A 72,089-nucleotide genomic window follows, 5' to 3' on the forward strand; every position below is an offset into this window, starting at 1 on the left:
GTGAGCTACTATGGTGTGTTCTATAAATAAAAATAATAATAATTTGAGTGAATATGTAAAAGAATCAGTTGGTTAATAAAATTTCACCAAACAATTAAATTAAATAAACTGAGTGGTGTAAATGCAATAAATGAAATAAAATACTTATTAAAATTAGTGTGTGAAATATTTAAATACATCAGTGGGTCGCTTACACTATACACATACTGGTGTGTCACTATAAGTAAATTAAAAAGCAAGGCGTCGCGCTCCACTAACAATAATAGAGATGTGAAATATATAAACATACATAAATAAGAATAAATAAAAAATATATAAATTAAGAATTAAATAAAATAAATAAAGTCCAACTTTAATTCAGCAGCATAATGTTGCAATCAGGCTGATTCTGCGGGCATCTTTAAATAATCCGTGACTTAGATGTGTCTTTAAATGGTGTAAATGGGGCAGGGGCTCTGATGTCATGTAATTTAAAGGCAACTACACAGCAAGTATATTGGAGTATGGCAAACACATTGAGGATCCTGTATTTTTGTATAAAAAGCTATTTTAATTTCTTCTCACTACTAGCTGTGGCTATGGCACAAAGAAATCTTTCCAATGGGACACAAATGGTAAAAAAAAACAACAGGGACTATAACCCTTCCTTACTCTATCCAAAATGAAAAAAAAAAGGTTTGCCTCCAGTTCTGCCCTGGTCTTATGGACCAAGGAAGGCTGAAAGTACATCTAGCAGACCTTCAAAAGCAGATAAAGCTGATCTGCCATAATGACCATTTACAATTGGTTCTTCATGTTTGAAACTCTTAATAATATATAGTGCAGCGCTGGTATATCAATAAAAAATAAACATAATTAAATGAATACAGATAAAATAGTTCATAAAGTCCTTCCACAATAAAGTGACCATGGATATGTGAAGGTCTCCTCCTTATTAGGTGACTCGTGGTCCCAGTGGTCAGGAAGTCACACTTGCTACTGGCTCCTCCTGAGGCCTTTCGTGCCACAGCACTTCATCAGAGGGTTGGATGCCATTGATGGCTTATGGTATTTGTGTGTACATGTAATCCTGGCTATACTACTGTTGATCCAATAAAGTTCTTGAGGAGGGGGACCCCTGCCTGCCTATTTGGAGTGAAAGGGCTCTCTGTACCTGGAGGTATATCACTGCACCCAAGGCCGATGTCAGTATTTGAGAGGGATGGTCTATGTGTCCTTAGGATCTGCATGCCTGGCTGGTCATCCGCATAAGAGTGTACACATGCGCATTTAAAATGTGCGGTCGGTGAGTGCGCATTTTTTCCGTTTGATACCAGTCACCTAATAAGGAGGAGACCTTCACATATCCATGGTCACTTTATTGTGGAAGGACTTTATTAACTATTTTAACTGTATTCATTTAATTATGTTTATTTTTTTTTTATTGATATACCAGCGCTGCACTATATATTATTATTCTCGTTTAAAGGTCCAGTGATTCCTTAGAGTGTTTCAGCAGCGGATTTTTGAGCGCTCGCTTTACCTTTATTCCATGTTTGAAACTCTTGCCTGTGATTTATTATTTCTAATAAACGATACTTTTTCATATTCAACAGACTGTTGTAGATGGAATTCTTTTGAACCTCAAGTGTAAGTTAACTTTGACTTAATTTAACTATTTCCCACCCAGCCATAATACATATTCATGGCCAGTTGGGACAAGCATCATTCTAGAAAGAAAAAAAAATGGTGGTGGTTGCATACCACCAAAAGAAAGCTCTGTCTGTCTCATAAATATAAACTTCATTAGGGTACAGTGTTACATGACTGAGTATTTGTCATTCAAAGTGCGACAGCTCTGAAAACTGAAAAATGGTCTGGACTAGAAGGACATGAAACTGTCTGATCTTGAAATGGTTAAACGGTCAGTCCAGCCAAAACTGTTATTTCAATTTTCACTGGCTGTTGAACTCACCTAATGGTTTTTATAGGAACTTTAATTCCAAAGTTTGCATATCTGTCACAGTTATTAGGAAGGGTCTCACTCCCCCTGCTAGGAGAGAGCCAAGAATTGGGACAGGGAGATCTTGAAGGAAGAGTCTTAAAAAAGTAAATGAGGTTGATTTACTAAAACTGGAGAGTGAAAAATCTGGTGCAGCTGTACATGGTAGCCAATCAGCTTCTAACTTCATCTTATTCAATTAAGCTATGACACTAAAACCTGGAAGCTGATTGGTTTATATGCAGAGCTGCTCCAGATTTTGCATTCTCCAGTTTTAGAAAATCAACCCCACTGTGTGGCTTAGTCCACCAGATTCTATCTATATAGGACAATGCAATTACTCACACATTACATTTGGTTGCCTACTTATTTACAACTACTGTTTATTTCTGCTTCTGTGCTGTGTCTTTCATTTGGGTTCACCACCCAATGGAGTATAAAGCAATAAAATATACAAATACATCACACAACTTTGAATTTTACAAGAGGCTTGCACAACACTGGGACACTCATCTGAGAGGCCAGGAACTCTACAGCCGATACGATGTCGGCATACCATGGACCACCTGAACACTCTAAACTTCTGGTATACTGGCTTTTGCTCCTGTACACCTTAGGTGAGATGCATGAAAAATTACCTTACAGTAGCCTTTTTTTATCTTTTTAATCTTAAAATAGCTTTTCAGGTCCAGGAACCCCATCTAATAATTCTGTATCTACAGCTCACAGTACATTAGTTTGATGGTCTGTGGTAAGAATGCTCCTTACATTTGTGATTATTGGGAAGAATGCTCCTTACACAGAGCTAAAAGCTAAAATCATTGGTGTTGGTGGTTACTCATCTAAGAGGCAGAAGTTGCTCACTGGTTAAGTAACTCCTAGTAAGCTCTGGGGGAACCCTGGGGGTCCACAGAACCCTGGTTGGGAAAGGCTGCTTTAGAGCATGTAATATGAGAGAATGTGCCTTTGGATTCAGCACAAGACAAGAGCATCAGAAATTTTAGTATGATCATTTCAGCAAAACATAAGTTACCATTTGGTTTGTGGCTTAAGTGATTTTTAACAAAATTATCCATGTTTATCTGGCTAAATAGTATATGACTGTGCATCGAGGTGGACCAGAATGATTGTTTCATTGGTCGTATTTTTTATGTTTTTAGTTTTATGCTTTATTATTTCATGTGTGAGGTTTTGCATATTATTATTATTATTATACAGTATTTATATAGCGCCAAAAAGTTTGCTCAGCGCTGTACAGAGTAGTGGGGGACAGTACATGAGACAATACAGTCACAAAACAGTATACGAGGGGTTCGAGGGCCCTGCTCTTTCGAGCTTACAATCTAGGAGGGAGGGGATAGTGGCACAGGAGGAAGTGGCTATGGGGGATGGAGTGGTAGGAGGAGTGGAGGAGATCAGCTGTTAGGTGAGGGTGGGGTAGACTTGGGTTTTCAGGGTGCGCCTGAAGGTGAGAAGGGTAGGTGACAGTCTGATGGATTGAGGTAGTGAGTTCCAGAGGATGGGGAAAGTCCTGGAGAAGTCCTGCAGTCAGGAGTGGGAGGAGGAGACCAGGGAGCTAGAAAGTAGGAGGTGTTGTGAGGAACGAAGAGTGCGGGTTGGGTGGTATTTGGGTATCAGGTCGGTGAGGTAGTTTGGGGCAGCGTTATGAATGGCTTTGTTTGTCAGTGTTAGTAGTTTCAATTTGATGCGTTGGGCAATTGGAGGCCAGTGGAGGGAATGACAGAGGGGGGGTGGCAGATACGGAGCGGTTGGTAAGGTGGATGAGTCTGGCCGCTGAGTTCAGGATAGACTGAAGCGGGGATAGCCTGTGTTGGGGTAGGCCGGTGAGGAGGGAGTTGCAATAGTCGAGTCGTGAGATAATAAGGGAGTGTATGAGTTGATTAGTAGTGTCTGGGGTTAGGAACGAGTGTATTTTGGAGATGTTGCGGAGGTGGAGCCTGCATGAGTTTGCCAGCAATTGGACATGGGGTTGAAAGGACAGGTTTGAGTCTAGAGTGACTCCTAGGACTTTGGTTTGCGGGTGTGACTGATGGTGGCATTGTTGGTCGTGATGGAGAGGGTGGGGGGGGGTGGTCTGGGGGGAAAATTAGGAGCTCGGTTTTGGAAAGGTTTAATTCGAGGAAGTGGAGCGACATCCAGTCTGAAATGTCGTTCAGTAGGTAGGTGATATGGGCAGAGACTGAGCGGGTGAGGCGAGGTAGATTTGTGTGTCATCGGCGTAGAGGTGATAGTTGAAGCCGTGGGAGTGTATCCCGTTGGCCAAGGGAGGAGGTGTAGATGGAGAAGAGAAGGGGCCCGAGGACAGAGCCTTGAGGGACCCCAACAGAGAGAGGGAGTGAGGGGGAGGTGGTAGCGTTATAGGCTAAACCAAAGTCCCACCAGAGAGAGGAAAATCACTGACTTTATGAACATGTCCTCAGTTTGTTTCAGCCAATATGTTGGAAAATGTGTAACTTTTTATTTGTCAAGTATTTTATTAAAAGGCAACGAGTATAACACAAACTGTGCATGCATTTAGTCATCCAGAAAAATAAGGATTAATAGTGTTGCATCAAAACATTAGAGATGCATCCCAAGAGGTGCAAGTAGATAGTTACAAAGCCAGTCAATGGTACAATATAAGTATAGTGCATGCTATTATAGTAAGATTGACCATAGTAGCCCACCAAAGCCATGCTTCTGAATATTGGAGCGCGGATAGCCTGGGTAATACGGGGATACGACTAAAGCCATTAGAGCTGAAAGACACTCAGGTGTTCAGGATCTGGGTGGCTACAGAGCTGGGCTATCTCAGGGTAAAAAAAGGGGGGATCACTGCATGCACGCTAAACCTGGACCAATTCAACAACAAGCTCTGTCGGTAGTAATATCAAAGGAAGAGGGCAACCAGAGATGGAGTAAGCCAGAGGAACAAGTGGGGCAAAGAAGAAAAGCAAAGACACAAAGTGGGGAGGTATCAGAGGGGGGTAGAGGGAAGAGAAAGAAAAAGAGAGCCCAGAGGGAAGGACACACAGGGAGGACGAACGGGAGACTCTGAGTGTGCACATCAAGGGGACAAAAGCATTTCATCAAAGTTAGCTGGTAAGTAATGATCCATCCGTGGATTCCACAGTTCATACTTACTCACCCTATCCAGGATGGCTGCCTCTACTTTGGCATGAATTATGGCCTGGGTGTTTCTGTTTAGTTTCAAGGACACTAAGGTGGGCAGATTTCCAGGCCTTTGCAATGGTTTGCTTCGCCAAGGTGATAAGTAACATTTTATTTCATAATTGGCAATAATGCTGACACAATTAGGACAACACATTTCTGCAATAGGAAATACTGGTGATGTTATTTGGGGGCATGGTTAGAGGTGGAACCTATCACAGTATACACTGCATTCATTTGCTTCTGTCCTTGTACCCACAAAATACTGTAATTACTGTGCTACAATCAAGAGTCTTACAGACACACATAAACCTCAGGTCAAAGAATGAGTTAAAAAATGTCTCCCATTACGTATTCTTTCCTGTCTTAACAAAGAACTTTGTTGAATTACTTTGGAGCTATTTAACAACCAGCAACTGTTAAGACACTAGATACTTTGGTCAGGAGTATGTAATGTCTATCACAGCTGACAAAGTGCAAAGATCAAGACTACAGAACAACATACTGTATAGAGTGCAGTGACCAGACCAGGGGTCTCCAAACTTTCTAAACAAAGGGCCAGTTTACTGTCCTTCAGACTTTAGGGGGCTGGACTGTGGCCATGTATGGCCCTGTGCTCCATATACTGTAGATGAGGCAAACGTTGAAAGAACATTGAATGTTATTTATGCCATTTATCTCTGACTCTCATCCACAGCTCCAGTTTCTTCAGTGCTGCTGACCAGTAACAGCTCCGCAATGCTTTGGGAAAATACAGATTCTGTTTCTCTGAACTGTTCAGCCAGTGGTGCTGTTAGTTACACCTGGAACATAGATGGCAAGCCATTACCCCAGGATCCTCGATATAACATCACAACGCGTGATTCTCCTCCATATTCCAATCTCATCATCAGCCCTGTATCCAGGAATGACAGTGGACCCTTCACTTGTATTGTTGCAAACAACGAGACCAGCAATGCTGTGACCTTAAGCTTGGCCTGTGAGTAAAACTGACAATAATCGGGAATAGCTGCACCGCAAGATTGAAACATCAGCTACATGGTATAGTACATAAGCATGATTTGTCCAAAGCCAATTTCGGTCTTATGTTGATGCTACTTCTCTGTAGGCTTCAGACAGGAACATGGCGATCTGACAAGATAGCCATGAGTTGACGAGAGGGCTTACCATACTTCTCCAGTCCAATACACCCTGGAAGTGGTAACAGGGAATAGCATGACAAGGAGTGGCATGGGTGCCTGCAGCGTATACAGATACAGTGGTTGGTAGGAAGACAATTAGGGGTCTGTCGTGATGCTGAAGGTGCTCAGAGCAGACCTAGTGCAAAAAAGTTAGAATGCAGGTTGGGCATTGGAACCCATAGGTGCAGGATTGTAGTCAGGACAAGTAGAGATCAGCAACCACCGAGCAGCAGAGGTACCGATTCAGCAGCCAGTAGCATGGTCAAAGTCCAGACTGGGGTCAATACCAAATGGGCAGCAAAGTGAAGTCAAGACATGAGCTGAGGTCAGTATTGGGAGACCAGATTATCACAAAGTGTTGAGGCAAAGCCAGGTCAAACACAGAAAGCAAGTCAGGTCATGGGTCACAGGAGCTTACAATTTCTCCTCAATGTGCTGAGGTCAGTATTGGGAGACCAGATTATCACGAAGTCTGGAGGCAAAGCCAGGTCAAACACAGAAAGCACGTTAGGTCATGGGTCACAGGAGCTTACAATTTCTCCTCAATAGGCTTTGCTTTGGGCAGGGTGATTAGAGCCATGGCCAGCGTCAAACATGCACACTCATTCACAATAATGCACAGTAGCATGAGTATGAGGGCACATTAGTGTAAACTTGTGTATTGGGACACTAATGGTAACCTGGATGCAGCATAACCAACCGCATCACTGCTTCCAGGGACCAAGAAACCACAGAGAAACTGAGTTTCCCTGGACCTCCTCTCCAGGCTATGAAACCGCTCTAGTCAGGTGCCACCTACAGGGTAGAAAGCAGACTACACCTGCCTACTAGATGTGTAATCAGCAATGCTTGCTCCACTTTATTTGTTTCTTGCAATAATATTACTTTCTCCTTTCTTTTGTCTTTACAGGGTATCCTAGAGGAAAGATTACTTACACTGCAGAGGTGGTTGGTCAGAACATTCAGCTTGGTTGTTCCTGGCCAGAAGGATGGCCTGCTGCTAATGTAACCATGAAATTCAATACAAAAACACAGACTGGACAAAGCCAAGTATTTACTAATGTGTCATCAGCTAATACCACCCAGGGCTTAAATCTTACTTGTCTCGGAGATCAGCTTGGAAAAACATCTGCCTGCAGTGTAACGTTTGGTAAGTCAGAATGGCTTTTCTATTTTACCAATAGATTCATTTAGTCTAATGTTGAAATCTTAATGTAAAAGTTTGTGTAAGGTAAAACGTTAAGAATATTTACTGCTATATTTATCTATGTATAGCTTTGCCTAACCACTTTTCTTCTGTAGTATTTTTTTTTTAATTTTTCACACATACTGTATGTAAAATCTGCATTTATATATTTTCTGAACCCAGTAGAATAAAAAATGATTGTTAAAATGTTTTAATGTGTCATGATACTTGCAAAACTGTTAATATATAATGTATTAATAACTAGCATTTATTAGGCCTCATGCACACTGTGCATTTTAAAACGCCAGCAGAATTAGCTGTAAAAAATCTCATTAAAAACGTACGTTTTTCCATGGTTTTTAGCATTTTTTTTACACAATAAAACAAATAAAATATTGGCTCAAAAATATCCAAAAACACCATTTACAGCTATAAAACTCCTCTAGACACCAACTAGTTCTGTTTTTTTTTTCCAGCCAAAAAACGCTCCTGCCAAAAAATGCTGATTAACCCCCCTGGCGGTATTCCCAAGTGTAGCTCGGGGTTAACTTTCAGTACCAAATGCGGTAACCCCGAGCTACACTCGGGAATACACTGCAGCGTTGCTCAGGGATTCTCTCCAGCACTTACCTTGTCCTGCGCTCCCGCGATGTCCCCCCTGCAGAGTCCCCGGCCATCTCCTCCTGCCGACGATGCCGGCATCCGTCTTCCGGTTTCCGTTCCCTGCGAGCGTCAGGACATACGGGACGCACAGGGGACGGAACCAGCGGGAAATTCAAAAATTTTAAAAGTGACATTCACTAAATACACTAAAATCTCATAGTATAACATTACTGTATCAAACCATTTCACATACATTTTGTCCCGAGTGCTTTGTCCTGCTCCCTGCCTGCATTTTTACTGTTCTTTCTGCCTGGAAACTGAGAAAAGTCCATGGCATCCAAAAAGCGTCCCTTTAGGTCAAAAGCGATTTTAGACCAGCTAGAGAACAGCGATAGTAAATTAGAACCACTTGCAAAATTGAGTGATAATGATTCGTGGGGGAAATTCGTCATCAGACACTGAAAAACGCTCTAGTTCAAATTTCAGTGTTTTTGGTTTGATTACATTATTGAATTAAATGTATTATTATTATATGATTATTTATTATATTATAATTAGTATGATCATTTCAGCAAAACATAAGTTACCATTTGGTTTGTGGCCTAAGTGATTTATAAAAAAAATTATCCATGTTTGTCTGGCAAAATAGTAAATGACTGTGCATCGAGGTGGACCAGAATGGTTGTTTCATTGGTCGTATTTATGTTTTTAGTTTTATGCTTTATTATTTCATGTATGAGGTTTCGCATATGTTAAACCAAAGGTCCACCAGAGAGGAAAATCACTGACTTTATGAACATGTCCTCAGTGTGTTTCAGCCAATATGTTGGAAAATGTGTAACTTTTTATTTCTTGTCAAGTATTTTATTAAAAGGCAACGAGTATAACAAACTGCCCATGCATTTAGTTATCCAGAAAAATAAGGATTAACAGTGTTGCATCAAAACATCAGGGATGCATCCCAAGAGGTGCAAGTAGATAGTTACAAAGCCAGTCAAAGATACAATATAAAGCATAGTAATGCTATTATATTCAAGGTTGACCACAGTAGCCCACCAAAGCCATGCTGCTGAATATTGGAGGGTGGATAGCCTGGGTAATACGGGGATACAACTAAAGCCATTAGACCTGGGAGACACTCAGGTGTTCAGGATCTGGGTGGCTACAGCGTTGGGCTATCTCAGGGTAAAAAAAAGGGGGGGATCACTGCATGCACGCTAAACCTTGACCGATTCAACAAGCTCTGTCGGTAGGAACATCAAAGGAAGCGGGCAACCAGAGATGGAATAAGCCAGAGGAACAAGTGGGGCAAAGAAGAAAAGCAAGGACACAAAGTGGAGAGGTATCAGAGGGGGGTAGGGGGAAGAGAAAGAAAAAGAGCTCAGAAGGAAGGACACACAGGGAGGACCAACGGGAGACTCTAAGTGTGCACATCAAGGGGACAAAAGCATTTCATCAAAGTTAGCTGGTAAGTAATGATCCATCCGTGGATTCCACAGTTGTTCATACTTACTCACCCTATCCAGGATGACTGCCTCTACTTTGGCATGAATCATGGCCTGGGTGTTTCTATGTTTAGTTTCAAGGACACTAAGGTGGGGAGATTTCCAGGCTTTTTCAATGGTTTGCTTCGCCAAGGTGGTAAGTATCATTTTATTTCATAATTGGCAATAATGCTGACAAAATTAGGACAACACATTTCTGCGATAGGAAATACTGGTGGTGTTATTTGGGGGCATGGTTAAAGGCAGAACCTGCTCACAGTATATACTGCATTCATTTGCTTCTGTCCTTGTACCCACAAAATACTGTAATTACTGTGCTACAATCAAGAGTCTTACAGACACACATAAACCTCAGGTCAAAAAATTAGGTAAAAAAAAAATTTCTCCCATTACGTATGCTTTTCTGTCTAAAAGAAGAACTTTGTTGAATTACTTTGGGGCTATTTAACAACCAGCAACTGTTAAGACACTCGATACTTTGGTCAGGAGTATGTAATGTCTAGCACAGCTGCAGAGTGCAGAGATCAGAACAACATACTGTATAGAGTGCAATGACCAGACCAGGGATCTCCAAACAAAGGGCCAGTTTACTGTCCATCAGACTTTAGAGTGGCTGGACTGTGGAGATTGGGAGTCAGTGGGAGTAAACAATGCATCATTAGCATTAGGGGAGGAATAGTGACCCATCTTTGTTGTCAGTGACAGTAATTATGTCCCTTTGTTGGTGTCAGTGTCAGAAATAGTGTCTTGCATCAGTGGAAGAAAAAGTGTTTAAAGGGCCAGATAAAAGCAAGCAAAGGGCCACATCTGGCCATCAGGCTGCAGTTTGGAGACCACTGGTCTAGACTATATAGCTTAAAATGATATAGTCTTCAGGGGTCAGGAGTATGTACAACCCCAATTCCAAAAATGTTGGGACGCTGTGTAAAATTTACATAAAACCAGAATGCAATGATTTGCAAATCTCATAAACCCATATTTTCGCTAGATCGGGTTCAGGCTAAATGAGGTATTAGGGTGGGGCTGTAGGGGGGGCTGCATACTGAAGGTTTTTTACCTTCATGCATAGAATTCATGAAAGTAAAAAACCTCAGGCTTTACAACCACTTTAAGTGCAGGGATGTGTGATTCTGCTCACAAAGCCATGTCATTCATTCACAGATCCATTCACATTCCCATTACAAGTCCCATTTGCCACCATTACAAAGGGACTCATAAATCTCAATGGAACACAAGAGATGATGTCAGATATCCCAATGGAACACAGCATGTGTGCTGAGGTCACTGCATTCATATTCTGTTTACTTTTTCCAGCCTCATAACCTAAGGTATATACATCTGTTTGGACCTTGAGCTTGGGGAATAGTCTGCAGAAGCCCATGCATTGCACCATCAATCCACTCATTGCAGTTGCAGTGCTTTGTGGGCTCCAAGGTGAATTTGTTCTTGCAATAATGTGGATGCATTTGTTAATTTTTTCAAGATGAACTATGGTTTCTTTGCTCAACCAGGGTCACTACTGTCAATGCAATGTCTTCAGGTGGGGGTGTAATGCCAAGAGGTGTGGCTTATCTTAGGAACAGAGTTTAGTACTGCAGGTAGGACAGATCTGAATGTATGGCCCTGAGCTCCATATACTGTAAATGAGGAAAATGTTAAAAGAACATTGAATGTTATCTATGCCATTTATCTCTGACTCTCATCCACAGCTCCAGTTTCTTCAGTGCTCCTGACCAGTAACAGCTCCACAATGCTTTGGGAAAATACAGATTCTGTTTCTCTGCACTGTTCAGCCAGTGGTGCTGTTAGTTACACCTGGAACATAGATGACAAGCCATTACCCCAGGATCCTCGATATAACATCACAACGAGTGATTCTCCTCCATATTCCAATCTCATCATCAGCCCTGTATCCAGGAATGACAGTGGACCCTTCACTTGCACGGTCTCAAACAAGCTGAACAACAAGACCAGCAATGCTGTGACCTTAAGCTTGGCCTGTGAGTAAAACTGACAATAATCAGGAATATATGAGAAGGGGCGCAGCGCTAAAATACAATATAGCTAATATACATGTATATATAGCAAACAGAATAAGTGATAAATGTGCCAAGAACTGTGCATAAAAGCAATATAGGTCCTTAAGTGATAGATGGTGACTCAAAAACGTGCGTCTTCCGGTGATCAAATTAATTGAATCATGCACTCACCAGATGCATAATTCAAATATGCATATAGATGATATCCCGATATCCAAGCGGAGTTATCTCAAAACCGGATAAGGTCATCGTCTGGGTACATCAGTCCGTCCAGGTTTCTCCTTATGGATCGTGTGTTTCCACACTAAAACACCTCTCAGCTGTCACCTAGGTGGCTCTGCAAGTGATGGACTCAGCAGGGTCCCAAGAAAGAAAGCCAGGATGGTGTGATATCGTTTTAAATAAAAATTTAATGATCCAAAACAAAAACAAGGACTGCATATACAAAACTGACCATAAAGGTGTACAAAGATGGCCGCCGCTCCATGCGGTGGCGTGATGTCTGGGGTATGTGATAAGAGCAGCATACCCCAGACATCACGCCACCGCATGGAGCGGCGGCCATCTTTGTACACCTTTATGGTCAGTTTTGTATATGTAATTCAATTAATTTGATCACCGGAAGACGCACGTTTTTGAGTCACCATCTATCACTTAAGGACCTATATTGCTTTTATGCACAGTTCTTGGCACATTTATCACTTATTCTGTTTGCTATATATACATGTATATTAGCTATATTGTATTTTAGCGCTGCGCCCCTTCTCATATGTTCTTTGCAGAGTCCTTTGGTACTTATTGGCGCATAGCAGCTTTTTATCTAGCGCTCACTTTCATATTTTTTTGAATAATCAGGAATAGCTGCAATGCAAGAAAGAAACATCAGCTACATGGTATAGTACATAAGCATGATCTATCCAAAACCAATTTCAGTCTTATGTTGATGCTACTTCTCTGTAGGCTTCAGACAGGAACATGGCGATCTGATGAGATAGCCATGAGTTGACGAGAGGGCTTACCATACTTCTCCAGTCCAATACACCCTGGAAGTGGTAACAGGGAATAACAGGACAAGGAGTGGCATGGGTGCCTGCAGTGTATACAGACACAGTGGTTGGTTGGAAGATAATTAGGGGTCTGTTGGGATGCTGAAGATGCTCAGACCAGACCTAGTGCAAAAATGTTAGAATGCAGGTTGGGCACTGGAACCCAAAAGGTGCAAGAATGTAGTCAGGACAAGCAGAGATCAGCAACCACCAAGCAGCAGAGGTACCGATTCAGCAGCCAGTAGCACGGTCAAAGTCCAGACTGGGGTCAATACCAGATGGGCAGCAAAGTGAAGTCAAGACATGAGCTGAGGTCAGTATTGGGAAACCTGATTATCACAAAGTCTTGAGGCAAAGCCAGGTCAAACACAGAAAGCACGTTAGGTCATGGGTCACAGGAGCTTACAATTTCTCCTTAATGTGCTTCGCTTTGGATGGGGTGATTAGCGCCATGGCCAATGTCAGACATGCACACTCATTCATGATAATGCACAGTAGCAGGAGTATGAGGACACATTACTGTAAACTTGTGTATTGGGACACCAATGGTCACCTGGATGCAGCGTAGCCAACTGGATTACTGCCTCCAGGGACCAAGAAACCACAGAGAAACTGAGTTTCCCTGGACCTCCTCTCCAGGCTATGAAACCACTCTAGTCAGATGCCACCTACAGCAGAGAAAGCAGACTACACCTGCCTACTAGCTGTGTAATCAGCAATGCTTACTCCGCAGTGAGAGCTGTGAAAATGTGGAATAGACTCCCTCAATAGTTGGTTCTGGCCAGCTCAGTGGATTGCTTTAAAAAAGGCCTGGATTCTTAGATACACAGAATATAACTGGATACTAACATTTATAGGTAAAGTTAATCCAGGGAATATCTGATTGCCTCTCGGGGGATCAGGAAGGAATATTTTTTTCCTGCAGGAGCAAATTGGATCATGCTTTGCTGGGTTTTCTTTTGCCTTCTTCTGGATCAACTGTGGATGTAGGATTATAACTTTTATTTTTTTTTTAATGGTTGAACTGGGTGGACTTTTGTCTTTTTTTCAGCCAGACTATGTAACTTTATTTGTTTCTTGCAATAATATTACTTTCTCCTTTCTTTTGTCTTTACAGGGTATCCTAGAGGAAAGATTACTTACACTGCAGAGGTGGTTGGTCAGAACATTCAGCTTGGTTGTTCCTGGCCAGACGGATGGCCTGCTGCTAATGTAACCATGAAATTCAATACAAAAACACAGACTGGACAAAGCCAAGTATTTACTAATGTGTCATCAGCTAATACCACCCAGGGCTTAAATCTTACTTGCCTCGGAGATCAGCTTGGAAAAACATCTGCCTGCAGTGTAACGTTTGGTAAGTCAGAATGGCTTTTCTATTTTACCAATAGATTCATTTAGTCTAATGTTGAATATCTTAATGTAAAAGTTTGTGTAAGGTAAAAAAACTTTAAGAATATTTACTGCTATATTTATCTATTTATAGCTTTGCCTAACCACTTTCCTTCTGTAGTATTTTTTTTTTCTCATTTATCACACATATGTAAAATCTGCATTTACAGTATATATTTTCTGAACCCAGAGACCCTGTAGAATAAAAAATGATTGTTGAAAATTTTGAACGTGTCATGATTCTTGCACAGCTGTTAATATATAATGTATTAATAACTAGCATTTATTAGGCCTCATGCACACTGTGCATTTTAAAACGCCAGCAGAATTAGCTGTAAAAAATCTAGTTAAAAAGGCAAGTTTTTCCACATTTTTTAGCATTTTTTTTTTACACAATAAAACAAATAAAATGTTGGCTCAAAAATTTCCAAAAACACCAGTATGCTGTGTTTTACCATGTTTGCCAGCATTAGAGCATTTTTACAGCTAGAAAACTCCTCTAGACACCGACTAGTTCTGTTTTTTTTTTTTCAGCCAAAAAACGCCTCTGCCAAAAAGATGCTGATTAACCCCCCTGGCGGTATTCCCGAGTGTAGCTCAGGGTTAACTTTCAGTACCAAAAGCGGTAACCGCAGCGTTGCTCAGGGATTCCCTCTTGCGCTTACCTTGTCCTGCGCTCCCGCGATGTCCCCCCTGCTGCGTCCCCAGCCATCTCCTCCGACCGATGCCGGCATCTGTCCTCGGTTTCCATTCCCTGCGAGCGTCGGGACATACGGGGGACGGAACCGGCAGGAAATTCAAAAATTTTAAAATTGACATTCACTCAACAAACTAAAAATCACATAGTATAACATTCCTGTATCAAACCATTTCACATACATTTTGTCCCGAGTGCTTTGTCCGGCGCCCTGCCTGCATTTTTACTGTTCTTTCTGCCTGGAAACTGAGAAAAGTCCATGGCGTCCAAAAAAGCTTCCCTTTAGGTCAAAACCGATTTTAGACCAACTAGAGAACAGCGATAGTAAATTAGAACCACTTGATTCATGGGGAAATTCGTCATCAGACACTGAAAACGATTCTGCGACTTTGCTCAGTGATGTGCAAACTTAGCACTCTATTTCAAATTTGGCCCTGAGCTCCATATACTGTAAATGAGGAAAATGTTAAAAGAACATTGATTGTTATCTATGCCATTTATCTCTGACTCTCATCCACAGCTCCAGTTTCTTCAGTGCTGCTGACCAGTAACAGCTCCGCAATGCTTTGGGAAAATACAGATTCTGTTTCTCTGCACTGTTCAGCCAGTGGTGCTGTTAGTTACACCTGGAACATAGATGGCAAGCCATTACCCCAGGATCCTCGATATAACATCACAATGAGTGATTCTCCTCCATATTCCAATCTCATCATCAGCCCTGTATCCAGGAATGACAGTGGACCCTTCACTTGTACGGTCTCAAACAAGCTGAACAACGAGACCAGCAATGCTGTGACCTTAAGCTTGGCCTGTGAGTAAAACTGACAATAATCGGAAATAGCTGCACTGCAAGATTGAAACATCAGCTACATGGTATAGTACATAAGCATGATTTATCCAAAGCCAATTTCAGTCTTAGGTTGATGCTAGTTCTCTGTAGGCTTCAGACAGGAACAAGGTGATCTGATGAGATAGCCATGAGTTGACGAGAGGGCTTACCATACTTCTCCAGTCCAATACACCCTGGAAGTGGTAACAGGGAATAACAGGACAAGGAGTGGCATGGGTGCCTGCAGCATATACAGACACAGTGGTTGGTTGGAAGACAATTAGAGGTCTGCTGGGATGCTGAAGATGCTCAGACCAGACCTAGTGCAAAAATGTTAGAATGCAGGTTGGGCACTGGAACCCACAGGTGCAAGAATGTAGTCAGGACAAGCAGAGATCAGAAACCACCAAGCAGCAGAGGTACCGATTCAGCAGCCAGTAGCATGGTCAAAGTCCAGACTAGGGTCAATACCAGATGGGAAGCAAAGTGTGGTCAAGACATGAGCTGAGGTCAGTATTGGAAGACCAGATTATCACAAAGTCTGGAGGCAAAGCCAGGTCAAACACAGAAAGCACGTCAGGTCATTGGTCACAGAAGCTTACAATTTCTCCTCAATGTGCTTCGCTTTGGATGGGGTGATTAGCGCCATGGCCAGTGATAGACATGCACACTCATTCATGATAATGCACAGTAGCAGGAGTATGAGGACACATTACTGTAAACTTGTGTATTGGGACACCAATGGTCACCTGGATGCAGAGTAGCCAACCGGATTACTGCCTCCAGGGACCAAGAAACCACAGAGAAACTGAGTTTCCCTGGACCTCCTCTCCAGGCTATGAAACCACTTTAGTCAGATGCCACCTATAGCAGAGAAAGCAGACTACACCTGCCTATTAGCTGTGTAATCAGCAATGCTTACTCCACAGTGAGAGCTGTGAAAATGTGGAATAGACTCCCTCAAGAGTTGGTTCTGGCCAGCTCAGTGGATTGCTTTAAAAAAGGCCTGGATTCTTAGATACACAGAATATAACTGGATACTAACATTTATAGGTAAAGTTGATCCAGAGAATATCCAATTGCCTCTCAGGGGATCAGGAAGGAATATTTTTTTTCCTGCAGGAGCAAATTAGATCATGCTTTGCTGGGTTTTCTTTTGCCTTCCTCTGGATCAACTGTGGATGTAGGATTATAACTTTAATTTTTTTTTTTAATGGTTGAACTGGGTGGATTTTTGTCTTTTTTCAGCCAGACTATGTAACTTTATTTGTTTTTTACAATAATATTACTTTCTCCTTTCTTTTGTCTTTACAGGGTATCCTAGAGAAAAGATTACTTACTCTGCAGAGGTGGTTGGTCAGAACATTCAGCTTGGTTGTTCCTGGCCAGAAGGATGGCCTGCTGCTAATGTAACCATGAAATTCAATACAAAAACACAGACTGGACAAAGCCAAGTATTTACTAATGTGTCATCAGCTAATACCACCCAGGGCTTAAATCTTACTTGTCTCGGAGATCAGCTTGGAAAAACATCTGCCTGTAGTGTAACATTTGGTAAGTCAGAATGGCTTTTCTATTTTACCAATAGATTCATTTAGTCTAATGTTGAATATCTTAATGTAAAAGTTTGTGCAAGGTAAAACTTTAAGAATATTTATCTATTTATAGTTTTGCCTACCACTTCCCTTCTGGAGAATTTTTTTGTTTTAATTTTTCACACATACAGTGGGGCAAAAAAGTATTTAGTCAGCCACCAATTGTGCAAGTTCTCCCACTTAAAAAGATGAGAGAGGCCTGTAATTGGCATCATAGGTAGACCTCAACTATGAGAGACAAAAATGAGAAAAAAAATCCAGACAATCACATTGGCTGATTTGGAAAGAATTTATTTGCAAATTATGGTGGAAAATAAGTATTTGGTCAATATCAAAAGTTCATCTCAATACTTTGTTATATATCCTTCGTTGGCAATGAGGTCAAACGTTTCCTGTAAGTCTTCACAAGGTTGGCACACACTGTTGCTGGTATGTTGGCCTGTTATGTTGGGTCTTCCAACATGACAATGATCCCAAACATACTGCCCGGGCAACGAAAGAGTGGCTTCGTAAGAAGCATTTCAAGGTCCTGGAGTGGCCTAGCCAGTCTCCAAATCTCAACCCCATAGAAAACCTTTGGAGGGAGTTGAAAGTCCGTGTTGCCCAGCGACAGCCCAAAAATATCACTGCTCTAGAGCAGATCTGCATGGAGGATGGGCCAACATACCAGCAACAGTGTGTGCCAACCTTGTGAAGACTTACAGGAAACGTTTGACCTCATTGCCAACGAAGGATATATAACAAAGTATTGAGATGAACTTTTGATATTGACCAAATACTTATTTTCCACCATAATTTGCAAATAAATTCTTTCCAACTCAGCCAATGTGATTGTCTGGATTTTTTTTCTCATTTTGTCTCTCATAGTTGAGGTCTACCTATGATGAAAATTACAGGCCTCTCTCATCTTTGTAAGTGGGAGAACTTGCACAATTGGTGGCTGACTAAATACTTTTTTGCCCCACTGTATGTAAAATCTGCATTTATATATTTTCTGAACCCAGAGACCCTGTAGAATAAAAAATGATTGTTGAATTTTTTTAATGTGTCATGATACATGCACAATTGTTAATATATAATATATTAATAACTAACATTTATTAGGCCTCATGCACACTGAATTCTAAAACACCAGCAGCGTTTTTCCGTGTTTTTGCATTAGCTTTTAGCATTTTTTTACACAATAAAACAAATAAAATTTTGGCTCAAAAGTGTCCAAAAATGCCGGTTTGCTGTGTTTTACCACGTTTACCAGTGTTAGAACATTTTTACAGCTAGAAAACTCCTCTAGTTCTGTTTTTATTTCCAGTCAAAAAAAACCCTGCCAAAAAAAAAAAAATGTTGATTAAAGCCTATGGGTGCATGGACACATAGGATAACATGCTGGGGGGTTTACTGGCTGTAGAAAAAAAAACACCAAAAGCAGCCGCTGTAAAAATGTCCAGTGTGCATAAGGTCTTAATGTTAATAATACTTCAGGAAAAAACACACTAAAATTAACTTTAGTGCATAGAAACAAACCTAATCCCCAGTTTTAGGTACAAAATAAAGATGAGGTAGTGTCAAGTAAATAGATACCAAATATGTCAAGCCTCAAACTGTGTGAGCCTGTGAAATGGCAAACATTTACAGTACCCAGAATTATCTATAGGTAACCAGGGGCAGACTGACCATTTGGAAACTTGGGCACTGCCCGAGGGTCCCGGGTCAGTAGGGGACCCCATGAGATGCCTCTGGTACCTTTTTCATAGGCTTTTTTGAGTTTGGGCAAGGACACGGGGCCCCATGATCCCCTATTGCCCAGGGGCCCCATGAGTTGTCAGTCCACCCCTGGGTGATACTTTAAATGCCTTCATAGCTCATCAGTTTAGAGTTAACCATAAATGAGGAACCTAGAATCACTTTCTCACTCTGGTGACATCCAATATTTATTTATTGCAGGTATTATACAGCACCATCAATTTACATAATGCTTTACATATATATTATACATTCACATCAGTCCCTAACCCTAAAGGACCATACAATCTAAGGTCCCTAACTCACATTCATACATGCACATACTAGGGCCAGTTTAGAGCCAATTAATCTACCAGCATGTCTTTTGAGTGTGGAAGGAAACCGGAGGAAACTCACACAGGCACAAGGAGAACATGCAAACTCCAGCCAGGTAATGCCATGGTTGGGATTCAAACCAATGACCCTAGTACTGCCAGGCAGAAGTGTTAATCATTTAGCCACTGTGCTGCCCGATATGTGTTCCATCAATTACACGTGTGTATCCTACTTACTTTTGCTGGTTTTCTTTCTCCTGGCTGACCAGTTCCAGTCAATTGGGGAAGAAAGTAGGATGTCACTGTATCCAGATAGGATGTGTAAAAACCAGCTTCATATTCAATAGCCTGGTCTCCAGTCTGAGTTTTCACAGCTGCTATCTAGCGATTGCTAGAGAACTGTGACATGAAACCTGGAGCAATAATTACAATGGCCTTTGTTTCATTTCGGATACATTCATTAATTGAATAATTTCATTTCTTCATATTCGTTTTGTTGAACCAATTCATTTTCAGAATTTCATATCTTCAGCATTTGATTTGTATGTTCGATGATCCGGATGGAGTAAAAAAATTTTGCAGTTTTTTCAGAAGATTGCTATATATTCGATATATTATCAAGTCAGACTGGTTCAATATTTTCAGACACTAGTCCAACCCTCCAAAAGTAATGGCATGAGCTGATTGGACAATATTGACTAGATTCGTTGCCATTTGTTTCTGAGTCCACTGATACATCCAAATCTCTAAAAATGACATTTTCATCCGAAAATGGAATTGAAATGAATTGCACATGTCAACATGGAAGTTTTTGCTCCAAATAATCTTCTATATACAGTATATATTGTGGGAACTCGCATCAAGTGGTAGAGCTTCTTTAAAGCACACAGCAACTTGCTTTCTTTTTAAGGGCCGCTTTAGCCCACTTTTATTTAAAGGAAAAGTTCCACATAACAGGTTTCCCACACAGGGGTATCCACCATCAATATAAACAAAATTCAGCCTCCTGGCTCTCTCAGATATACACAATCTTCCTCTGGCCTTCCTCTTCAGGCTTACGTCTGTCTCCTGCAGACTCCTTCAAAAATGGTTGTTTTGCACACAGCTAGCCACTAGCACACAGCTACTCCCTAGCAGCCCCTTGCTGCTTCTGGCTTCCACCTCACCTAGGTGGAGCCCTCTTTGGACCGCACACAGCCTTGGAGTCCTTGGACCGCACACAGCCTTGGAGTCCTTGGACCGCACACAGCCTTGGAGTCCTTGGACCGCACACAGCCTTGGAGTCCTTGGACCGCACACAGCCTTGGAGTCCTTGGACCGCACACAGCCTTGGAGTCCTTGAATGCACCCAGCATCAGTCTCACACAGAGACACTCATTAAAAGCCCTACACACACCTGTACCATTAGTGTGCTGGCTGCTTTCAAACTCTGGACACTGGATTGAAGATTTCTTCCCTCCCAAGGCACTTTGAAATCTCCAAACTACGGAGCAGCATCCAGAAATACCAAAATCTGGAGAAACCTGCAACAGCAGTTTTCTCTGCTCAAAATCTATGCTCCACAGATCTGCACTCCTCACATATGCAGACCCTGTGTCCATTACCTGACCACTTCTACCTGCATTTATCCTGTGACAGGGCCCTGCACTGTTACAATATATATATATATATATATTATTATTATTATACAGTATTTATAAGCGCCAATAGTTCGCTCAGTGCTGTACATTACAAAGGGGGACAGAACATGTGACAGAACAATAACAATACAATGGAAAACATGAGGGGATTGAGGGCCCTGCTCTTTGGAGCTTACAATCTATATCTATTGTGGGAACTCGCTTCAAATGGTAGAGCTTTGTTAAACGCACACAGCAACTCGCTTTCTTTTTGAAGGCCTTGTTAGCCCACATTTATTTGAAGAAAATGTTCCATAAAGCTTCCCACGCAGGGGTATCCACCATCAAACACATGCAAATGAAAATTCAGCCTCCTGGCTTGTACACAGGTTTTATGTCTGTCTCCTACAGACTCTTTCCAAAATATGGCTCTCGCACACAGCTGGCCACCAGCACACAGCTAGTCTGGCTTCCACCTCTCCTTGGTGAAGCCCTCCTGACTCCAAGGCAGAGACCTCCAGTCTGCCAGGGTGGAGTCCTCCTGGCTCCTGTCTGCCGGGGTGGAGCCTAGAACCCTGGTCCTGACTCTACAAAAGAGCCATGCACACCTGAGCAATCAGTATCCTGGCCATTCCCAAAACCTGGTCCCAGGATTGGAGATTTCATCCCTCCCAAATCACTTTGAAATCTCCAGGCGCCAGGTCCCAAAATGGACCTTACAAACAAATGAGGAAAGTGAAAATCCACTTTCCTCTGTATCAAACACATACCCCGGAGCCCCTCAACCTGCCTTGTTGAGAATCCTGGGTGAAATAACCTTTCCACATTGTGACAGATCGCCACACTGTCACAATATATATATATATATTTATTATTTAGTATAATGTATACAGTGTACTGTGCATATACAGTGTGTGTGTATATATAAATAAATATATATATATAAGATTTTTGCTGTGAACTCTAAGGAGCATTGTTTGTAGCTACTTTCTTCACTCAAGGACTCTAACCGGGAGGCCTGATGTAGTCCCCCATCTTCAGAGCTTCCAAAAGAACAGCCACCAAGTTTTACTAACTGAAATACCTCATGCTATATGAAATCTCAGTTAGCCCAATATCCAGTGCCTCACATCCAGATCCTTTGGACATTGTATCCAGAGGGATTGTGTAGGAACCAACTTTATCTTCAAAAGTCTGAATTCCATTCTGAGTTTTCACAGCTGCTAGAGAGCTGTGGCATTAGAGAAGGAGTGATAACGGCAATATACTAACCTTTACGTACTGGTAATGTTTGATTGGCCATCAATCCAATCTAACAGGCTTGTTAGTGAGTGATAGTTTGGGAATCATTGGCTTTTGAATTTCATAACTGTAGTATTCAAGCCTAAAGCAATGTTGCCTTCTCTTCATTAAAAGCAAAACCAATACTGCATAGCTGGCACTCCCCATTTCCTATGGCAGGAGAATTGCAAAAGAACCTGGTGTCAGTAAGTATTGGCATGACGATTACAGAAGGGAACCCCTTTTTGCAGACTCTTTTGAAGTATTTTAACAGTACTGAAGGTCATACTGTATATGCTGAGTAGATCCAGCGGGAGCTCACCCAATCAGGAATTTACAGTCAATGCAGTGGAGAGTCAGCGTTAGTAGGCCTGAACTGAAGACAGCACTTGCCAAGGGAGGTAGAATTCAGCCTGGCTGGTCCAACCCAAGAGGGAGCTTTCTGAAGTGCAGACATAGGCCCTGAGCTATCCCTGAGCTATCTTCTCCAGAACCTGTCCCTACCGCTAGTGCTGTCTCTGGCAGATGAGTAGGCTCTCCCTACACTAGCCACTTCCCAAATGCACACCAAAACCTGGGTTTCAGGTGGCCACCAGGATCACTGCTCCAGGGGACCAAGGGAACCATAGAGAAGTCAAGTTTCCCTAGACTTCCCCTCCAGCTGCAGTGCTGCTCCAGATGTGTGCCACCTACAGTGGAGAAAATAGACTACACCTGCCTACACACAGCTAGTATAGACATGCTAGGATGCACAGTTTCTAAGGTTGACATCTTTCAGAGGAAACCTACAGATCATTTATTTTTTTGGTGCTGGTATTGAGAATTTTTTTTTTAATCTGAAATAATCTATATTTATTCTTATCTCCATTAAGAGATTCCACAATCAACTGGATACAATAAAAGCTCAATAACTATAGTGACAGCAGGAAATAGTGCTATAATGACATTGAATCTAACGTCATCTAGTCTCCCGGTTGTCTTCTATTGGTACCAACTGAATCCAGATTCCGTCCCTGTCTCAATTACCAACAGGACTATGATTGAGTCCACTAATTCTAGCTCCAGTCTGCAGATCTTTGACGTGAAGGTGGGGGATTCTGGACAATATGAATGCAGTGCTAACAATATTATTGGCAGCCAGAGCTTCCTCTTCACTCTCAATGTGACCGAAAAAGGTAGGTTGGATAAACGTTTCATCAGACTGTACGCTCAGCTAGCTAAATGTATAAAAAGTACAGAGATTTTTTTATTTGTACATAATCTAGTATATGTTCCAGCTGGCCAATTGAGGGAAAAGTGAAAAATGCTGTGTGTGTTATTTCTCCTCTCATGTACTGTATATAAGTAGGCCTGTATCCATAAAGCAATGGGAGCTTCTCCTGTCTGTTGTGACATGCAACAATACATCACTAAAAGGCCTCATTCACACTGGCACTTTTAAACCTGTGTATATGCAAGTAGATGACATTTCCTCCACTGTCTGGAAATTAATGTATTCATCATCTCTTTTCTCCCATCCAGCTTTCCCTACTCCGGAATTTTATCTTTCATTGCTCTCTTCAGTAATGAATATTGAACCCCCTCTTTCCTTTTGGGGTTTCTTATGTTTTGCAGAACATCTGGTGGTGGGATAAACTGCAAATGCCTCTTTTTGTAAACCCTCGTGGGACTTAAGAGAGCATAGGCTTTAGCAAGGGAGTTTTCCCTTGGTCTTCCCATGACACCACCCTCATAGTCTTGGAAATGGATACCCTTGGCTTACTAGATGAAATGATTTTCTTTCTTACTGCCTCCCCTTGTTTTGTTTTGACCCATGTCTCCTGAGATGGCTGTGCACACATGGAAGGAGCTCCAGACCAAATGATAACAGTCCACAGTCATTTATTGATGTTGTGTTAAAAGGTAGAAAACGCGTTTCGGAGGTCAAAGGAACTCCCCCTTCATCAGGGCTTCAGTTAAAAATGAGAACCTTGAATGGACTCAAAGCAAGGCTTTCTTGTTTGAATGTGTGCAGGGTAGGTGATTGCTGAAGTAGGATCCCTGACCAGCAGTGTCTGCATCAGTAGTCAAACTAAGGTTCTTAGTTGGCTGTCTTTTAACGTAACATCAAGAAATTAATTTGGACTCTTATCTTTTAGTATGGAGCTCCTTCCATACAGTTGCAAGAAAAAGTATGTGAACCCCTTGGGATTACGTGGAGTTTTGCATGAATTGGGCATAAAATGTGCTCTGAACGTCATCTAAGTCACAACAATAGAAGAACATAGTCTGCTGAACATAATACTACACAAATATTAGATGTTGCCATGGTTTAATTGCACATAACATGTAAACATTCACAGTGCAGGGAGGAAAAAGTATGTGAACCTTTGGACTTAATAACTGGTTGACCCTCCTTTGGCAGCAATAACCTCAACCAAACGTTTCCTGTAGTTGCAGATCAGACCTGCACAACGATCTGGAGTAATTTTGGACCACTCCTCTTCACAAAACTGTTTCAGTGTAGCAATATTCTTGGGATGTCTGGTGTGAATCGCTCTAACATCTAATGTTTGTGTAGTATTATGTTCAGCAGACTGTGTTCTTCTATTGTTGTGACTTAGATGACGTTCAGAGCACATTTTATGCCCAATTCATGCAAAACTCCACGTAATCCCAAGGGGTTCACATACTTTTTCTTGCAACTGTATGTGCACAGCCATCCCAGGAGCCATGGGCCAAAAAAAAAACAAGGGAAGGTGGTAAGAAAGAAAATATGCGCACACTTTTTCCTGGTAACCTGTTGGAGTACCAGCAGTAGGGTGGCCTCTTGGATGCCCTTTTTTACTTTGGAGTCCTAGGATGGCTGATTAGCTGATGTACTGTATAAGTGATACTTTGTCTTCCTTTTTCCAATAAAGATAAAAGTGAAAGAAAATGAATGTATTAGCAAATGTTTAGTTTAGGAATTCTGCATAATTATGGGTGTTATCTACTCTATAAATGTAATCTAAACTTTTCCTGTCTAATGGTTTTGTTCTTGATTTCTAAGGTCTTAATGTGGTAAAGCGACCTTCAAGACATTTGTTTATATTCGTGGGTGAAATAACCATCTTTGTGTTCCTTTTTGGACTCATTGTGGTCTGTGTTGTAAAGAAGTCGAAAGGTATTTTATTCCATTATACAATGTGTTCTGCATAGTCATGATCCTTTTCTTTGTTCCTCAATTACCCTTCTGTGTCTCTCTGTCAATTGTTAAGTGATCTGATCAACACCATCATAACGTTAAATTATCCTCTATTACTTGTTATTTTAAAGAGAAACTTCACACCCCTCCTTTACAGTATCTCCCCTTACCTTTGCCCTTAGTTGTCCTAAAAAAATATATATATATACTCACATGCCCAGCAAGTCCATTGTTGCTGATGTAGCTTGTTGCTCCACTGCTGCATGCTGGGTCCCATGCCACCATCTTCTATACTGATGTCATCAAGGGGCCAGATGTCTTTTCAAGGTTCTAGCACTTGACCCCCTCTTTCCACACCACACTCTGTAAAGAGATTGCCCCCAAGCCTCCTGGGCTGTGTGAGGTAGTGTCCCAGGAGGTTTCTGGAATGCAGGTCATTCTTACCTGGACAAGAAAAGCCAAAATTTCAAGGTTGGGACCCACAGAATGGGTATTTTGGGGGAATAAATTCAAAGTCTGATTGGTTTAGAGGTGGGGAGGAGAAAAAAATATTTGAAGTTCACAAGCAAGATGGCGGTCTGCTATAACGAGACAAAAACATGACCTGCAAAAAAAGACATTGTATACTCACATACTGTATCTCACCACTTGTTTCTTTGATCTTCGATCCTATAAGAGCTGCAGCATCCGGTGGAAACATCACACTCGACACTTCTACGGCTGGGTGCCTGAATGCTGTAATGACATATAGGCCAACAGATTGAACCAGACACCCAAAGATATGTCAAGTGTGAAGATTTTGGAGTCAATTAACCTACCACTATCGCTTTGAAGAGTGAGAATAAACTGGAGTACCCATAGAAAATCCACACAAGTACACAGAGAACATGCAAATTCCATGTAGATGTAGGGTGCTGACTGGGATTCAAACCAGAGACCCCAGTGCTGCAAAACAAAAATGTTAACCACTAAGCCACTGTGCTGCCCCCAGACATAAGGGCTTGAACCCAGGAATAAGCAAGATCCATTACCATCCCAATAGGATGGGATCTCAGTGGTACATCCCATAAAATTATGCCCCATACCTTTACGCACAGGGCCTGTGTGAAAGGGCATGAGCTTGAGTCAATGGGCAAATGCTGCATGCTTTTGACATCAGTAAGAGATGCTGCTGAGATCATGCTCCTTTATTTGTTATGCTTCAAGCTGCTTTTGCATTTCCATAGACTTGTATAGAGAAAGAGAGAGGCAGTTCTAATGCAAACAAAAGCCTCTTGACCCAGGCCCATGCACTCAGTCCCTAAATGAAGGCATGTTATCATGCAATATCCTCACCTCCAACACTTGCAGTTACGACTTTTAATGCTGTTGGTTCTTACTTTCTCAGTGCTGATTTCATGAACTTCCATTTTTTTACAGGAATTTACAGTAGTTAAAAGTGAAGTCTCAAATTAGTCTGTAAGCTTGGAGAAGGGGGGCAAGTAAGAGGACCAGGGAAGTACCTTGCCATCCAAGGCTATGGGGCTGTGTGTTTCTATTGATAAACATAGTGTAGGGAGACACAAGGCTAGTCCCTGCATGCAAGGGTGGCTTCATAGTACACTGTAAGAGAAAGGAGACACTCAGGTCCGGTGCTTCCACTAGGCAAACTAGGCAGCTGCCTAGGGCGCACTGCCACCTAGGGGCACCTGGGCGCAGCACAGGCCAGCACTCTCTCTGTGTGGCCTATGGTCCTCTTGTATGAATTCTTCATTTCTCTGCAGAGTCCTCCTCTCGTCATACACAGGGAATGATGGTATCTTTACTCTGCACAACTGTCTCATAGCGTGTACACACACATGACCATTTAGTACATATACTGTGTGTATATATATATACAGTCATGGCCGAAATTGTTGGCACCCTTGATATTTCTCCAGGAAATCATGTATTTCTCACGAAACGTATTGCATTAACACATGTTTTGCTATACACATGTTTATTCCCTTTGTGTGTATTGGGACAAAACAAAAAAAGGGAGGAAAGAAAGCAAATTCGACATAATGTCACACAAACCTCCAAAAATGGGCTGGACAAAAGTATTGGCACCCTTTCACAACTGCGGATAAATAAGAATGTTACAAGCATGTGATGCTCCTGTAAACTCACCTGGGGCAAGTAACAGGTGTGGGCAATATAGAAATCACACCTGAAAGCAGATAAAAAGGAGAGACGTTCACTTAACCTTTGCATTGTGTGTCTGTCTGTGCCACACTAAGCATGGACAACAGAAAGAGGAGACGAGAACTGTCTGAGGACCTGAGAACCAAAATTGTGGCAAAATATCAACAATCTCAAGGTTACAAGTCCATCTCCAGAGAACTAGATTTGCCTTTGTCCACAGTGCGCAACATTATCAAGAAGTTTGCAACCCATGGCACTGTAGCTAATCTCCCTGGTCGTGGACGGATGAGGAAAATTGATGAAAGATTGCAACGCAGAATAGTCCGGATGGTGGATAAGCAGCCCCAAACATGTTCCAAAGACATTCAAGCTGTCCTGCAGGCTCAGGGAGCATCAGTGTCAGCGCGAACTATCCGTCGACATTTAAATGAAATGAAACGCTATGGCAGGAGACCCAGGAGGACCCCACTGCTGACACAGAGACATAAAAAAGCAAGACTACAGTTTGCCAAAATGTACTTGAGTAAGCCAAAAGCCTTCTGGGAAAACGTCTTGTGGACAGATGAGACCAAGATAGAGCTTTTCGGTAAAGCACATCATTCTACTGTTTACCGAAAACGGAATGAGGCCTACAAAGAACAAAACACAGTACCTACGGTAAAATATGGTGGAGGTTCAATGATGTTTTGGGGTTGTTTTGCTGCCTCTGGCACTGGGTGCCTTGACTGTGTGCAAGGCATCATGAAATCTGAGGATTACCAAAGGATTTTGGGTCGCACTGTAGGGCCCAGTGTCAGAAAGCTGGGTTTGCGTCCAAGATCCTGGGTCTTCCAGCAGGACAATGACCCCAAACATACGTCAAAAAGCACTCAGAAATGGATGGCAAAGAAGCGCTGGAGAGTTCTGAAGTGGCCAGCAATGAGCCCAGATCTAAATCCCATTGAACACCTGTGGAGAGATCTTAAAATTGCTGTTGGGAAAAGGTGTCCTTCCAATAAGAGAGACCTGGAGCTGTTTGCAAAGGAAGAGTGGTCCAAAATTCCGGGTGAGAGGTGTCAGAAGCTTATTGATGGTTATAGGAAGCGACTGATTTCAGTTATGTTTTCCAAAGGGTGTGCAACCAAATATTAAGTTAAGGGTGCCAATACTTTTGTCCAGCCCATTTTTGGGGTTTTGTGTGACATTATGTCATATTTGCTTTTCTGCCTCTGTTTTATATTTGTTCCAATACATACAAAGGGAATAAACATGTGTATAGCAAAACATGTGTTAATGCAATACCTTTTTTGTGTGAAATACTTGATTTTCAGGAAAAATATCAAGGGTGCCAACAATTTCGGCCATGACTGTATATATATATATATATATATATATATATCAGTATTCCATGTAGCAGTAAAGTGTTGGCTCCCCTAGAATGGTAAGTGATGACATTAGCCCAGGACCCGGGGAGGATCGGTTCGTACATCTCCGGTACACACACTGGCACACACAATCCTGCAGCTGTAACAGGGAGACGACTAGTGACCAAATGGGGCATGTCCAGAACTGTCTCCACCTTCTACACAGCTGGAGCCAATCAATAGGTGGGAGTGTGCTCTGGTTGCAGGGTTAACCCTATGTGAGTTGGATGATCGGGGCCCGATGTGTAGGAGAGGGAAGCAGTGTAGTGCTGGGAGGCCACCTATTCTCATTGAGAGCCACAGCCTGGACTCCACACCCCAGCAGGAGCCATCAGAGAAGAGCCAAGCCTAGGAGGATGGTGGGTCATGGAGGTGACGTAAGGAGCCGCCGCCACGTCATGAATGATCCTTCAGTTGAGGGCAGGGGTGGCAGAGGGGAGGAAGAAAGGACAGAGGAAGATGCCAGGTGTCTGGGCCCAGTGTAGCAGCTGAGCTGCCGCTCCTTCCAGTGTTCCTTTCAGACTTTGCTTTCCTTACTGCAAGCTGGCTGCTGATCACTGTGGAGTTTTGTAATTCTGTCTCTTTTTCTTTTGTTTCTCCATCTGGTTGGTTAATACAGTTAATTTATATTTGGTTAATATATATTTTGTTGTCAATATTGGTGCTGGTGGCATCTCATGGTACTTATTAGTTTCATGTTTTGTGGATTTCATTTGTTCTTTTCTTTGGGGGGGGGCGGCCCATAGCTGGTCTTACCTAGGGTGCAATATAGTCTATCACCGGCCCTGGAAACACCCCACAACAGGAAACCTGGGGCAGCGGTCATGGCACCAACCTAAACTGGAACATAGGCAATGATTAAAAGATAAAGAAGCTGCATGCTTAGTGATTAAATCAGCTTTTGAAAGAGACTAAAACTGGAGGTTTAATGTCACTTTAAAGAGGAGCTCCAATCTCCTATGTAAAAATTATAACGCGGCAGCTAAAAAATCTGCAGCTGCTGACTTTTAATAAACAATCACTTACCTATCCCATGATCTAGCACTGTACTCACCTCAGCCGTTTCCATCTCGAGTCTTCTGTCCCTGGCACCAGCATCTTAACTAAGGGCACCCAGCTTTAACAGCTGGAGGCTTCACATGCGGGTGTCCACTGCGCATGCGCCAGTCATGCTGTGCATTGTGAATGGTCCCGGAGTCTTCTGGGACCTGTGATGTGTCCCAGAAGACTGGGGGGGGAGAACTTCTGTTTTGTTTGCCTAAAGTCAGATTTAAGTCGGAGCTAAAGTGGGAGTGGTACCTGTCAAAATCAACTATCCACCCAACAACCCCCCCCCCCCCAAATGCCATTTCATAAATGGAGCCGAAGCTATTTAGAGATCCTGCTTCTATTCAAATACAAAGAACAAGTAGATAATTTATCAATAGAGTACAGTGCTGGAACTATGTGAGTCATCCCTTTAGCTGTACCTGTAATTTAATCAGAGATTCTAGTTGGCAACAGGAATTATTGCATAGCACCATACAGGAAAATAAAGACTAAAGCTGGCCATACACTAGCAGATTTTTTGAACAAATGTTCATATGAACATTTGTCTGAAAATTCTCACCAGTACATTTAATGACTTCACGAATGTCGTTTGAAAGTACTTCAAAATGTTATTGCTGTTAACATTCGATTTTAGAATAAATGGATATTCCTAAAAAAAAAACAAGAATTTAGTTTGTTTAAGAAAAAATTTCCATTGTGCTCCTTTTTGAATTTTCTTGCCACTATGGTTGAAAATTGAAGTCTTTTTTGACTCCACTAACCAATACAGAATTAAATGAGCAAAGCTAAAATGTTTGAATAAAATTCTTCTAGCATATGGCCAGCTGAAGCCCCTTGTATTTTGGCTTTGTGATGGAAGTGACTCTGTGATGGCAGCGTGGTCTCTATGTCATTTTAGTAGAAGTGTTTAAATTGATTTTGGCTCATTTCATCATAATGGTTCCACTGTCTTTGTTTTTACAGGTAGTCCAGAAGATAATGGTAATAACCTTGCAACCATCTGTGAAAAAGTCATAGAGGCAGAGGTAGGAGTAATCATTTTCAACATCCTTTTATGAAGAATAATTTGGGCAGATATATGAACCAGCTTTTCGTCCATCAGGAGCTAGGCACACAAGTTCCTATCTTTGTCCCATTGATGTATCAAAGCTGGGCAGTCTGCATTCCAGGCATTCTTCGCTGGGTGCATACTGCCCTGAATTATTGTACTGCTTGGTGCACTATCCAGCTTCAGCGACTGTCTGCATCTTGCAGAATTTTTACAGGTTGCTGGTAGTGAAGCCAGTGCCTTCCACCTAAATGCCGGAATCTCATGTACCAGAATCTAAACACTCAGTATGCATGTGGCCTAAAATGTTCTTAGTAAAAGTAGCTCCAATATGGACTACATGATTTAGACTCAGAAGCAAGTCAAAATCAATATTGCTTGGTATTGCTCCCATTGGAAGTATGACCAGGGAACTAAAGATGGCTTGTCCCCCTTTCCCTTTGACCATTACCTCCTACCCTTCACAATAATTAACCACTTGGACAACAAGCTGGAGTTAATGGCTAAAACAGCCTTTTATTACAACAACAATAAATAACATCTGTAAATAATGTAAACAAAGTATAACTGGAGCTTCCAGGTCCCAGTAGGCATCAATAAACGAAACTACCTGCGTCCTACTTAAAATAGGCCTCCAGATGCAACACCACCGAGACAACCACCGCAGATACCACCATCAGAAAAAACTGTGAGCCATACCTCAGACGAGTCCATACAAAGTACCTTTTTGTGCCCACAGTAAGCTACAAGGACTGTGTCCCGTCAGCACTAACTAACACAACCACAACCCAAACAACGGTCAAGACACAACGGGCAGGAGGGAGGGAAGTTTTCAATTGCCAATCTTCCTTCCGACTGAAGACCCCCTCCCACACCCCATCCAAACCACCCCACTGTGGCTCCATCTGCTCCTATCTTAACCACTTAGCACTTCCCGTCCTGCTTCTTGCCAACTTAGATGACTCTCCTTTCTCCACCCCTTTAACCCCCAGGCCTCCCTTGACTGTGTGTGCTAAGCTGGGTATGCGTGTACCAAAAGTTAGCCAGTTCAGCAGGAACCAACCAACTACACTACATGTGTACTCCTCTCTGTTCAACAGAAGCCAGTCATTAGACCAGCTTCTGTCAAACAGTCATGCTGGAAATCCAGTAGAACATCCAGTTTGATGCCTGCATTCATATCACTTGTTTGGGTGCGGGGATCTGTGAGGGTTTTTTAGTTTTTTTTTTTTTCATTCAAGCAGAACATATACCCAGCTTTAGGGCCCCATAACAAAACCAATAAGAGCCCCCTCCCCAGTTACTTAACTGTCTGTCTCAAAGTCAATGCCTCTGGTGAGTCCTGTTGACCATGTGCTCTATGGAGGTTTGGTGATATAGCAGGCAGATTATAGACTCACATGTAAAGATAATATTTGGCCTTTTTTGGCAATAGTTGGCTTACTTCCATCACCAACAGCTTATTTTATGCATGGAGCTAAAATCTCTAGCTAATTACCCAGGACCAGGGGTGGACTGACCATTTGGAAACTCGGGCACTGCCCGAGGGCCCGGGGTCAGTAGGGGGCCCCATGAGATGCCCCTGGTACCTTTTTCACAGGCTTTTTTAAGTTTGGGCAAGGACAAAGCGGTGTCCCGTGCAGCACACACCCCCGCCCCCTAGTAAAACACTCCCCCTCACACAGATAACCCTTCCCTGCAAAATAAAGTTAACCCCTTCCTCCCCAGTGCCATTAGTACAGTGTCAGTGGGGTTTTTTTGCACTGATCACTGTATTAGTGTTTCTGGGGATGTCAGTGACCCCAAGTCAGTACCCCCCAATGTTAGAATGTCCGCCGCAGTCCCACCATAAGTCGCTGGTCGCTGCCATAAGTCACTGATCGCCGCCATAATTTGCTGATCGCCGGCATTATTAGTATAAAAAAAAAAAACTAAAAATCCCAGTATCTTTCCCGCCATTTGTAAATGCTATAACTTTCACGTAAACCAATTAATTTACACGTGTTGGTTTTTTTTTTGGCAAAGGCATGTCGCAGAATGCATTTTGGCAGAAATGTATGACTAAATTTGATTTTTGCATTTTTTTTTTACTGGACATGTTTTATAGCAAAAAGTCCAAAATATAGGTTTTTTTTCCTCAAAATTGTCAGCCATTTTTTTATAGCGCAAAATATAAAAACCGCACAGGCAATCAAATACCACCAAAAGAAATCTCAATTTGTGGGGAAAAAAAGGATGTAAATTTCATTTATGTACCATATTGCATGACCGCGCAATTGTCCGGTAAACTAGCGCAGCGCTGTATAGCAAAAAAATGGCGTAAATTGCAGTATCTATACCATAGTTTGTAGACGCTATAACTTCCACACAAAGCAATCAATATACACTTATTGGGATTTTTTTACCAAAAACATGGAGCAGAATACATTTTGGCCTAAATTTATAACCAACTTTGAGTTTACTATATATTTTTTATAGCTGAAAGTAAAAAATATTGTTTTTCTTCAAAATTTTTGGCATTTTTTGTTTATAGCGTGAAAAATAAAAAGCGCACAGATGATCAAATACCACCGAAAGAAAGCTCTATTTGTGTGAAAAAAGGGCATAAATTTCGTTTGGGTGCAGCATTGCATGACCGTGCAATTATCAGTTGAATTAGTGCAGCACCGAGTAGCAAAAAGAGGCCTGGTCATTAAGGGGGGTAAATCCTCAGGAGCTCAAGTGGTTAAGACTCCATTCTTCCCAAGTGACCTACTGCACAAGTAGCGGGGGATAATTAGGATGTGCGGCAGTAGTGAACATGAGACATGTGTTTTGTTTGGATTCATTTTTCAGAAACAAAATTTCATTTTCAGAGATTCGGACGTATACAAATCTCTGAATGGACATAGTAACGAATGTCAACGAACCAAAAAAGTTATAATGAAATTAACAAATGCATTTGTTTCATTAGTGTCATTTGGATGACGCCACATGATGTGATAGTAGTTCGGGCCATAGGGAAACCAAACCCACAACAGTAAAATCAGTCTGTATATGCAGTAAAGCATGCTTGTTATACTCACTGGGGAACCTAAGGGGTTAATCCTCTGCATTGTGCAAAAAGTCCATTTGATTCTGACTTCTCTTCTCCTCCTCTTCTTCAAATGTCCACCTGATAAGACAGACTGAACCCGTAGTCACATGCACTTGCTCAGCTTAGTGTGTATTGCTAAAGAGGTTTTTTTTTTCCTCGGGAGGGTGCATGTGATCAGCACTAGGCCAATCAGCACTGTCCAGACAGAGGTCAGGGGTTTTCCATCCTCCTAAAGCAGAAAGAAAACTCCTTTAACCACTTGCTGTCCGCCTGCTGTTTTAAAATGGCAGGGCGGTGGCACTCCAGGGGCGGGTTGCCATTCATAAACGGCAACCGCTATTTCTAGTTGGGAGCGCGCAGCACCGCTATCCGGTGCCCGCTGTGTTCTCCGGACACAGTGAAACACCGATCGTCGGATGGGACCTCTGTACGAGGTCCCGATCATGTGATCACTGATTGGCCAATCAGTAATCACATGCAAAGTAGTAAGCAAGATGTCACTTGTGACATCATTGCTTACTACGTGTGAAATCTGTGAATGATCACAGAGGTCACATGGTACAAGGCTATTCACAACAACCTTGTACCATGTGACAAGCTCTGACCAATCACAGCTCACACAGTATTTTTCAATAGCTGCAAGAATGCAGACAGAGAGAAAGAGAAATGATTGCTTTTACATCCTATATGGGTGTAAAAGCAATCACTGGAAAAAAAAAAAAAATCTTCATCACCCCCCACAAGTAGTACAGTGTCACCATGGTGACACTGTACTGCTAGGGTGACGGTATGTAAAAATAAATATAAAAAAATAATAAAAATGTAAAAAAAAGTTTAAATATTATAATTTTTGGTTATAACCTAATTTGGCATATTTTTTTTTTTGCTAAAAAAGATAACGGAATTAATTTTGGCCAAGATTTATGATGAAATCTTTATTTGCAAAATTTTATAAGAAAAACATTTTTCAAAATTTTTGGACTTTAATTTATATAGCAAAAAAAATAAAAAAAAACCAGCGGTGAATAAATACCACCAAAATAAAGCTTTATCTGTCTCAAAAAAAATGGTAAAAAATTCATATGGGTACAGTGTTGCATGACCGCGCAATTGTCATTCAAAGTGTGATAGCGCTGAAAGCTGAAAATTGCCCTGGTCAGGAAGGGGGTAAAAGTGTCTGGACAGGTAGGGGTTAACCAGTGCTCTGCTGGACACTGATAGAAGTCACAAGACTGCTCTAACTGCTGATGAGAAAATGTATTTAGCAGTTTATATTTACTAAAATAATTGAATTTCCATGTTCTGTGTATTGTGGGAGACCAGATATAGTGAATGCAGGGTTCTGGGAGACCAGATATAGTGAATGCTGGGTCCGGGGAGACCAGATATAGTGAATGCAGGGTCCGGGGAGACCAGATATAGTGAATGCAGGGTCCGGGGAGACCAGATATAATGAATGCAGGGTCCGGGGAGACCAGATATAGTGAATGCAGGGTCCGGGGAGACCAGATATAGTGAATGCAGGGTCCGGGGAGACCAGATATAGTGAATGCAGGGTCTTGGGAGACCAGTATAGTGAATGCAGGGTCCGGGGAGACCGGGTATAGTGAATGCAGGGTCCGGGGAGACCGGATATAGTGAATGCAGGGTCCGGGGAGACCGGATATAGTGAATGCAGGGTCCGGGGAGAGCAGATATAGTGAATGCAGGGTCCAGGGAGACCGGATATAGTGAATGCAGGGTCCGGGGAGACCAGATATAGTGAATGCAGGGTCTGGGGAGACCAGATATAGTGAATGCAGGGTCCTGGGTTTAGTGACACTTTAAAGAACAGTTCTGTAAAGAATTGGCTCCATCTGTTAAATAGCACAACACCACCTACTGGATGGAAGTAAGATTGCACTTGCCTACAAGTGTTCTTTCAGATGTTGGTACTCTCTAGTAAAATACCATCATTTACAAAACTCTCTCTTCTAAACACCATATTAGATGCATCCTTGACTTCTATAGAAGACTTACTCCTACTCTCTGGTTTTTGCATATATCTGGACTGCATAATATATCACGACCAGATGCACAGCAGCCCGACTCCAAAGAGTATTACTACTATTGACAGACTTCATATTGGTAATAAATAGTCAAATAAACATCTGATTACCCAGGCTATATTTGAATCAGTAAACACAGCAGCGTTTGACACACAATATTTCTGGCTGATTATTTTTTGCACTTAGATAGAACAGATATAAGAAAACGCTTTCAATTATATTTTTAAAGTGGAATTCCAGATTTCCTATCACTTTGCAAAATTTGTTTGGGCCAGGCTGGCCCAAATAAACTATTTCTATTACAGAACGATGTAGCCCCCGTGTGTGCTGTAACATATTATTGTCCTGTAGCACTACCCCCTTAGGGGCAGCTGGATTAGAATTGGGCCCCCCTATGCTCTGCACAGCCAGGCAACACACATTTCCCACACTTTGCATACAGGAGTCGAAGAACAGTCTTTGAACTTGATTTTGTGATTTATTTTTTTTAAGGGTTAAGAACTTGGATGGGGTCTAGAAACTATGTACAAAATGTGGTTAGCAACAGTCTCTTTCCTTGAATGGCTCCAAAGACTACTCCTAGTGTGCCTGCTGAGACCCTGGATGATTACTCTTTTCCAATCAACTGCAGAGGGTATTCCCTGGGCAAGGGGGTCCAGAAGCTGCCAATTTAGCACAAGCAGTCCCAGATGAGAAGCTAGTTGGGTCCAGGGGCGGACTGACGATTTGAAAACTCGGGCACTGCCTGAGGACCCGTGGTCAGTAGGGGGCCCCATGAGATGCCCGTTACCTTTTTCATAGGCTTTTTTGAGTTTGGGCTAGGACACAGGGGCCTCATGAGTTGTCATTCCCCCCGTGGTTGGGTCTTTCACCTGACTGCTCTCTCCCCTTACCAGCCCAGGGGGTGTAAGAGTACTCATACTGTCCTTTCCTGGTAGCTGCTTTCAGGGCTTTTGCTGGGCTGTCTCCTTCCCTGCTGTTCAGGAAGTCCTCCCCAGGAGACAGTGGCACCATAGGGATCCTCTTTTCCAGCAAGCTGCCTGTAGGTAGGCCCCCTCCCTGGGGCCCCTTCACAGGCTCCAAACTCCATCTTTCACTCAACACTGCCCTTACTCCCCAGGCTCTGCCACATTTGAGTGTTGCCCTGGTCACCACGCCCAGCCTCCTGCCAGGGGATTGGCCAAGGTACCTCAAACATGCAGATCTGGGCCTCCTTCCCTCCTCCAGAAAGCGCTCAGGTTTCTGGAGAGATGAGAGGGCTCCAGAAGCCCTGACCTGATAGAACCTCCTAACCTGTCCTGAGGTGAACTCCTGCCTCACTCACAAGCTGATTCAACCCAGGCTGCTGCTCAGCCTCTGCCTAAAAAGAAAAAAAACAACCTATCTAGCGAACTTGGAGGGTGTTACAGTAGCAATAGCTACGTACAGTAAGAAGCGCTCTGTTCTGATAGCAGCAAAGGTGACTTGACATCTGCTTCTGAATTTAAAAAGAGACAGGATGCGCGCTTCTCGTGCATTCAGGATAAGCGGAAGGGTGGACAGATGATGTCACAATTTCCACCTCTGCCAATCAGAGGAAGACTTTGATAAATATACAAGGCTTCTCCTGAACAGTAGAGAAGAACTCATGGCGACTTTTTAGGATAGGAAGTGGCTTGTACACAGTGCCGCTTACTGTATGCAGATTTGGAGGAGGCTGAGAACAATAAAATGTACTTTATTATTATACAGGATTTATATAGCGCCAACAGTTTGCACAGCACTTTACAAAATAAGGGAGACAGTACAATTACAATACATTTTGGTATAGAAGGAATAGGAGGGCCCGGCTCGTGGAGCTTACAATCTAAAGGAAGGGGGAGGTGATACAAAAGGTGATAGCTGCGGGGGGGGGATGATCTGGTGGAGGTGATTCAAGTACAGTTCTTAGGTGGAGGTGGGGTAGGCATCCCTGAATAAGTAAGTTTCAAAGATCGCCTAAAGGTTGACAAGGTGGGGGCTGACTGGATATACTTTGGTAGGGAGTTCCAGAGGATGGAAGAGGCTCTGGAGAAGAGCGTGGGAGGAGGTGATGAGGGAGCTAGAGAGGAGGATATCATGGGAGGAGCAGAGTGGGTGATATCTGTGGATGAGGTTGGTGATGTAGCTAGGAGAAGTGTTGTGGATGGCTTTGTAAGCTGTGGTTAGCATTTTGAATTTTATACGTTGGGTTAGTGGAAGCCAGTGGAGGGATTGGCAGAGAGGGGCAGCACTTTTGACTTAAAAATACATATGAACAGATGTATTTTCTTTTTAAAATAGCAAAGTTTAGTGTGGCTTTAAAACCTCCATAGGCAGCTTGAATTTCTGCGGCAACAGCTGAAAAATGGCCATGGGTGGCCCTGAAATCATCACCAGGGTAAACAACAGTCAGTCAATCGACTGAGCAAGCTGGAAATTTACCAGGAGAACAGTGGCTGCATCCTTTCAGATGCAGTCACCATTCAATTATTCAGACAGCCAAGGAAATAGTTAGCAGTAGAGATACCTCCATCCACCCTGTAAGCATGGATGGGGAAATCGATTGATGAAGTATAGCAACCTTCAGAATGTGGTTGGGCTGGCCTGCAGATCCAACTCCAGTATGGTACATATTACATGGAGTTATTTATTAGTACGACTAAGGTCAATGTTTTCATCGCTCTCTTCACTTTACAGCAAAATGACTAGAGCCTAGCATGTTTTACTTGTATGCAAATCTAGACATTTGCCTATTACAATCAGCCGCCTATTATACAAATGAAGCCGAATGTGTGGCTTTCACTTCTTCTCATTGTCCTCTGTTCTCACTCTGAATGGGCATTCTTACCAATGGAGAGCATCATTGATCCGCAGCTTTGTGACTTCTTAAATGCTTCAAAATCCTGTCGTAAAAGGAAAATTCCATGCAGAACTTAAACAACATGTTAATTTATATACGTAATATTATTTCATGCATTGTCGAAGTCAAATCAATAGCTAGGTACACTAAATCCAAAGTTATATCTTGGAATAAACTATAAAAGAGCAAACAAGTGGCGCAAACACCTAGTGCATTATCCAAGGTTTATTTAAAATGTATAAAGAACAAAAATATACTAACAAACATCGCATGTAAAGCTTTGTATGTCAATGGAGATGGTCACAATAGGCAGGGTGTTTGACTGTCAGTGTGGTCGGCTCTCTGCCGCGTTTCGGGGACGGAGTTCATTTCCTCAGGGCTGAATCCCTGAAACGCTATCCATAGACCACCTTTTGTCCTGGTTCCCCTGGCCTTTGATTCCTGGAGCGCTGGAGAGTACACACTGTTGGAATAAACTATATTAAAAAGATTGGCTCCTACAAAAAGTATTGTATTTTGAGAACTGTATGCAACAAATACATGTGACGATCGTATAAAGTCAATCAATAGCTCCTTCTATTTGACATGCCTTTTTTTTGCAATTTTTCTTGATATTTATATTTGTCCTGAAAAAGTAACAGTGATATTATATTATTATTATACAGGATTTATATAGCACCAGCAGTTTGCTCAGTGCTTTATGACAAGCTATAACACTGGTGGAAGTGCCTATAACACTCATTTTTTTATTCATGCGCATAGACATGTGCACGCCAGAAAGTTATGTTTCATTTCAGATGCATTCGTTCATTGAAGGATTTCGTTTCATATTCGTTATTTTGAACTGATTCTTTTTCGGGATTTATTTTGTCATTCGTTCTGGGTGGATTCGAAACATTTTGCAGTTTTTTTCTAAAAAGGATGCTATATATTAGGTTTTGGTTTCGATATTTTGGGTGGATTTATATATCGAAACTGTTCAATATTTTCAGACTCAGCAAAATAAATCATGCAAAATTTGGTGGCCCAAAATTTTTCAACCCTAAGAATTACATTAGGCTGTGGAACTGAACTGACTGACTGTGACAGTTGCAAGTTCAATTTAAATCACCAATTTAACCGAATCCAAAATATTTTATTAATTTTCCAATGGGCCCAAACTACAATTGCATCATATGACATCACCTGAATGAAACAAATGTATTTGTTAAAACTTTTTTCCCCAGATTCAGTGACATTCATTACTATGCCAATTCAGAGATTCATATACATCCACCGGCCAGGTTCCACTCCCTATACTGATAGATCTACAATCAGGAAAACTCACCCCCACCCTGCTGATTGCACACCTTTAGCTCTGTCTCCATCAGGGTCTTTACATACCCTTTGTTGTGATGTACTTAAAGTGGAACTAAACCCATCAATTTAACAGTTTAAAAAAAACAGTTACATTCTCAATATGCCAAGAATGCTGTCACAGTTGCTTCCGTCCTCAACCAAACATTCAAACCATCAATTAGCTGGTGTCATAACTTATCACCATGGCTGTTGCAGATCAAACAGTGTTTAGGATGGCAGCTTCTTTGGCTGACAATGATAGGAGGGTTTAGTTCCACTTTAACTTATTTACACTGAAAACTCTGTCAGGCTACAAAATAACTATTGCTGAAATTATTCAAGAACTCCTAAAAGTGTTATGGTTTGCCCCAACTCTTGTCACTTTTACTGGACAGCTTGGCCTGCACACAACTATGGAAAAGATATAAAGAATGGCATCTGAATTGAAAAAAAAAAAAAAAAATCATATACCAAAATATAGTTTCAAGTATTAACACTGAACTTCAGGCCTATGTCACAGACATGAATGAACACAGTTATGCAGGTAATAAAAATGAATCCACGGAATTTAAATGTAACCTCAAACCCCTCTTGTATTGTACTGTTACTGTTTTGTCTCATGTTCTGTCCCCCTTGCTATTGTACAGCGCTGAGCAAACCCTTTGGTGCTTGACTATTGCACCAGAGATAGGCTTGTCCACTCCTACTTCCACCATTACCAATCTATACCACTCCCCACCCCTTAACCAATTATACTTTACAAAAAACATGACACCATTTTGGAGTAAAATGGCCAACATGGCCTTTTATTAACAACTCACATTTTGAATACATCAGCCGTTCCTTATAACGGAAACCAAAGAATTGTTGTTGGTCTTTGAAGGCACCCCCAAACGATCCGAAATGCACCTGCGGACAACCATATACACTAGGCCTCCAGCCGCAACCAACCAGCTCGGAGACAACCATACCGTCCGCAGTGCAGCACCACCACCTTCCAGTTAAACCTTGGTTAACTGGGAATGTCCCCCGGGCACACCATACCATGATGGGTCCCACACCATTGTTTTACCTTCCAAGATGAGAACTGCCTCCAAAGACCAACAACTGCCCGCGAACCAACATAATCCCCTTTTGTTTTTTTGGGTTTTTTTCCTCTCTTTCCCCCGGGAGGGACCCGATACCCAACAAAACAGGGAGGGCGGGAGGGAAGCTCTGATCCTTCCTCACGTCTAGCTCCACTGACGCCCCCTCAACAGAACCCCCCACCCTAAGGTGCCGCAGACCCCACCTACACTCCACCTCTGCCAACCAGATAACCCCACAATCAAATCCCAACCCCCTGGAGCTAACTTTAACCCTTTCCGTTCCCCTTCACCACTCTGGGGCCTAGTCATGCATGCCCTGCGCTATTTTCATTCTTTCTTATCCGCTACGGGCATTTCTATATAAATACTGTATAATAATAATTTTTAATCCCTGTTTCTCTTTTACATTTAATGTCCAAACAGAAATTGGCTAAATATATTTTCATTCTCTATAAAGCAGTTGTAAAACCTTACATACAGTATACCCAGTTATGTGACTGGCCTCAGGTGATACACAGAGATGAAACAAATCCTCTTACATGAGGTGTACCTGTTTATCTGCGGTATTCGCTTCTCTTCATCTGTTCAAAGTCCAGAATTTATACAGCTTGTCTGAGTTTTTAGAAATCAGGGGGCAGGGAGCTGAAATTACACTCTGCTCAGTGAGAATTGATTGGAGAGAATGGGATACACCCCCTTCATACAGCACACAGAATTGAGGCTGTCAGTCACAGGCTGTATGCTGGAGCTCCCTCCCCTGTCAGGAAGACTTGTCAAAGAGACCTATGCAGATAGCAGGGGAATGACGCATCAGACAGAAAGTACACTTCATGCTCTAGATTGAGACAAGTACACATTATATAAGGATATGCTTTATTCATATTTCATGTCTGAGGTTTACATCTACTTTAACTGTTGGTATACCACCATACTATATAGGCATACAGGAAATAGATCACAAGGTACTTTACAACAGATAACAAGGCAGGTAAACACAATGTACAAGAGCAATAAACAAGTAACTGGATATGTTTGAAGGCATTAAGCTAAACAATGTGAATACTAGACTATAATATGACAATTAAAATTCTCAGAGGGATAGATTTACTAAAACTGGAGCACTCAGAATCTGGTGGGGATGTGCATGGTAGCCAATCAGCTTCAAACTTCAGCTTGTTAAGCTTTGGTAATAAAATCTAGAAGTTGATTAGTTTCTTACTATGTACAGTTGCACCAGATTTTGAACTCTCCAGGTTTAGTAAAATAACCCCCACAGTAACTATGCAATAGCTAATCAAAAGTGTCCTAGAGTGCATTCTAATTATACTCCTGGATGTGGGTATGCTTGGGTGCTCCTGAACACAGTACCCATGGAAGGCGTTTGTATAATACCTGGCATCTTAAGCTGGTTAACGTTGGGACCCATCTGTACAGTGGTGCACTCGTTACTGTCTCTTTAGAACAACATGCAGTAAATGACTGTTGTACTGCTAAATAATGGCTCTATTGGCATTAAACGTCTGACAGAGATGGGATAAACCAAGTTGATTGTGCTCACCAACCCTGCCACAACAAGTCTAGCCCTGAAGACTATGCAGTTTGCTGTCCAGGAATGTGATCCAGTCCACAAAGGCTCAGTTTCTCAGCGTTCTGATTCTCAGTGGCTTGCTTCTGCTGTCTACACCCCAGAACAGGTCCCTCACTCTGGTCTTGGAGAGCTGAAGGAGAGCAGGCAAAAGGAGCACACAATCTGCTGCTCCAGCCAGTAGAGCACCTGGCTACACTCTTTTGGCTGAATAGGCACAAATCCTCCCAGACATCCACCAGAATCACTGCATAAAAGGAATTAAAAAAAACAAAAACAAAAAAAAAATCACCAATGAAATGTGGAATATAAATTGTGAAATAAAAAAGCAGCAGCACATAAGGTACAGAGTATACCAAATTAATATAAATACCATTGTAGGACCAATTCACTTCTAGTCTGTTCACTTTGTTTCCAATCAAGCCCTGATGACAAGGGCATGTAGACCCCCAAAATGCGTTGGCTACTTCTTGAAATGTATCCCTGACTTTTAACCACTTGTCTACCGGGCACTTATATCCCCTTCCTGCCCAGGCAAATTTTCAGCTTTCAGCGCTGTCGCACTTTGAATGACAATTGCGTGTGAATGACAATTGCGTGTTCATGCAACATTGTACCCATATGAAATTCTTATCTTTTTTTTTCTCACAAAGAGCTTTCTTTTGGTGCTATTTACTTGCCACTGGATGTTTTATTTTTTGCACTATAAACAAAAAAAAAAAGGAGCAAAAAATTTGAAAAAAAAAAAAAAAAGGTTTGTTTTTATTATAAAATTTTGCAAACAGGTAATTTTCCTCCTTCACTGATGTGCGTTGTTGAGGCTGCATTGATCGGCAGCACTGATAGGCAGCACTGATATACAACAATGAAGGGCACTAATAGGTGGCACTGATAGGTACTGATGTGTGGCACTGACTGGCAGCACTGATGGGTGACACTACTGGGCAGCACTGATGGGTGGAACTGATGGGGGGCACTGATGGGTGGAACTAATGGGGGGCACTGATGGGTGGAACTAATGGGGAGCACTACTAGGCACAGGTGGGTGGCACTTCTGGGCACTTGTGGGCAGCACTGCTGGGCACTTGTGGATGGCACAGGTGGGTGGCACTGATCATCAGGGCACTGATGATCAGTGCCAATCCGTCCTCTGACAAAACGCTGTGACAGCGTGAGGAAAGTGCAGCAGATAACTGGAAACCGCATTTACCCAGTGATCTGCTGTGTCATTGGGCACAGCTGGTCATGGTAAAAGGCTGCTGTGATTGGCCTTTTACCACATCACATGATCAGCTGTGTCCATAGGACACAGCGATCACGGAGGTCGCCAGGTGCGCACCCCCAGGGGGGCGCACGGGAGGGCAATTTCTGGGAGGACATCATATGACGCCATCCCAGAACTGGACAACCGTGCTGTAGCCATCATTCGGCTATAGCACAGTTTGCAAATGGTTAATTAAAATTGTATATGGACCTCTTAGCACTGGTGTGGAACTTTAATTTAAGCTGCATCTGGTGGAAGGCTCCAGTGAGCATTATGCATTTATTGGGTATTTGTGAAATTGCCTGAGGAGCACTGAGTCTCCATCCAAGTGAGGTTTTGGAACATAGGATCTTCACATTAAGCTCTAATGTGAAGTCACACTTATTCCTTTAAGCACATATTTGTGTCGTGGTGGAAGGAGCACGTGGGTGTATTTATATTTGAAGAGTACCATCAATTGAAAAATCATTGCACAAGTGGTGGACACATTGCTTGCATGGACTTTGATTTTATGTTGGACTATTATTTATTTCAATATAATGATTAATCGCTTTATTAGTGCGGCATATGTTTTAGATTGTTTATATTCATTTAGACAAACAGTAAGCTGTGGCTTGCAACTCATAATTTTGCTCTCTGAATTCAAATGGTTTTTTTTGCATAAATAACAGCCTCCATTCATCGTTATATACAAAGGAAGCTTTGATTCAGAAACATCAAGCATGATTATAGGCACCTACACTAACGGAGAGGATAGATGTGAGAATGTTTTCCTTTATTACAAATTTACTAAAGGAGTAGCACATTTTCACTTACCAAGTGGAAATTCTCTACACATTTAGTAAAGCAAACCTACTGGGGTTGATTTACTAAAGACAATAGGGTTTTCAGGAGAAGTTGCAATATGCAATGGAATTAGCACTGAGCAGGGGCGGACTGACCATTTGGAAACTCAGGCACTGCCCGAGGGCCCGGGGTCAGTAGGGGGCCCCATGAGATGCCCCTTGTACCTTTTTCATAGGCTTTTTTGAGTTTGGGCAAGGACACAGGGGCCCCATGATCCCCTATTGCCCGGGGGCCCCATGAGTTGTCAGTCCGCCCCTGGCACGGAGTTAGCAAAGTGAAATTTCACCACATTTGCTAACACTCAATCACATTGCAAAGAACATAAAAAAACAGAATTTTTGCTTGTGCATGTTGGATGATGAAAATCAGCGGACTTCTCATTCACTAAGCTCTCGGGAAAATTCCCTTTGCATCGTGACTTAAAAAGTCAACAGCCTACTTGCCTTTAGAAACTAAACCCTACCATAGAGCCATGCCACTTCAAAAGTGCAGGGCACAGTCCCATCTACAAGGTGCAGCTCTCCACTCCTTTGAATGAACCCCAATGGAAGCCATACTTACAACAATTTGTTACCGATCACCTGCTCATTGATTTATGCCTATTTGGATTGAGTGTAAAATGTCTGGTCTTCTGGTGCCCAGGTGTTTAGATTTTGAACCATTGTGCTCACTTGTGGGTTTAAAAATATATTTTAGGTCATTAAAGAGGATCTTCAGTAGCCCCCCTACCCCCCCCCCCCAAATAAAAAAGAAAATCAAAAGTCAGCAGCTACAAATACTGTAGCTGCTGACTTTTAATAGCTCTACACCCACCTGTCGAAAGATCCAGTGCCGTCCTCACCCAGGCTGCTTATTTACTAGTTTTTAGGTCCCCGGCACTGACATATATACTAAGGGAAGCTGGCCGTGACTCCTTGCAGCTGCACTTTGTTAATGGTCCCACAGCCTTCTGAGACTTGTGACATCTCCAAGAAGGCTGTGGGCAAAAAGTGGGAGTATGAACGTCTGCTCAGAATCCCTAGGCTAGTGGTAATGGAAAAAGAGCAAATAGGTGGCGCAGACACCTAGTGCATTCTCCAAGGTCTTTTTGACTTTTTCATAAACCTTGGATATTGCATTAGGTGTTTGCGCCACCGGTTTGCTCTTTTTCCAGTTGTTGATTTCCCTGTCTGAGGAGGGCTGCATCCCCGAAACATTATCCATAGGTCACCCAGTGCCCTGGTTTCCCTGGCTTCACTTTGGCAGTGCCGGAGCGCTGGAGAGTATACACTGTCATCTAGTGGGAGTGGGTCTCTACCAAAACTAGGTACTGGATCCCCCCCCCCCCCCCGAAAAAAAATGTAATATGATAAATGTGGTAGAGTTAGGGGAGGACGTAAAATAAAACTTCCCCTTTAGGGTGAAGTTCAGCTTTAAGACTGATCAGTCAATGATCAAAATGAACCCTTTGTGTTGAATATTAAAACACTGGTGGAAATGACTTACCATGCCAGATGACTGCGTTTAAATAAAATTGTAAAACAATTGAACGTGCATGTTACTTTAAGGGTCCTTTCACACGGAGTGGACCTGTTTAGCAGATCTAAATAATAAAACAATTATGCAACACTAGTCAGAAATACGGGCTAATGATACTGAAAGTATTGCACCAATAGAATATTGCACTAATAAAATAGATGAAAATATTGCACCAGTATTGCATACAGTTGCAAGAAAAAGTATGTGAACCCCTTGGGATTACATGGAGTTTTGCATGAATTGGGCATAAAATGTGCTCTGAACGTCATCTAAGTCACGACAATAGAAGAACACAGTCTGCTGAACATAATACTACACAAACATTTGATGTTGGCATGGTTTAATTGCACATAACATGTAAACATTCACAGTGCAGGGAGGAAAAAGTATGTGAACCTTTGGACTTAATAACTGGTTGACCCTCCTTTGGCAGCAATAACCTCAACCAAACGTTTCCTGTAGTTGCAGATCAGACCTGCACAACGATCTGGAGTAATTTTGGACCACTCCTCTTCACAAAACTGTTTCAGTGTAGCAATATTCTTGGGATGTCTGGTGTGAATCGCTCTTAAGGTCATGCCACACATTTCAATCGGGTTGAGGTCAGGACTCTGACTGGGCCACTCCAGAAGGCGTATTCTGTGCTGTTGCAGCCATTGTTTTGTTGAATTACTTGTATGCTTTGGGTCATTGTCCTGTTGCATCACCCATCCTCTGCGGAGCTTCAGTTGGCGGACAGATGGTCGTACGTTTTCCTGCAAAATGTCTTGATAAACTCTGAAATTAATTTTCCCATCAATGAAAACAATCCGTCCAGGCCCTGAGGCAGCAAAGCAGCCCCAAACCATGATGCTCCCTCCGCCATGTTTTACAGTGGGGATGAGGTTTTGATGTTGGTGTGCTGGGCCTTTTTTTCTCCACACATAGTGTTGTGTGTTCTTCCCAAACAACTCAATCTTGGTTTCATCTGTCCACAGTATATTTTGCCAGTAGTGCTGTGGAACATCCAGGTGCTCTTTTGCAAACTTCAAACTGCTGCAATATTCTTTTTGGACAGCAATGGCTTCCTCCGTGGTGTCCTCCCATGTACTCCATTCTTGTTTAATGTTTTCCTTATTGTAGATGTGTCAACAAAAATGTTAGCATGTGCCAGAGATTTCTGTAGGTATTTAGCTGACACTCTGGGATTCTTCTTTACCTCATCACATTCTGCGCTGTGCGCTTGCAGTCATTTTTACAGGACGACCACGCCTAGGGTGAGTAGCAACAGTGCTAAACTTTCTCCATTTGTAGACAGTCTGTCTTACCGTGGACACATGGACATCAAGGCTTTTGGAGATACTTTTGTAACCCTTTCCAGCTTCATGCAAGTCAACAATTCTTGATCGTAGGTCTTCTGAGAGCTCTTTTCTGCGAGGCATGGTTCACATCAGACAGTGCTTCTTGAAACCAGTAAACCCAAAACAGGTGTGTGTTTTTTAAGGGCAGGACAGCTGTCAGCAACACATCCAATATCATCACACTGATTGGAGTCAAGGTTGGCTCACTCCTGGCTCCAATTAGCTCTGGGAGAAGTCATTAAGCTAGGGCCTCACATACTTTTTCCTCCCTGCACTGTGAATGTTTACATGTTATGTGCAATTAAACCATGGCAACATCTAATGTTTGTGTAGTATTATGTTCAGCAGACTGTGTTCTTCTATTGTTGTGACTTAGATGATGTTCAGAGCACATTTTATGCCCAATTCATCCAAAACTCCACATAATCCCAAGGGGTTCACATACTTTTTCTTGCAACTGTAGATGAAAGTATTGCACCAATAGAATATTGTACTAATAAAAATAGATGAAAATATTGCACCAATATATAAAATTCATATAATGCTGAAAATATTGCACCAATGGAATATTGCACTAATAAAATAGATAGAATACTGAAAATATTGCACCAATACATCCAGTCACGATTGTATTTGATTATAGACTATTGAACACCTTATTAGCACTTCATGAGCTTTATTTATACGGATACATCTTTAGGTGCACTATCCATTGTACCTATTCCTGTTCACAGCTCACTATTTATCCAGCATTACTGGATTGCTTCATTGTTGGCACTATATAGGCACTTTATATTATTTATTAGTGCAATATTCTATTGGTGCAATATTTTCAGTATTATATGAATTTTATATATTGGTGCAATATTTTCATCTATTTTATTAGTACAATATTCTATTGGTGCAATACTTTCAGTATCATTAGCCCGTATTTCTGACTAGCGCTGCATAATTGTTTTATTATTTTGATTGAAGGATTCAAGGGTTCTATCCTTTTATGCGAGTAGCTTTTAGATTTGTTGTGATCTTACTGTGCACTTACCTATTACCTCTATATGTTTAGCAGATCTGCTTGCTCAGCGGGGTATCTCTGCTGATCCCCGCTGAGCAAGCGGATGACATCTCCGTGTCCGCTCCGCTGCAGAGCAGACACAGAGGTGCTTGCTCTCCTCAATCCGCCAAAAAGGGACGGGTTGGAATCCAATTCAGATGAAAACGGACAGGCGGTCCATTTTCATTCGAATTGGATTCCCACCCGTCCCACTTTGGTGGATTGGATTGGATGTCGGCGGGTGTAAAGGGACACATGTTTTGCTTATAGTTCTACTTTGCTGAAAATTGTTTTTGCTAAGGGCTGTTTCACACAGACGTTCTGATCGGGTTCGCCTGCCCATTTTTCAGGAGGACCCAATTGGAACCTTCATTCTCCTCTATGGAGGAGCGGGTGTAAAGGGACATGTGTCCCTTTACACCCGCCCCTCCATAGAGGAGAATGGAGGTTCCAATCAGGTCCGCCTGAAAAATGGGCAGGTGAACCCGATCAGAACGTGTGAAACAGCCCTTAGCAAAAACAATTTTCAGCAAAGTAGAACTATAAGCAAAACTTTTTTTTTTCATTTTAGAGTAAAGGAGGGTTATGACCCCTGTAAAGTTTATTTTTTTCCATCTGTGTCCCATTTTGGAAATTTCTCTTCACTTCCTGTCCCATAGCCACACAGAAAGTGAGAGGAAATCCCTTGGGGACCCCCCCGCAGGTCACCAGAACTAAAGTCCCCATTGGAGGTGGTCCCCTCTATTACTTTTTTGGGCAAACATTTGAGATTTTCATTAATTTTCACTTTCAATGTTAATGGTTAACAAGACAACATGGAGGGAGAATCTCTCTAGCAGAGGTAGCAGTAAAACCTGACATGTGTTCTAATCCATATCCAGTCTATCCAAAACTAACAAAAAAAAAATGTTTTGCGTTTCGTTTTACTTTAAACTGCCAAAATCTGTAACTGATTAGCAGATATGTACAGTATAGTTATGGGCACCAAACCTCACAATCCTGTGACTGATTGCTGCAATCAAATAGCCAGATTTCTGCTTCTGAGATGTTTTATTGAATTGGATGTATGAATGCAAAACAGCTGAAAATTAACAGGGTAATGTTTTTTTTTTATATAGAGAGAAGCCTCAGCTATAAAATCAGAATCAAACTATGCGGTAGGTACAATATAGGAACAATATGCAAAATAATATAATATTATTATGTAAACTACTAATAATAAAAATAATAATAATAATAAATAATAATACATTTTCACAGTTAATAAAATAATTAAAATACTAGTCAAAAAGAATTATTCAAAGTAATAACTTAAAAAATATGTTTTCACATTCACTCTCTCTCCCGCGGGGTTTGTGCGGGTGGTTTTTTCGATTCCCGGTTTTGTTTTGGTTCCGGAGGCAGTTGTTGGTCTTTGGAGGTGGCACATACTTTTAAGCTAAAGCAAATGGTTGGGACCCATCGGTGGTTTAGTTTGCCCGGGTGCATTCCGGTTAACTGGAAGGTGGAGGTTCTGCACTGCGGATGGTATGCCTTGTCTCCGAGCCGATGCGTTTCGGCTGGAGGCCTAGTTGTAATATAGGTTCCGCAGGGGGATATCGATTTTTGTTTGGTGCCTTCAAAGACCAACAACTTCTTCTATATGTTTCTGTTTTACGGAATGTTTTGTGTATTGAAGTTGAATTGTTAATAAAAGGCCATGTTGGCCATTTGACTCCAACGGTGTTATGTTTTTCCTTTATTGGTATGTTAAGGGGATATGTGAGAGAGACGATGGTGTTGGGATTCTTAACTAGCATCTCTTATGCACTAGTCATGAACAGAAGAGAAATCTAAATGAAATCAATATTTGGTGTGATCACCCTTTGCCTTCAAAACATCAATTCTTCTAGGTATACTTACTCAGCTTATTACTGATAGCCCGTCAGCTAAGAGGCGGTACTGACTGGCAGCACTGATGGACACTGACTGGCAGCACTGATGGACACTGTTGGGGCTGGGGGCTGCCTCTGGTTTTTTTAAATACACTTGCCGATTACCAGCTCTCCGTTTTCCTCGCGCTGTCACAGTGTAGCCGATAACCAGCAACTGTATTTACTTTGTGATCAGCTGTGTCATTGGACACAGCTGATCTAGTGGTAAAAGGACGCTGTGATCGCCCTTTACCATGACGTGATCAGCTGCCTGACGGACACAGCGATCAGAGCTCAACGGGTGCATGCCCCAGGGTGGGCGCAGGTGGCGCTGTTCTGTAGGACGTCATATGATGCCCTCCCAGAACTAGGCGACTGTGCTCTAGCCGCCATTCGGCTATATCCTGGTCATCAAGTGGTTAAAGGAGACACCAAGGAGAAATGTTCTACCAGTCCATCTCTCCTGTGACCTCACTCCCAGTAACAGAATACAGGTTCTCTCATGTCACCACGCAAACCCCCTCCAGCACAGAATGTATATAATGGCAAGTGGTGTTGGGGTGTGCTGAAGGATCCATTGATGCTGGCTGCTGAGGGATCTATTGTCATTGGGAAAACCTATTGTTGCGAAGAGGGGTCAGTTGTTGCTGGGAGAAATCTGCTGTTGAGGGAGGGGTCTATTGTTGCTGACTGCTAGAGGGTTTATAGATATTGGCTGCTGGAAGATCTACTGTTACTTGGGGGAGGGTCATACATTACTGATGGGATAGTTGCTGCTGGGAGATATCTACTGTTGAGGGATGAGTCTATTGTTGTTGGCTGTTGGAGGGTCTAATTATGCTGGCTGCTGAAAGATCTATTGTTGCTGGTGGGTCATATATTATTGGGTGACCAATTGTTGCTGGGAGAGATCTACTGTTGAAGGAGGGGTCTATTGTTGCTGGAGGGTCTATTCATGCTGGCTTCTGGAAGATCTAGTGTTGTTGGGGTGAATCTATTGTTGCTGAAGGGCATTTTGTTATCGGTTGTCTATTTTTGCAGGGGAGGATTTATGGTTACTGGGGCATCTATTGTTGCAGGGGGTCTATGGTTGCTGGGGGGGTCTATTGTTACCGACTGTAGGGGATCTATTTTACTGCCTTTCATTAACAAATTCCAAATTACTCAGAACCACAACATAGCACTTGGTTCTGTATTCTCTAAAAAGGGGAGTACTGGGAGGAAGGTAGGGGGTGGAAACAGGGTATGGTGCTTGGAGGTGGGTAGGAGGCGGAAACAAGGGGTGATTTGGAAGGGGGGAGTACCTGCACCTATTATCTGAGAGAAAAAGCCCTGCATCTTTCTGCTGTGCCTCTCTTCTCTTCCAATGCAAGACTGTCAATTTCATGGACTGTCCTTTAAAACAAAAAGCCTAAAATTTGCTTAAATACTAACATCTAATTGCTTCTGTCTGTTATTTTCCAGCAATTGAATTAAAAAGGACAAAGCTACATATGGTACACTGACTCCCAGTCCAAGGTAATAAACCTGGTGATAACAGATGCAATCCTTCTGCTTAGTTAGTCACAGGCACAGACAAAAGATCATAAAGTCTAGCGTCACCATAGAAGTTAAAAGGCATAGATGTGTATAATGGTTATGAACCTTTTTCCTTTCTTTGTTACAGACTAAAGGACTAAAAAAAAAATTTAAAAAAAATAAAAAAAGATTCTTGTTTTATAGACAGGTGAATATGAAGTACTAAATTTAAATATTTGTATTCTCTATTTTATTCAGTAGGTGGAGCTCTTGTCTTCTTTTGACCTTTTCCAGTCTGTCTTTGCTTCTTGTTGTAAAAAGTCTGTTGCTTACTTCAGTGTTTCTCAACCTTTTTTCGGTCAAGACACCCTTTAAAATTATGGACCGTCCCGAGGCACCCTTTAAAATTATGGACAGTCCCGAGGCACCCTTTAAAATTATGGCAGTCCCGAGGCACCCTTTAAAATTATGGCAGTCCCGAGGCACCCTTTAAAATTATGGAATGGACAGTCCCGAGGCACCCCATTCTAAAATGTGAAAAACTATTCTAATAGTTGTATATAATGCAGCAACATCCACACATGTAGGACTCCCAATGTTAGAGATGATTTATCTTCCACAGCAAATACACTTTTGCACACTGGTACTGACTACTATTCCAATGTTTCTCTTCTCCCTCAGTTTTTCTCCATCACTGAGCTAATGGGACCCCAGCTCTGATGGAGAGCGGCAAGGGAGGGTCAAACAAGGATGCTGTACAGGCAGCCAACATCTTCCTTAACTGATCATGTCATTGGTTGTCAGGATGCCAGCAGCTAGAAGGTCATAAAAGGTGCCCAGTGAAAACCTGTGGCTTTGTGTATGCTCGAGACAGGCCGATTTGTCCCACCCGCTGACTTGTGTACAGGTTTTGGGCAATTTTTAGATATTTTGCCAAGGCACCCCTGAAGAAACCTCAAGGCACCCCTGGGTGCCTGGGCACCCTGGTTGAGAAAGGCTGGCTTACAGAATTCAGTAGCTGAAATATGCGCAATGAAGTGAAAGAATTTCTGAGCATAAGCAGGCATTTTTGGCCCCATAGACTGTAAAGGGAGAGTGCTGTGAAACATGCGACACGTGTGTTTTCATGTGCATTTTTTAACTAGAAAACTGCCCTTGCCCAGCCCAGAAAAAGAATGGCTGAAGCTTGATACATGTGCAGAAACTTTTTCACAAAGATTGTGAAAGCACTTTAAATGGGAAGATTTATGTACACAAAAAAGATACTTCAAAATTGCTAGAAGTACACTCTGCTCATGCTTTGCTTGGATGGAAACGTAGGATCAAAGCAGTGACTTACCCCATCCCTTACCCACATATCATCCATAGTGTCCATAGCTTCAATGAGAGAAAGCATGTCTGAAAGGAGTTGACTATTACTGTGATCTCTCCTCATACAACTCAGATAATTAGGCCCCTTTTACGCAGGAGTTCTGTTTTTTTCATCAGTTCAGTCATGTTTTCTCAAAAAAAAAAAAAAAAAAAAAAAAAGGATCAGTTCAGATCCATTTTTCATCAGTTCACATCCGTTTTTCATCAGTTCACATCCGTTTTTCTTCAGCTCACATCCGTTTTTCATCACTTTTTGTCCATTTACATCCCTTTTTCGTTCATTCCATTTCTTTTAACAAAAGAAAAATAGGTCTATCAATTAAAATAAACAGATGTTAACAGATGCGGACATTAATTGATGTAAACAGATGATCATCCGTTTACATCTGCTAGTCCATAGAAATACATGGGTAAACAGATAGATGAAAAAACGGACATACGGAACACCCATGTGAAAGGGGTCTCAAAGTTTTCCTTTTAAAAAAGCTCCAGAAAGGCATAAGTATATAAGAAGACTGAATACTTACCTTTTCTGCTGAATATATACAAGAAATAGTGCTGTGCTGCTACCAGGGATGGACTGACCATTTGGAAACTCGGGCACTGCCCGAGGGCCCGGGGTCAGTAGGGGCCCCATGAGATGCCCCTGGTACCTTTTTCAAAGGCTTTTTTGAGTTTGGGCAAGGACACAGGGGCCCCATGATCCCCTATTGCCCGGGGGCCCCATGAGTTGTCAGTCCACCCCTGGCTGCTACCATATATGTGACAAAAATATATTTATGAATTATATAATAAACAATTAGTCCATAGAAAATAATGTCAAATCTTCTTAAGTGTTCAAATTCTTGATAGAAAATCATATTTAAAGATGTCACCAAAATCTGTAAAGTGTTACTAAACGCACAACGGTAAAATCAGTCTGTATATGCAGTAAAGCATGCTGTTATACTCATTGTGGAACTTAAGGGGTTAATCCTCTGCATTGTGTAAAAAGAATGTTTGATCCTGTCTTCTCTGATCCTTCCCTTCTACTGTCCCCAATCCATCTGCTGATAGTTCAGTGCTCTAGGAGTCACTCTGCACATGCTCGGTTTGGTGTATTGCTAGAGAGGTTTTTCTTGGGAGGGTGCATGTGATCAGTACATGGCCAATCAGAGCTGTCCTGGTCACGGGTTATGCAATCTCATAGGGCAGTAAGAGGAGAATGAAAATGCCTCCTACAAACTCTAACCAGGGCTCAGCTGGACACTGATGAGTCACAAGACTGTTATATACTGCTGAGATGAGAAAAGGCAATTAGCAGTTTATATTTACTAAAATAATTGCATTTCCATGTTCTATGGGAGACAAGATGTAGTGGATGTAGGGTCCTGGGTTTAGTAACACTTTAAAATCACTTAGAGAATATATGCTTGTCCATGGTTTTCTTTTAAAACACCAGTGCTGCCTCCACTACATAAATTGGTTGCTTACGTTAGGAAATGGACCTATACACAACACGCAGGTCATAAAACACTGGTTTGAATAAATAATGTATCCTCCACCTCTTCTAGGTACATCAGGCTCCAGTACGTTGTGCTGTAGGCCCCTTTAAACAAATGATGCCAGTACCAGCAGATTGGGTTTACACTCAAAAGCAGGCAAATTGCTCCATAGTGTCATAGATTTAAAGATAAAATATAGTATAATCTGAACTCTAAAATACACTCTAATACAAAACAGAGCTACTTCCAGTCCTGGCCCCAGACCAGAAATGAGGCCACCCGGTTTCCCTCCTACACATTGAGTCACTCTCACATGTGACTTCTGCTGCCCACCTAACTAGAACATTGTTCCATTCACAATTTTCATGTGAACTTTACAGCGGTACCAACCAGGGACGGACTGACAACTCATGGGGCCCCCGGGCAATAGGGGATCATGGGGCCCCTGTGTCCTTGCCCAAACTCAAAAAAGCCTATGAAAAAGGTACCAGGGGCATATCATGGGGCCCCCTACTGACCCCGGGCAGTGCCCGAGTTTCCAAATGGTCAGTCCGCCCCTGGTACCAACAATTTTGTGTCCCCTATAGTTCTCACTGGTTCCTCCTACTGACTTCCATTTGACTACTGTATCCTGTAATGAAGTGGAGGTCAGCTGGCGAAACCAGTGAAGACTAAGGGGGACCCATGGGAATGACACTCCCAAAAGTCAGATACCCTGTAGTCTTTGCATGAAGCTTTTTTGTGAACGGCACTCTTTTTCTTATCACACCAATGATGTAGGCCACCTTAAAGATAGTTTGCAGTTTGGTAGTAAATAAAGTCCTGTAAAGAAAAAGAAGACTGGAAGTACAATTTGCCTGAAGTCCTTCACATTTAAGATCTTCACTAGGCTTATGTTCCTTTATAACGTTTTTCTATTACTGTGGCAATCTTTGGCTGATGGAATGTTGGGTTAACAGATTTAAAGGTTCTCTCGGTTTTTTGTTTTTTTTATAGATGTAGAGTACATGAAATAGCTTGAAGTAAATCTTGTGAAAGTATTTAATTTTTGCAAATATTTAATTTTTGTCTTGGCTTTTATTATAATTAGAAACTTTCTAGTATTAATTGTATAATTATTATTATATTATTTGTTTCTCCTAGCTCCTAACTAGAAAGGTTGAAGAGTAAAGATGTCCCAGGACTGTGAGTCCCAAAAAGGAGCCTTATCAGAAATGTTCGCTCTTCAACTGTGGGTCTACATTAAATCCTCTACAAAAAAAAGTAGAATTTTCTTTCACATCCTTCATTGATTTGAGCCTCTAGTCCTCTTAATAGTCAGGTGCTCTGCTAAGCTGTGGCATTTAAAGAACAGGCTCCAGGTCCCATTCTTGATGCCCTAGACCTTTGACCCAAAAGCATAACCTATATTGGCTAGAAGGCTGGTCATTCATTCCTTGGATGCTGCAAGACCAAGAAATGTCTATCAGTCTGAAAGGTAGTCTCCGCGTGTATTGTTAGACCTCTTGTGTCAGACAGTAGTTTAGTACTTAAAAACTGAACAGTGCACACATGTTTTGGTCTCACCTAAAACTGATAATTGAGTGCACAGTAGACATGCCACCCAAGGTAAACACCTTGTGGTAACAAATCTATTTTCAAGTGAAAGTTTGATTTTTGGAGATTCAGATGTATACGATTCACTGAATGGGCATATAACGAAATGGACAGAAAGTTATAACAAAATTAACAAATGCATTTGTTTAATTTGCATGACATCACATGATGCGACAGTACATCAGGCCCATTGGGAAATTTTCCAATTCATTCAATAATGCAGAGTAAAGTTGTGATTTCAATTAAATTTGTAATTGAAACAGTCAGTCAGTTCAGATCCGCAGTCTAATGCAATTCTTAGGGTTGAAAAATTCGGGGCCCCCAAATTTTGTTTTATTTATTCTGCTGCGTCCGAAAATATCAAATATTTTCAATACATGAATAGCGAATCCAACCGAAATGTTGAAACCGAAAAACTAACATACAGAAATCTTTTGAAAAAACTGCAACATTTTTCAAATCTACTCTGAGCAGTAAATATATAAGAAACGAATGCCGAAGATACAAAATGGATTCTGAAAATGAACCGGTTCAACATAACGAATATGAAGAAATAAAATTCTTCAATGAACCTGAAATGAATAATGAATAGAACATTTCCGGCGTGCACAGCATACCATATCCATGTTCTCTTCAAAGACATTTAGAAACCTACCAAAGTCCCATGTTGTTAGATTTGTCTAAATGTAGAAATGTACAATCCATTTTTTTCTTAAGGATCAGTTGCAAATAAGTAGAATCGTCCACTGAAAATTTTTAAAGAGATATGAAAGATTTTTTTTTTCTATTTATACCAAAGTGCTCAAAAAACCCTGTGTTCTTACCAGCTGAAAGCAGAGGCTGCCATTGGATCACTCAACTACATTGAAGGACTAAGGGAGAAATGCAACACTCTGAACCAGCGAGCTTCTATGGTAGGGCATAGTCCTGTTTTTAGGGGTTGATCTTTAATACTTGTAAACAGGGGCAGACTGACCATCTGGAAACTCGAGCACTGCCCGAGGGCCGGGGGTCAGTAGGGGGCCCCATGAGATGCCCCTGGTACCTTTTTCATAGGCTTTTTTGAGTTTGGGCAAGGACACAGGGGCCCCATGATCCCCTATTGCCCGGGGGCCCCATGATTCGTCAGTCCGCCCCTGCTTGTAAATCTGTGGCCAGGCTATGTTCATTCACAAGCTTATACAAATACATAAGTAATATTAATCAATAAATATGCTTTACGCAAGCCTTGCTTTGTGTTTGAATTGGATTGGATTAGAAGCAGGCCAACAGGCTGATGAGTCACTGCTGGTAAGGATGAACAGATGGATCCACTAAGAAAATAAAAGTGAAAGTATTTTTTCCCAAAATATGTGAGGATAATTTACTCCAAGGTGCCTGCAGCTACAAGCACTGGTGTATTTAGGTTTTGTGCTGTCCTGAGCAACACAAAAATTGCCCTCCCCCAATGCACCCCCACTGCTTCCAACGCACCAACATTCGCTGAGCAGAACTTGGTGGTCAGCGACATCTGTCTCTTCACTTAGTGGATAGGATGTCTAATGCAGCCATTACAAGGACTGGTAAGCTGGAATATATTTTTGTTCTTGAGTTTAGATGTCTTTTAATTTCCAATTTACACTGGAGCACCCCTCTCAGTATGGGAGAGCACACAGGAAGTATGTGGGGGTCGATGTGTCACATATGTACAGTTATAGGTCTCTACATACAGTACATATAAAGAGCACATTGCTGCCTCATTCCCACCGACAGCCCTCTTCTCCATCAATGCTACCTATATTACTCACCCGGCTCCCTTCCCAGAATCTCACGGGCCCCTCTCCCCCAGCTTCTCTCACTCAGCTCTTCCACCTGCCACCCAGCCCCGGTGCCCCTTGGAGCCTTCTTATACACAGTGCCATCCGCTCCTGGTCACCAACGCAACGTCACCATACAGGAACCGGCGGCTGAAGGCAGAGCACAGGGTACGCAGGACAACCAGCATCCCTTCTTCTGGGGAGGCAGTGCCGCCCCCCTGAAAAATGGTGAAGGCCTTGTTTGCCTCATGGTAAATACTCCCCTGGCTACAAGGGTCATGAGGGACCTGTTTTAAAGCATATTTACTTATTGTTAGGAATATGGAAATATTTAAATGCTAATGACCCGACCACAGTTCTACTTCAATGAAAATTGTAAGAAAAAATATACAACCACCCACTCAGATTGCTGTCAAATACTAATAACCAGTACTGTCAGTACTTGCACACTGTTTGGCACACCCCTTATGTGGCAGCCCTCCTTCCCCCTTTCTTTCTGGATTCTGAGCACCTGAACCTTTTGCCAGGCCTCGGTGTTGCAAAATGGGAGAGTAAGGGGAGAGTCAAGTATACTCCATACCCGAGAAGTACAAGGATTTTAAATTGGACATGGGGTAAGGATCAGGACAGTAGGAAGTGGGGCTTTGAGTATAGGCACCGGAAGCCCCTCAATGCACAGTGGGGTAAGGGGGCTGTATTAACGTCAGGCTTGCTTTAAAGCACAACTGTACTTTAAAAAAAAAAAAAAAAACCTTTATCCTTCTTGCCTAGCCTTGACGATGGAAAATAACCCTTTCTGTCCTCTAGATGCATTCAAACCCTAATCTTGGGCAGTTTTCTTCCCCCCACTAGCTGCTGCTGTGCCCATCAACTTGTAGCACCCTCCTAGTTAGGTGCTAGGATTGAGTAAATTCAGTATTGAGCTCACTGTAATCAGTGTGGCTGTTTTTGGTGGTTTAGGTCTGTTCTGTGTTTCACAGGCTGCAGGTTTGATTACTCCTCCTGCAATCCAGAATTCTGTGGGTCATTCTAGAACATAGGTGTGGACTAAGGCAAATGGGCAGCATGAATATTTATACTGTCTCAGCCAATCACTGTGAGAGAATGCACAAACGGTTGCTGGGAAAGTGTATAGTCAGAGATCTGGAACAAAACGGTCTTGTCTTTGAGAAGGAAATCACAACTAGGGGGGCTTTTTGCCTTCTAGGTCCACCTACCATGTGTTTGCTGTTCATGGCAGAACCAACTGGGTGAGCTGGGGGTGGTCTTTTTGGTAAAAGTTGCAGGAGCTGACTGAGGGACCTGTCATCTGATGATCTAGTCTGGTATCACATAGAAAATGTGCCTGTAACTCATTGGAAAGGAGATAGCCAAACCTCTGAAGACATTTGTGAGTACAAACAGGTGTAAGAGATCCTCTAAACTGTGTGCTGTTACCACCCCTCTTGTGCTAGAAAGTCAATTGTGTTCGAAGGGGACATTGTGCCTGGTGTCCCAAAGAGCTCAGTCTATTTAATTATTAGTGAAGGGACTCTGCTCTGATTTTTCAAGTTTCCTACCACAAGGCTCAGTTTACTACACTACTTGAGAAAGGACTTGGCTCAAAGTTCTACAGAAGAGAAAGTGTCCTATTTGTACATAGTTTGGGAGTATTCCACTCAATTCCTGATCCCCATCCAAGTTACCCAAAAATAAAAACAACAAAAAGAGAATAACCCTGGACTCTTCAGTGAGCCAAAAGAGTAACTGACCGTGTGCCTGGCTGATGGGGTAACTATTGGGAAAAGAGCCCTGGGCATCCTTCTAGTGGCTCCCACATGGGTAGCGCTACAAACGGATACAGGAGAGTTTTGGGAGACAGCACAATGGAAGTGTAATGCAACTGTACAGGGATGGCTCACATTAGAAGTGTTTGAGACACAGATGAAGACTGAAAGAGGCCACAGTGGTGATATTCAGGTACAGGTGAATCTGGGCCCTGATTTCCAACATTGGTACTAGGCACCTGTGCCTTTCACCTGAATTTAAATGTTGGAGCTAACCAGGGCTAACCACGCAGAGGGCATGAGGCCTTTAGACCTGGTTCACACCAACACATTTTATAATTTTTTTTTTTGCAGCAACTCACTACAGTCCATTTAACATTGTTTCCTATGGGACATGTTCACAGTGTTTTTGCTACAATAGAGTTCAATGGACACACTGCTGAAATGCATGCAGTTTTATTCTGCCCAGCAACAACAACATTTCCCCTTTAACAAAAACAAAAAAACAAAAACACAGTAAAATGCGGCAAAAACATGTGTAAAAGCACAAAGCGAAATGCAAAAAGCATTGGAAAAATGGATCAGAAGCAAACTGCATTGGTATGAACCAGGCCAAAGTCTACTGGGAAGAAGTTGAGCATTGTACCTGGTAGTGCAGTCATGCAGGGGCAGATGGCTGAGTAGAAAAATTTTTTAGCCCTGGTTCACACTGATGCGGTGCGGAATTTGCAGTGTTTTCACTGCGAATTCCACACCACAGCAGAATCGCACCCCATTCATGCGAACCAGTGCGGGTGTGTATCTTAAGGTAACAACACACTGAAAGCGGTCTGCAAAACATGTACGATGTGTAGAATTGGATCGTATAGGTGTAAATACCCATGCAATCCTATTTTACTGCGGACCCAAAAAAGGGTCCTGCACGTTTTTGGTGCGGTTTAAATATATGTATTTTAGCTGTATATTTACTATAGCTGTCTGCCTGGAATTTAGCTTTAAAACCATCCTGCAATCTGAGACATCCCCCTACATAGAACGCAGAACAGCACATGTTGAATTTTGTGTAATGTTTACTTTATGGGTGTATTGATTCATCTGTAAGCTATATCACACACACATATACTATATATATATATATATATATATATACAGTCATGGCCGAAATTGTTGGCACCCTTGATATTTCTCCAGGAAATCATGTATTTCTCACGAAACGTATTGCATTAACACATGTTTTGCTATACACATGTTTATTCCCTTTGTGTGTATTGGGACAAAACAAAAAAAGGGAGGAAAGAAAGCAAATTCGACATAATGTCACACAAACCTCCAAAAATGGGCTGGACAAAAGTATTGGCACCCTTTCACAACTGCGGATAAATAAGAATGTTACAAGCATGTGATGCTCCTGTAAACTCACCTGGGGCAAGTAACAGGTGTGGGCAATATAGAAATCACACCTGAAAGCAGATAAAAAGGAGAGACGTTCACTTAACCTTTGCATTGTGTGTCTGTCTGTGCCACACTAAGCATGGACAACAGAAAGAGGAGACGAGAACTGTCTGAGGACCTGAGAACCAAAATTGTGGCAAAATATCAACAATCTCAAGGTTACAAGTCCATCTCCAGAGAACTAGATTTGCCTTTGTCCACAGTGCGCAACATTATCAAGAAGTTTGCAACCCATGGCACTGTAGCTAATCTCCCTGGTCGTGGACGGATGAGGAAAATTGATGAAAGATTGCAACGCAGAATAGTCCGGATGGTGGATAAGCAGCCCCAAACATGTTCCAAAGACATTCAAGCTGTCCTGCAGGCTCAGGGAGCATCAGTGTCAGCGCGAACTATCCGTCGACATTTAAATGAAATGAAACGCTATGGCAGGAGACCCAGGAGGACCCCACTGCTGACACAGAGACATAAAAAAGCAAGACTACAGTTTGCCAAAATGTACTTGAGTAAGCCAAAAGCCTTCTGGGAAAACGTCTTGTGGACAGATGAGACCAAGATAGAGCTTTTCGGTAAAGCACATCATTCTACTGTTTACCGAAAACGGAATGAGGCCTACAAAGAACAAAACACAGTACCTACGGTAAAATATGGTGGAGGTTCAATGATGTTTTGGGGTTGTTTTGCTGCCTCTGGCACTGGGTGCCTTGACTGTGTGCAAGGCATCATGAAATCTGAGGATTACCAAAGGATTTTGGGTCGCACTGTAGGGCCCAGTGTCAGAAAGCTGGGTTTGCGTCCAAGATCCTGGGTCTTCCAGCAGGACAATGACCCCAAACATACGTCAAAAAGCACTCAGAAATGGATGGCAAAGAAGCGCTGGAGAGTTCTGAAGTGGCCAGCAATGAGCCCAGATCTAAATCCCATTGAACACCTGTGGAGAGATCTTAAAATTGCTGTTGGGAAAAGGTGTCCTTCCAATAAGAGAGACCTGGAGCTGTTTGCAAAGGAAGAGTGGTCCAAAATTCCGGGTGAGAGGTGTCAGAAGCTTATTGATGGTTATAGGAAGCGACTGATTTCAGTTATGTTTTCCAAAGGGTGTGCAACCAAATATTAAGTTAAGGGTGCCAATACTTTTGTCCAGCCCATTTTTGGGGTTTTGTGTGACATTATGTCATATTTGCTTTTCTGCCTCTGTTTTATATTTGTTCCAATACATACAAAGGGAATAAACATGTGTATAGCAAAACATGTGTTAATGCAATACCTTTTTTGTGTGAAATACTTGATTTTCAGGAAAAATATCAAGGGTGCCAACAATTTCGGCCATGACTGTATATATAGACACATACATACACAGTATATTTAACTTATGAATATACTTTAATTAGGTGCCTTTATGTATTGATATATATATTTATATATTTGTGTTAATAAATGTTGGCATATTGACTTTCTAGCTCTTTATTAGCAAGGTGGGATCCTAACTCCAAGTTGTAGTTAACTGGACTGATCTGTAGCATCAGATGTTTGATCTGGTAAAAGGGGTACTTTGGACCACTTGTGAATTTGCTTCAATGGTGGGAGAGCCCAATAAAGCACACAAAGCGCTCCCTGATGAAGCACAGATCCCTCACTAAGCATTTAGCAAATTAATGGGGCAAGAGACAGCAAGTATGACCAGGGCTGAGTAAAATCCACATAAGAATATTCAAGTTATGATGACGTGGCATACCCATAAAGCCAAGCTTAATCCCATCTATGTGTTATACAATTGCCCACTGAATTGTCTATTTGCTCACCTCCATCTTTGAAGGGGGGACCTTCTCCCTGTACTAGGGCACAGGATATGGACATGGACTGATAAGAGGTCCTTTACTGCCCCACTTTTATCAAATGATCTGTGACATTCCGCCCTACGTAACATATCCAGTTTTGGGTTTACCAGACTGCCAGTGGAGCAAATCCATGAAAGCAATCAGTTGTATGTACATAATCTACAAATCCTTGTTTTCCCATAAAGTTTTTATGACAGACAGACAGACATATGAGGGCATCCATGTTTTTTTTTTTACATAAGTAGTCGCTGCTTTCTGCATCTTAGTTCTATAGGATTATTTCATCTTAATAGGACCGGTTCTTTGCCCATGAAAGGAAAGCAACATATTCTCTTTAATGAGACCCTCACCTTTCCTTCGTTCTGCCATCACCAATATTCATGTGATTACAGCTGGCCATAGAAGGATTGAAGCTCAACCAGTTCGACAGGGACTAGCCAAATTTCGAAGTGTGTCTGGCCATCCCTTCTGTCAAACAGACAAGTTGGAAAACTTCTCAAGCAATGATCAATGTATTCTGGCACCTCCAAGTCTCATTGTCAGAATACAATGCCCCAGTGGGGGATTCCTCCACCTACCTTGTTTATGTGGAAGGAGCAATTTGTTTATTCTTTTTGAAGAAAAAACTGCCCATCTTTGGCCAGCTGAACTACCCCTCTCATCACGTAACAGACCTGACCAGTCAGGGAGTCAGGGTTGCCACATGGCTGTATGGAGAGGGACCTCAGGTCTGTGTAAGCTCCATGTCTCAAAAGAAAGACGTGCAAATAGTTCCAGGGCTGGCTTATCTCAGAGGAAAAAAAATAGTGATGGCAGAAAAGCTTCAGGACTATTTAAATGCTTTCTCCCACAGGATTTGACAGCTGGGACTGTCTGCAGCTGTGGCTTATCTGCAGTTCTGTGTATTTCATAAAAAAGCAAACCTACAGAACAGTAAGAATTTTTTTTTATCCCTTAATTTCCATCATTCATTTTCCACTCTGTCCGGAAACAATTGGGTTGCAACTTATCAATATTTTTTTCCGCAAAAGTAAAGACCTTGATAAATATTTTTTTTTTAATAGCCAAATCACTCTCACAATTCTCCCCAGAGAGTGGCTTTCTGAAAAAAAAACAAAAAACCTTTAGCTCAATCTGATAACTTTGCATAAATTATACAACTGTAAATACTATTAGCATACATACTATAATGCTAGGAGCTGTGATCTGCTGTTGTGGTCTGTCATGACTCCACAGTCTGGGCATTTGATTGATATCCCCTTGAGCCTATTGAGAACTTTCCAGAGCTCAGGGCTGGGAAAATTCAAATGCCCAGGGTGGGCTCTTACCTTGCCCCAGCCAATCCCTGAGAAGGTGTGCTCAGATGGTGGCTGGGAGGCAGATAAATAGCCAGGAGTCCAGGGGGATCTGTTCTGAAGAAAGGGGGACCTTGTGCTTTATGGCTCTGCTATGCCCTAAAGCCTTCATGACTGACTACTGGACTGCTCCCTCCCCTGGATTAAGCCCATGGCCTTGCTTCAACTGGGATTTGTGAGTGAAGACCAATCTCCAGAGCTGCAGTTTATCTATGGTCCCCAGCTGTGGATATTACAACCTGTTCCAGTGTGCTTTCCATCTTGTGGTCTTCAGCTGCAAGAACTCAGACTGATCCACTCTGCTCCTAACAACTGTCCAAACCTACCTTGTGGTTGTCAGCTAAGGGAAACTTAGATTTTTCCAGTCTACGTACATGTTCTACTCATGCTCTAATACTCTCTTGGTCTACAGCTGGGGGTTGATTTACTAAAGGCAAGTAGACTGTGCACTTTGCAAAGTGCAGTTGCTCTATAACTTAGTAAATGAGCAAAAACTCTACTGACTTCCATCATCCAATCATGTGCAAACAAAAATGCTGTTTTGGAGTATCCCATACACCATTGTCCTCCCCAGTTACAAGTTTCTTCAAACAAATATTCAAAAGGACATCCCCTAGGCCTAGACAGATTATTGACCCGGAGTGAATAAACTGTTGAAGTGTGCCTGGCTGTCTTTGCACTGTGTGGGGAAAAAACTTAAGTACAGTGGCTCCTACGGGGGTAAGGATACATACAATGATAACATCATTGTTTATTTATGTTTAAATCTTGTTGAACATGCCCAAACTCTAGAGCCTGTAGGTGATCACATATTACTTTCCAAGTTACAGCACCAACCTCATTTTAAAATATCATCCAAATAGTCCTCTCCGCTCCTCCCAAGGCCTGCTGCTCTCCGCCATCCTTGTTACTTCCTCCCATGCTCACCTTCAGGTCTTCTCCAGAGCCTCTCCCATCCTCTGAAACTCCCTACCCAACCTGTCCCTCAATCTCCTACTCTGTTTAAAATCATCTTTTCAATGAAGTCGATCTTGTCTCTACCTAAAAACAACTTTTATTTTCTCCATCAGCTCACCCCTTTACAGTTAATGTCTTTTGAATTATTTGCTTCTCCTATTATATTGTAAGCTCTAATGAGCAGGGTCCACCTAATTCACCTGTATTGACTTGTATTGTATCCATACTGTCACCCTTATATTGTAACTGCGCAAACTGTTGACACTTTGTAAATCCTGCATTAGAAAAATACATGCCATTGTTTCTTTTGTCCATGCTGTTAGTGTTTTAAATGCAATAAAAAAAAAGCAGACTTCAGGAAAATTGATTTTCAGAAGCACAAACCACTCCAAGAATACACATCAAAGTATTTGGTGACTTATTTGTATACCGGTATTTGCAATTTATTTCTTGAAGAATCCCCATTATCCTTTTCAGAATTTACAAGTTTAGCATTTAACTTATGGGAAAGCAGTCAGGAAATCCATATGTGCAATTTGAATGTTGAAAGTGATCCTTCACAAAGCAGGATGCCTCTATAAAAAAAACCTTAGGAGGAAGCTCAAATACTCTGAGTAACATGTGTTGGGGCAGGGTTTTGTGGCTCGTAGTTTCAAGTACAGGCAGAAGAGAAAGCTGGATCTTCTTTGCTTATAGACCCACATAATTGCCACTCATATAGTTTAATTATTAATCATAAGTAAACCTCTTTGATGAAAATGTAGATATTGGTTTGGTTAGGTTCTGTTTTCTCTCTCCTCTTCATCTCCATTATATCAAACTACAGGTGAAACTCGAAAAATTAGAATATCGTGCAAATGTTCATTTATTTCAGTAATGCAACTTAAAAGGTGAAACTAATATATGAGATAGACTCATTACATGCAAAGCAAGATAGTTCCAGCCGTGATTTGTCATCATTGTGATGATTATGGCTTACAGCTCATGAAAACCCCAAATCCACAATCTCAGGAAATTAGAATATTACATGCAATCAATAAAACAAGGATTGTACATAGAACAATATCGGACCTCTGAAAAGTAGAAGCTTGGTTTGGGCCCCTTTTGCAGCAATTACTGCCTCAATGCAGCGTGCCATGGAAGCTATCAGCCTGTGGCACTGCTGAGGTGTTATGGAAGACCAGGATGCTTCAATAGCGGCCTTCAGCTCTTCTGCATTGTTCGGTCTCATGTCTCTCATCTTTCTCTTGGCAATGCCCCATAGATTCTCTATGGGGTTCAGGTCAGGCGAGTTTGCTGGCCAATCAAGCACAGTAATCCCACGATCATTGAACTAGGTTTTGATGCTTTTGGCAGTGTGGGCAGGTGCCAAGTCCTGCTGGAAAATGAAGTCAGCATCCCCATAAAGCTCGTCTGTGGAAGGAAGCATGAAGTGCTCCAAAATCTCCTGGTAGACGGCTGCGTTGACCCTGGACTTAATGAAGCACAATGGACCAACACCAGCAGATGACATGGCTCCCCAATCAACACAGACTGTGGAAACTTCACACTGGACTTCAAGCATCTTGCAGTGTGTGCCTCTCCATTCTTCCTCCATACTCGGGGTCCTTGGTTTCCAAATGAGATGCAAAAGTTGCTCTCATAAGAAAAGAGGACTTTGGACCACTGAGCAACAGACCAGGTCTGTTTTTCTTTAGCCCAGGTAAGACGCTTCTGACGCTGTTTGTTGTTCAGGAGCGGCTTGACAAGAGGAATACGACATTTGAAGCCCATGTCCAGGATCCGTCTGTGTGTGGTGGCTCTTGATGCACTGACTCCAGCCTCAGTCCACTCCTTGTGAAAGTCCCCAACACTTTTGAATGGCCTTTTCCTGACAATCCTCTCCAGGCTGTGGTCATCCCTGCTGCTTGTGCACCTTTTTCTTCCACATAACTTTCTATTAATGTGCTTTGATACAGCACTTTGGGAATATCCAACTTCTTTTGCAATTACCTTTTAAGGCTTTCCCTCCTTATGGAGGGTGCCAATGATGGTTTTCTGCAAAACTGTCAGGTCAGCAGTCTTTCCCATGATTGTGATTCCTACTGAACCAGACTGAGAGACCATTTAAAGGCTCTGGAACCCTTTGCAGGTGTTATGGCTTAATTAGCTGATTAGAGTGGGACACTTTGAGCCGAGAATATTGCACCTTTTCACAATATTCTAATTTTTTGAGATTGTGGATTTGGGGTTTTCATGAGCTGTAAGCCATAATCATCACAGTTATGACAAATCATGGCTTGAACTATCTTGCTTTGCATGTAATGAGTCTATCTCATATATTAGTTTCACCTTTAAAGTTGCATTACTGAAATAAATTAACTTTTGCACGATATTCTAATTTTTTGAGTTTCACCTGTATACAAAGAATAGACTTTGTTGGTGGGAAATTCCAGACTGCTGCTTTGGGAAAAATATTTGGCAAATGCTTTTACTCTAATCGGTTACCTTGTTATACAGTAGAAGTTAAATAAGATATACACCCATCACCTTTAAATATTATGTCAAAAACATCATTTGATCAAGTATAGAAATAAATCCCATCATGGTCCTGACCCCTAATTGGATGGTCATCATGAAAGCTTAGTGGCAAGTACTTTATCTGTATGGGGTTTGTACGTTCTCCTTCGGTGTGTTGGTTTACTCAGTGCTCCAACACCCCCCCCCCTCCCCCCACAGTCCAAAAATATACTGTTAGATTAAAGCCGTCCATAGGCGGTTCAAGTCTCAGATGGTTCAGCAGGGACTGGCCGAGATTCGAACCATGTATAGACATGCTGAGTATACCCCATAGCGAGAACAAAAGGGCTCCACAGGAGGGATTCCACTGTCAACTCTGACCTGTAGTTGCAGGAAGAAAATCACTCCATCTATGTCTGATACACCTAAAGGACTGTATCACTAATGATGAAAATGTAGATTGTAAGCTCTGTGAGGCAAAACTGGTGTAAATGGTCTATGTATTCTGTGAAGTACTGTGGTGGGTCTGAAGGAATAAAACCACCACTGTTCAGCTTTAGATGTTCCCTGGTCTTCTCCTTTTTGGCACCATGCTGTCATTTTCCATTTAATATGTCACCTCCGTGAGATGCAAGTCCTGCCTACTATTCCGAATATCAGGAGTACGGAAAGGGAAGCTCCAGCAATACTTCTGCTCTGGGCTGAGGACCACAGGACTCTACAGCTCAGAATAGGGAACATGTAGACAGACCTTGCTTTTCTGTGTTTGACGTGTAGCACCCTCCCAGATAGGTTGTTAGGTTGGTAAATAAATTTAGTTTTTGGCTTTTCTGAAATCAGTGGAGCAGCTTGTGATTGGGCTGTTCTGGGCTTTACTGGTTGCAGGTTTGTTGCCCCCTTCTTTCTTGAGGATTCTAGAATGTAGCATGGGGAAAGGCAAATCAGCAACCTAAAAAGTTTGCGGTCTCAGACAATCCCTGGGGTGTCCACAGGGGCGGACTGACAACTCATGGGGCCCCTGGGCAATAGGGAATCATGGGGCCCCTGTGTCCTTGCCCAAACTCAAAAAAGCCTATGGAAAAGGAACCAGGGGCATCTCATGGGGCCCTCTACTGACCCTGGGCCCTCGGGCAGTTCCTGAATTTGCAAATAGTCAGTCCGCCCCTGGGTGTCCAGAAGGTGGCTGGGGAGTGCACAGATAGTCTAGGGACTGTAGCTGCCCTGTTTTTGTCCAGAAGGAGAAGTTGCCTACCTGAAGGGCTGATGCCCATCTAGGCAGCTCTGCTGAAGTTTTACATGTGGTCATGGTCCCAGCTATGCTAGAGCTGGAGGGCTTGTCTTGCTAAAAATTTCTGGAACAAATTAAGGGATTTCACTGAGGATCTGGTCTGGAGAGTTTACAGGAGAAATGTCTGGCTGATATTGGAAGGAGGCATCCAAGTATATAGGGGCATTTTGAGTACAGACCTGAGGGTAGAATCCTAGTGACTGTTTGCTGCTACTATCCATGGTGCATCAGTGCCAGTTCTTGTATGGACTGAGGCATGGTGTTTCAGTGATACTCCTTCCCTTATTTGTTACTAGAGGGACTTTACTAAGATGCTTTGACAAAGTGAACGGTGTCTTCTAATTACTGTACAGTGTTGCTGGAGTATCCCACAGCTCCCTGCACCCCATCTAAGTTCATTTAGCAATAAAGCATCAAAAAGACACCCCTAGACTGTTTACTGAGCCAGAAAAAGTGACTGATGGTGTGGCTGCCTCTGTACTGATCTTGGAATAAAAGAACCTGTGGCAATCAGCGGTCCCTTAGAGGATCTATGCTACAGATGTGCATTTGAAACATTGTTGACTTTATGGAGTAATGTTTATAACCGTATAGACACTGCCTTTGAATGTGAATGCAACATATCCTTTCTACTTGTATATCATATGGTGGAAATGTCAACTGAATCTAATCCCAATAAAGTTTGTTTGGAAAAAAAAAGGGAGGGGGGTATTTATTCAGACTGCCATGCCTAGCAGGATAAAACAACAGCAGAATCAATAAACAATAACAATGTAGACAGTGTTTACCAGTTACACAGATTGCAAACAGTGTAACAACAGATTTATGAACAGACCATACCTAACAACATGGATCACAGAGGCAATGTTCAGACCTCTCGGTCTCTGGCCTAACTAATGGAAGATACACAGTGGTCTGTTAAAGGTACAGTCCCTTCCTACCCCCACTGTCCAGTGGTTACTTATCTATCACTGTCTGGTGTTGGGCCCAGAGCCCTTGGTGGAATACTCTAAATAGATTTTGTAATCTCAGAAAAAGGGGAAGGAGCTCTACTAAGCAATCAGTTCTGAATATCTTGGTAAGAGGGCAGTACTATCCCTTTAAATGGATAGAAGACAAAGACTTTGGCCTAAAGGCTTTGCACCATTCTGGCAGTTTTGTATGGCAGTCTCTATCCCTCCTTGAAGTCTGGAACAGTGTCTCCGAGCTCAACTGCAGACAGGTCAGCAGTGGTCTAGATGTGCCTTTTACTATGAAAGAAGTTAATTAAAGCTTGGTTACGGCCCTCGCCACCTCCCAAAAAATAAAAAATAAAAGTCAGCAGCTACAAATATTGTGGCTGCTGATTTTTAACAGTAGTGCACTTACCTGTCCAGGCATCCAGTGGTGTCCTCACCCTGAGTCAATTCTTCAATTGGCTCTCGGGTGCTGGCGCCACCATTTTGACTAAGGGAAACCAGCGGTGTTCACCACCAGTTTCCTACTGCGCATGCATGAAGCACACTGCAGTTCGTGAATGGGCTGTAGTCCTGTAGGACCTTGAAAGTGTCCCAGAGGGCTGTGGGGAGTGCCGAATGTCCAGCTCAGTTTGCCACGGCAAACACAGCCGGATGTGGGAGCAGGTACCTGTCAAAACCAGGAGGCCGGGCGGCAGAAAAGTCTGGTCTGCTCATGATTCTCTGGTGTAGTTGGAGTTTGTCGGTGTTCCACTTGCTTTCAGGAAGGTATGAGAGCCTTCCAGAATATAGGTAGGGACTAGGCAAATGAACAGCATGAATATGGAAACAGCCCTAGACAATTGTAGGAGAAGATGACCCCATTACATGTTGGGAGTGGTATTTATGCTCTGGGAGCACATGGGTTCAACATCTTTCCCTGGAGTGGATTGCACTAAGCCAGGCTGGCCTCAAGTGGATCGACCTGAGGGCCTGAATTTAGAGAGAGTGACCTGCTTCAACAGTACGCTGTCTGAGGGGAGCTGTCTGCCAAAGATCTGTCTGGTATCACTGAAGAGACAGTCGCTTGGAAGATTTGAAGGAGGCAACCATTCTGTCCTTGGACTTGTGAGCAAAGACACCGATAGATCTTGGGGACTCTGTGTGCTTTGCTACCCCTCTGGTGCTTGATAGTCAGCATGGGTCTATGAAAGGGAACACCGGCTATTGTTCTGAAGAGCTTGTCCAATAGATGCTACTGTAAAAGACTTTGCTCAGGTTCTATTACTTTTGGACTGTCA

The 72,089-nt window shown here is 42.3% G+C and overlaps 1 protein-coding gene across 1 annotated transcript; it reads left to right on the forward strand.

Moving 5' to 3' along the window:
• Window positions 1-2,484: 2,484 nt before the first annotated feature.
• LOC149443911 (cell adhesion molecule CEACAM5-like) lies at window positions 2,485-58,130 on the forward strand. Its single transcript, XM_089655228.1, has 13 exons — window positions 2,485-2,598; window positions 5,850-6,131; window positions 7,244-7,483; window positions 11,337-11,627; window positions 13,830-14,069; window positions 15,322-15,612; window positions 16,945-17,184; window positions 23,052-23,354; window positions 25,211-25,324; window positions 30,925-30,986; window positions 50,142-50,180; window positions 52,401-52,454; window positions 56,453-58,130. Exons 1-12 carry the CDS (start codon window positions 2,526-2,528, stop codon window positions 52,410-52,412), a joined length of 2,187 nt encoding a protein of 728 aa, XP_089511354.1. The 5' UTR covers window positions 2,485-2,525; the 3' UTR covers window positions 52,413-52,454; window positions 56,453-58,130.
• Window positions 58,131-72,089: the final 13,959 nt, after the last annotated feature.

The sequence above is a fragment of the Staurois parvus genome, unplaced genomic scaffold, assembly GCF_062004578.1.
Source record: "Staurois parvus isolate SC_StPar_1 unplaced genomic scaffold, SC_StPar_1.0 ptg000827l, whole genome shotgun sequence".
NCBI lineage: Eukaryota > Metazoa > Chordata > Amphibia > Anura > Ranidae > Staurois > Staurois parvus.

Coding starts and splice junctions, on each gene's coding strand:
- LOC149443911 (XM_089655228.1), top strand. CDS start 2,526: ATGTCGGCATACCATGGACCACCTGAACACTCTAAACTTCTGGTATAC. Junction 11,628..13,829: donor TGTGACCTTAAGCTTGGCCT/GTGAGTAAAACT, acceptor TTGTCTTTACAG/GGTATCCTAGAGGAAAGATT. Junction 15,613..16,944: donor TGTGACCTTAAGCTTGGCCT/GTGAGTAAAACT, acceptor TTGTCTTTACAG/GGTATCCTAGAGAAAAGATT.